The 71,180-nt window shown below is 40.6% G+C and overlaps 5 protein-coding genes and 1 long non-coding RNA gene across 7 annotated transcripts; 3 read left to right on the plus strand and 3 right to left on the minus strand.

Annotated features, from left to right (window-relative positions):
- Positions 1-3,401: 3,401 nt before the first annotated feature.
- On the plus strand, positions 3,402-5,650 carry LOC308386413 (uncharacterized protein). Its single transcript, XM_080865918.1, has 2 exons — positions 3,402-3,421; positions 3,545-5,650. Exon 2 carries the CDS (start codon positions 3,569-3,571, stop codon positions 4,628-4,630), a length of 1,062 nt encoding a protein of 353 aa, XP_080722044.1. The 5' UTR covers positions 3,402-3,421; positions 3,545-3,568; the 3' UTR covers positions 4,631-5,650.
- Positions 5,651-7,488: 1,838 nt separating this feature from the next.
- Positions 7,489-8,460, minus strand: LOC308385874. The gene is made up of 3 exons (XR_013969664.1): positions 8,390-8,460; positions 8,106-8,305; positions 7,489-7,594 (listed from the first exon to the last, which is right to left on the minus strand). It is a non-coding gene; the product is annotated as an uncharacterized lncRNA (long non-coding RNA).
- A 19,628-nt stretch (positions 8,461-28,088) lies between these two features.
- LOC308385915 (uncharacterized protein) lies at positions 28,089-34,687 on the minus strand. Its single transcript, XM_080865108.1, has 10 exons — positions 33,248-34,687; positions 32,520-32,602; positions 32,234-32,286; positions 31,912-31,954; positions 30,666-30,736; positions 30,375-30,464; positions 29,672-29,850; positions 29,293-29,389; positions 28,474-28,688; positions 28,089-28,374 (listed from the first exon to the last, which is right to left on the minus strand). The coding sequence occupies exons 1-7, from the start codon at positions 33,429-33,431 to the stop codon at positions 29,835-29,837; spliced, it is 540 nt and encodes a 179-aa protein (XP_080721234.1). The 5' UTR covers positions 33,432-34,687; the 3' UTR covers positions 28,089-28,374; positions 28,474-28,688; positions 29,293-29,389; positions 29,672-29,834.
- A 1,641-nt stretch (positions 34,688-36,328) lies between these two features.
- LOC308386062 (uncharacterized protein) lies at positions 36,329-38,421 on the plus strand. 2 transcript variants are annotated; one of them, XM_080865335.1, is made up of 6 exons: positions 36,329-36,615; positions 36,742-36,843; positions 37,062-37,300; positions 37,398-37,576; positions 37,672-37,765; positions 38,209-38,421. In XM_080865335.1, exons 1-5 carry the CDS (start codon positions 36,363-36,365, stop codon positions 37,748-37,750), a joined length of 852 nt encoding a protein of 283 aa, XP_080721461.1. In that variant the 5' UTR covers positions 36,329-36,362; the 3' UTR covers positions 37,751-37,765; positions 38,209-38,421. The 2 variants fall into 2 exon arrangements, with proteins under 2 accessions (XP_080721461.1, XP_080721462.1); XM_080865336.1 differs by having other exon boundaries at positions 36,742-36,792.
- A 1,609-nt stretch (positions 38,422-40,030) lies between these two features.
- Positions 40,031-42,357, plus strand: LOC308386157 (uncharacterized protein). Its single transcript, XM_080865478.1, has 8 exons — positions 40,031-40,172; positions 40,268-40,385; positions 40,460-40,551; positions 40,653-40,767; positions 41,138-41,239; positions 41,431-41,598; positions 41,724-41,879; positions 42,111-42,357. The coding sequence occupies exons 1-8, from the start codon at positions 40,119-40,121 to the stop codon at positions 42,323-42,325; spliced, it is 1,020 nt and encodes a 339-aa protein (XP_080721604.1). The 5' UTR covers positions 40,031-40,118; the 3' UTR covers positions 42,326-42,357.
- A 3,254-nt stretch (positions 42,358-45,611) lies between these two features.
- On the minus strand, positions 45,612-49,924 carry LOC308386414 (uncharacterized protein). The gene is made up of 6 exons (XM_080865919.1): positions 49,557-49,924; positions 48,914-49,119; positions 48,298-48,463; positions 46,686-47,328; positions 46,482-46,549; positions 45,612-45,971 (listed from the first exon to the last, which is right to left on the minus strand). Exons 2-5 carry the CDS (start codon positions 49,115-49,117, stop codon positions 46,510-46,512), a joined length of 1,053 nt encoding a protein of 350 aa, XP_080722045.1. The 5' UTR covers positions 49,118-49,119; positions 49,557-49,924; the 3' UTR covers positions 45,612-45,971; positions 46,482-46,509.
- Between the last annotated feature and the right edge of the window lie 21,256 nt (positions 49,925-71,180).

The following is a 71,180-nucleotide window of genomic DNA, read 5'->3' on the forward strand; positions in this document are numbered from 1 at the left end:
TTGCTATAGCAACACATCTTTATTTGTGTAACGTATCTCAGTTCACTAAATCTAACAAACAACTGAACTGAGTGTTCAGCAAATTTATGTTAGGCTATGATGTTTTGCAATTATTTAATGTAAGGTTACGAGTATAATACCAAAACAAGCAAAGAAATGCATGAGCGTGATTTTTAACTGGCAGTGTTTAAGAAAGGAAGCACAATTTCTGCTCAGGTTACTGACAGGTTACTATGCTTCTTACATACCAATGTGTCACGATCTGAGGAGACAGACCGTGCGGTGGTGCGTGTGGTGGACCCAGGTGCAAACACAAGAGAGTAGACCTTAAACTGAAAGTGAGCCTTTATTATGGCTGAAGACAGGTCTCACACAAAGCAGAAAGACCGTGACAAAACTGAACTAAATTAAACTGGGAAACGGATACTGTTAAATAGTGATGTGACGTTCTGTATCGAGGCTTCGAAGTGTGTGTCGAGTAATGGAGGGGGCGTTTCCGCGAAACGCGTATCGAGGCTTGCTTCATTTATGGGAGGAGCTGAAAATGATGACGTCCGAAGCCTCGCTGCCCGGCTGTACCACGTGACTGGTTCAGGAAGCGGTTCGAACTTTGCCGCGAGCTATGACAGCGATATAAACCCCTCAGACCCCATTCAAAATGTGGGTGTTTGATGGAGAGTTGCGGTTAGTGAGAGTTAGAGACAGATTGGAGAGAGTTTGGAGGTTTAGGAGAGTCAGGAGAGAAAGTCAGGAGAGAATGGAGCCAGCTAAGAAGAGAAGGATATCCTCCCCTGTGTGGGAACATTTTGAGCTTATATCTCCCAACAAGGTGTGTAAATTTCTACAGAAGATGTATTTTCATAATACTGATGGTGCAATACAATTTATGTTAAGCTGTCCTTACTTTTGTACAAGGTGAAGTGTTTGCTATGTGCCAGGGAGCTGGGATATAACAACAACACCTCATCCATGCTTAGGCACTACAGAGCTTTGCATGAGAATAAGGGGGACACCGATTGTGGAGCAAGACCAGGTGAGCCATCAAATGCCATGATAATATAGCATGCTGTAATGTTACTAAATGATATAACAATATCATACAATGCAATAAGTGACGTGTGTGATATTTATATTTGTGCTTTGTTTTTATTGTCTTTCCGTACTGCCAGCATAAATATACACAGTATACTGCCATCACTACAATATAGATGTTTTACACACTCCCATTGTTGTTGACATTTACAGGCTGTGTGCAAAATGCCACACTCTTCAAATTCATGCCAACTAATATTTTTACGTCCAGTAGGTGTTCTGCTAGAGCAAATGAAGCTTCAAGAAGCTTCGCGTTGGGGTGAACCAATTGGATGAAAAGCTTCAGTGCTTCATGAGGCTTCATCTGCCCATCACTACTGTTAAACTATGAAGACTCAGAAAGCTATGGCTAAGAATACAAAAGACTGGGCATGAAAACATGGAGGGTGGGAAACACAGACTGCATGAAACACAGAGACTAAATACACATGAGGGATGATCAGGGGAAGTGGCCACACATGGGAGCACAGCTGACACACATGAACCTAACGACAGGACAGGAGAAGTGAAACTGAATACACTGACAGTGAATACAGACTTTCAAAGTAAAACAGGAAACATGGAGACATGACATGAACTTAACATAACCACGCAGACATAACGCATGACAGGTAGACGCACGAACCAGGGAGACTGAGTACAGGGGGAGATGACATAAACAACTAAGAAACAAAGGGCTAAACAGCACCCTAGAAATTAACTAGACAAACTAAGCTAAAGCATAAATGAATACAAAAGATACATAAAACTCAACACTGGGTCACACAACCCAGGACCATGACACCAATGTGCTGCTTTTATGTTATTTTATTTAGTTTTATCACATGATCCTATGGCTTTGGGTTGTTTTTGAGCTTGGAATCCTTGGAGTTGCTTGGAGCTTTTGTTCTAATGCTTTTGTAAGTTGAGATGTAGGATTCTTTTTCTAATGCCTTTATTATTCTAACAGATTAGAAGTTGTAGGAATGCTGTGGTTTGAATTATGTCTTCATTGTTTATTAGAATTTGCTAGTTTACTTTTATTTTATTTATTTTATGTGTTCACAGTTGCTCCAAAATAGTAAGAACAGTAACCAACTAAACTATATTAACACAACAAGGATACAATGTTTTGCAAAATGCCTGTAATAAAAAATAGGTCTAATTATAGATATCCCAGTATATTACACAACATTAAATGTATATTTTTGACATTGATGTCCCCTCATATTATATTGACTTTGTATCAGTTTTCCCTACGACCGCTATCAATTTCTCTATTGAGAAATTTACAAAGGAAAATTCTCCAGTGTTTCCTTAATAGCCTTCTTTAGCAGAGGATACACTGGCTAGCCTTTAGGATATGAACGTGTTATGATAACGTCAACCCTTGCTCAATCTTAACATGTTACCGAAGTTCATTATACATTCGGAAAAGTGATATTTACAGTAACTGAATCTCAAAGACTCAGACTGACTTCAGTGTCTCTATGTCATGTCTATGGAAGCCCGTTTCCGCCATAAAAAAAAAAAAAGATCCATAACTCGGAATTTCGAGTTATTTTCTCGAAATTTCGAGTTACTTTCTCGAAATTTCGAGTTACTTTCTCGAAATTCGGACTTATTAACTCGAAATTTCGAGTTATTAACTCGAAATTTTGAAAAAATAACTCGAAATTTTGAGTTAGCGCTGCCAATAAGAAATCTACGTGGCTGATGTCATTTCCTTGTTACCCGGAAGGATATGGCGCAAAGGGGTGCGCACTCAAAACTGGATCGTGTCATGAGCTACTGTATTAACAACAAATGGCGCCAGGTTCTTCAGTTTTGAATGCCTTCCTACAAATGATAACTGGATAAAAGGTATATAAAAACAGTGTGACCGCGATTGTTACGTACAAAGTTGAATAGCATGCAACGTCAGGGTTAACCAAAGGTACCTATAAGGTTTCTGTTACACGCTAATGACACCTGTTATGTCTGATGAAACAGACGTTTTGCTGAAAACATGCGTAATAAGTGTACAGCACTGTATAAAACAAAATCACAAATCACCCAAAACAGGGAATATGACTGACAACTATATAAAAAAGGAACAAAACCAATGAAACTGTAACCAGACAACTGAGAAAATGTGGGATTGACTGTATTGTGATGCTGATTGTAGTTACAATGCAAATGGACACTTAAAAATGCAGTTCCCACTTCTCCACCATAGTCAGAGCTCATAATGTAGGTAGGCACAGATACTTTGATGATAATATGGTGGCTTTATTTTAATTTTGTAATTTTAATTTACATCCTTCCTTACAGCATGGGAGACTTTATACAGACCTTGGAGAATGAGAAGGTACTTAATTCCAACAAGATACTGGTTGAAATGCAACTTTTCCTCATTGTTCTTAAGTTAAAAATAGGATTGTATTTTCAAGGCTGGTTGTTTCAATAAATTAAATTATTTTTCCATCTTTAGATTGATGCCAGTGTCATAAGTCTAATGACAGATGAGGAGCTGAAGACTTATTTGCCATCATACGGTGATCGTCTAGCAGTATTTGGATTTTGCAGACGGAGGGGCAGCAGCCGCAAGTCAGCGCTTTTTGAACGGCTGAAATCCAAACTGTCCAAAAGAAAATTATCTGAAGAGGATGGCAGTAGCACACGGCAAGAAGAACATTCCCAAACAACCCATAAAAGAAATGCTCTGAAGAGAAATAGAAAAATAGAAATAGGATGGATGCATTATGATGAAGACACTGAGGTTTTCAAGCAGGTTAGAGCTAGACGAGGAGGAGGAACAAGAAAAATAGACATTTGCAAGGATGCCAAGAAAAGGGACATATTACAGGTTGCAACAGGCCTGTTCTTTCCAGATGGAGGAAACATTCAGGGGCCCTTAACAGATTTTGACTGTGATCTGAAGGATTATCAAGAGATGATAGTCGATGATGCATTGACAGTAGGAGAACTTTATCATGTCACAAAACTTAATATCCTCAGGTTCTACCTCACCACAAAGAAAAAACAAAATGACAGCCTTCAGAGCTCCAACCCAGGTTTGCATCCATCTTTAGAAATTGAAGCGAGTCCTCAAAACCAAACCTCTTCTTTTACTGTCACTACAGTCCAAACATCTGCTCCATTTGAAACAATCAGCCATGATGTGACATACATTGAAGACACTCCAAACGATAACCTTCCACAATCTTCCACGCAGTCTCTAAGCGCTAACACTTCTCACAGCAGTGACATTATTTTTGTTGGCCCCTTTTCTGACAGTGAGCCAATAAATTTGGATGACACCCAGATTTTTTCTCCACAACCTGGTCCATCCAGTGAGAGAGTGAGGAGAGTAGTGGTGGTCCACAGAGGGCAGGTAATGTCAGAGCTCATTTCACATTTTAGTGATAAGGACCTTGAAGATGTCGACATCAAAATCCAGGTCTTACTGCCTGATGGAACACCTGAAATGGCCCATGACGATGGGGGAGTTGTGAGAGACTGTCTTTCAGAATTCTGGAAAGAATTCTATGGCCAGTGCACCACTGGAAACGTTTAAAAAGTGCCCTTCTTAAGGCATGATCTTGGGCAACCGGAGTGGGAGAGTGTGGGCAGAATCATTGCATTTGGATGGGTTAGAGAGAAATATCTGCCTGTGAAAATTGCACCTGCCATTCTGGAACAAGCTGCCTTTGGATATGTAAAGAGTGATATTGTGGAGAATTTCCTTAAGTTCATGCCTGACTCTGACGTACAGTGTTAGAGGCGTGGCGATCAGACTTTAGCACCGTGGACCAAGAAGAACTTATAGACATACTTGATAACCACAGCTGCAGAAAGATACCAACAGCCTGCAATGCCACTGAAGTCCTATTGGAGCTTGCACACAAAACACTTGTCCAAGAGCCTGCCTATGTTATTGAACAGTGGGCAAGAACACTCAGCACTGCATGGGAAAGCCTTTGTGATCTATCTTCAGTTTATGAAACCCTCCAACCAACTCTGAGAAAAGTTCTCAAGTGTCTCACTTTCCCTGAAACAATGACGGCTCACCAGAAGCTGATTCAGAAATATCTAACTACATATGTGAAGAATGCTGAGAAGGAACATTTGTGTTTGTTCCTCAGGTTTTGCACAGGTTCAGATTTACATCTGGGAAAGAACATCATCATTGGGTTTAACGAACTGAAAGGTTTCCAGAGACGACCTGTGGCACACACATGTGGGTGTGTACTGGAGCTGTCGATAAATTATGACAGCTATCCTGACTTCAGATCGGAGATGAACAGTGTGTTGGAATCAAATGTGTGGGTTATGGACATTATATAAAGGTTTGATTCACGGACAATGGCTTAAAAGCCATTGTTGTTTTACAACAGATTATATTTGAGTTGTGAACTAAGACTAAAGTGTTCCCATGTGAATGTCACAGCAAAGGTTTCAGGTGTTTAAAAACTGAGTTCCAAGAAAAAGTATTTGGTGAAATACCACTGTAATGCAATTTGAGGTACTTCTTTGTGTTTCTGTGTTTTCCTATTACAACTGAGGCAATATTTTTCTAAACACTTGTGAAATGCATTTCTGCAGAGGTCTCAGAGTCTGGAGACCATTTATAAGCATTCCCATTTCCTCAGTCAGCATGTGTGCATGTGAACAATGAAAGCAGTTTTTCCACCTTTTATTCATTTTTTCTATTATTTGAATCCAAAATCAACTTTAAAAAATGCATTAGGTTAATTTTAATTTGTCAAATTTTATTAATGTAATGTCACAAGATGACATGTATTGTAGTGGTTCACCAGAAAATTAGAGATTGAGACCCCTGCAATATGTAGTATATAGTACATGTAGGAGATATATGCAATATCTCCTACATGTTTTATCATCGTGCACACATTTTACAGTTTACAAGTCAGGTTTTACTATATCATTGTATTTTATTACAGTTATGTTTGTACAGTTCTGTTTAGCCATCTGGGTTATGGTGACTTTTGCTAAATTGAATGGCCATAAGGCACACCTATATGCTTTTATTTTGGATTTCTGTGAAATCAGCAATTGCTTAGCTGAAGGTTGATTTTTGGTTGGCTTTTCCTGATTTTTGTAATGGAAAAAAACCCTTGTGTATCATAGCCCCCTTTTTCAAAACTGCATAGCCAATGGGGTAGTTATTTAAAAGATATTTTCCTATATTTTGGTTTTCATGTTTGAGCCTAATGTATTTGCTTCATAGTGGTTTTAGACCACACGTTCTTATTCTTTAATTGTAGGATATTGTTATCAGATCTTGCCATATTATCCTCAATCTCTTTTTATTGTCCCATTCTTTTTGTATTTTTAATAATTATTGAATTTTTGCAAAACATATTGCATATTTTTGTTGAGTGTATTGTCGTACTTTTTCCAAGTCTTGTGCTGGCAATTAGCTTTTTATAAGAATACTTTAAGGTTTTTTATGTTACTGTAAATACAGTACAGTTATTTTGTTTTAAGATAAGATGATGGCAAAAGATCTGTGTTTTATAATAAAGTGTTCAATGAGACAAGTTACATCTTTCATTTTGGTAATTTCTGGGTTTTTATTATTCTGAGGCGCAATCCAAAAAAAAAAAAACCATAGGCCCATAAATCTCACTTAGTTAGGTTATCCATATGCTAAAAAATATATAATTATACTGCCCATAATCAGGAAAACAGTCAGTATATATAAAAAGTCTCAGCAGTGAAAAAAAATGACAGTGAAAAAAATTTTTTTTACTGCTACATAACCAGATATTTCAAAACATCAATAATTACTCAAATAAAAAGAAAGATGAAAAAGCATATTTACAAAAAGTTGAAATCATAATTCCAAGGTGACATGCGCTGCATATCCTCCAAATAGCAGGTCTAACAGACATTATGTTTACATATGTTTTAATAATAAGGCTTTTAAAACAAAAAGTTGGTTTGTTAATTGAAATAAACCATCCAAAAAAAAAAAAAAAAAAAAAAAACCCTCCAAAAATTAAATACAATTTTTATAGCCTTTTTCAATTGGCCCTGTTTGTGAAATACATTTTCAGGCCCTCAAAACCCATGTATGTGTGCCCCAAAAACGACAACCATCCAAAAATTAATAACTCATAAAAGTTTACAGTTTAAATATGAAAATACAGCATTAAAAATGCATAACGATGTCTAACCTTTAAGGCAAAAGCTCCAACTCAGTAAGCATCAACTGCCTTAGCTTTACATACAGATCCACTGTATGAAACACATCATCTGAGAAGTCCAGGTTATGTTCTGACATGAGTTCTACACAGAGATGAAAGACATCCTCTTCACATGGAAAGTCTTTGAACACGCATTCTTCAAGGCAGGCTTCAACTTTGTCCATATTGAGATGTTTGAGACAGTCCCTCGCGCCATAAATGTCTGGGAGGGCATACATAAAAGATGGTCGGCCATGAGGACTTCAGGAGTTGTGGACTGGGCGCATTCTGTGGTCATTCCAGGCCAAAGCAACTTCATTTAATTCTTCCTAGATGAAAACAAAATGAACAAAAGAAACATTTTCAGGCATACAGTATGAAAATGTTAATGTACAAAAGCACAACATTGATTTTCTTAGCTTACACACCATTAATGTAGCTTTGAGCTACATTAATGATATCTATCTGTATATATATATATATACACACATACCTATATACACACACACACACTACACACACACACACACACACACACATATATATATCATGAACAGACAGATACTTATTTACTTAGTTTTGCCCCACCAAAAATGCTAACCGAGTACAGAGAGAGGCCTAAACACATAAATAATCAATGTGTTATAATGTATAATTGTGTTCCTTGATATATATGTGGAATTTTTTTTTTAACAAAACAGTTTTTTTTAAAAAAAGCACTACTTTTCACGTGTACTTTAATATATCTGATGTTTCTATAATATACAAAGGCCGTGTGAGTTGTTACAAATTAAACAGTTACAATACATGTCGTTTACACAATCACCTATGTAAACTCACCTGTATAATGTGAAGAAAACAGAACTGGACCAATGATTTGTCCAAGAAAGAGTCTGAGAAGTGGCCATCCTCTCTTAGTTTGTCAAATAGTTCAATCCAGTACTGGATACACTGGCTTCGTAAGATTAGCCACCATCTTTCAATGCGTTGATTTCCTGTACTTGCTCCAAATATGACGTGCTCTCTTTCTGGTTCATTGTCTGTAAAGTGCAAAAATCATTGCATGTGAGCAACATGGACGTTTTCTGTTCCTAGATCTAATCTCACTTGATCAGGGCAACCACCTTGTTGAATCACGGCATCCATGAAGTAGCCAGCAATTACTCTCGGGTCATTATTTGTCTTGTAAGCGTCTAGCCATATTACACTCCTTGAAAATCTGTCAATGCATCCACTGATTGCAATCCCAAATGGCTTCAGTTTATCGTAGCCGTCGATATGCCACACATAGTTGGGGCCTCTGCTATGATACACTCGCCTCCACAGTCGTCTACGTGACCTCAAATCCACACCTTCTCCATCGAATAAACGGAGCAGAAGACGAACGGTTTCTCTGTCAGTAACAATGCCATTCATCCAACACTTCTGGTGCATCCAACGATACCCATGACACTGTCCTGAGGTTGCCAATTGTGCTTGTATAAAAGCTGCCACCTCTCCCACCTCTGTTTTGTTCTTTCTGCGCCAAAGTCGGTTGTTGTGTAAAATCCTTTCAAGTGTACGGAGGCTGATAGTAATGCCATGTGATTCAGCTAATAATGCAAGAATCTCCTCATTTGTGAAGCCACGCTTAAAATACTCAGCAATTTGTGAATTCATGATCCGTATCTGTAATACTGTTAGCATTTCTGTAGCATTTGTAGCTGAGGGCTTCAGCTTCCGGGTAACAAGGAAATGACGTCATTCACATAGATTACTGATTGGCAGAGCTAACTCGAAATTTTGAGAAAATAACTCAAAATTTTGAGTTATTTTTCTCATAATTTCGAGTTATTAAGTCAAAATTTCGAGTTGCTAAGTCGAAATTTCGAGAAAATAAGTCGAAATTTTGAGAAAATAAGTCGAAATTTCGAGTTAAGTATCCTTTTTTTTTTTCAGTGGCGGAAACGGGCTTCCATACATGTCATAGAGAAACTTTGCCTTAAAATCTTTTACTGAGAGCGAGAGAAAAAACAAGAACAGCAGGAGGTGTGTAAAATGATGCAGCAGAAGGGACTGAGAATTATTTACTGAAACTATCTTAACCCAACTTAACTGTCTAAAAAAAGACCATTAAAAGTCCTAATAAGGGCTCTAATTGTTGACTATCTTTATCCTGAGGTTAACACCTTTTGACAATGATGATAAAAGCCAAACCAAGACAGTTGTGAGTGTTTTCTAGGGAGTTTCCAGTCGGGGTGCACTTTGTATTCAGCTAGCTCCAGGCTGGAACACTTTTTTTGGCAAACCACACTGATAATGAAGGCAAGAAAAGGATAGTTCCTCTCAACGCGTGCGGGGCGAGAGTGTCCAAGTTGAAACATAACAATGTCTTGGAAACCCAGAGACTTCAGCTTCAAAGAACTGGTAATGTTGGTGCAAAATCATCACTGCCTGAAACCATCCATGACTGTTCAGTTTCAAATTCCACACCCATTTCAGTGGCTGCTTTCATGGCAGAGCTGAGACAGTTATTGGAACACTGTGATTTTGGAGGCATACTGGATGAAAATGCAAATGCAGATGCCTTTAGCTGCTTCCCCTTCTCTTGGATCCCTAGTCATTCTAGCTTTCCCCCAGAAACGTTTTTTTATTTAGATAGACTATCCTGCTCTCCTTGTGTGTGTGTATGCTACACAATTCAGCAGTAGCCAAACTCCTCTTGAAATACCGCGCAAAGTCAGGATGTAGCATCCAACTCCTTTTAATTAGTACATGTTTTTTCTCATGGAGTAAAACTGAAATACAAATGACATAGCTACTATGTCTAAAGGGTTATGCCACTGGAAATAGTTAATTCATAAAACATATATTAACTATACAAAGCAATACACAGCATAACTATGTAATTCTGTTCTCAGACATGTGAAGCTAGAGACACCAGCAACCATAGTCAATTGTCTTCCAGGGGCCAGAGCAGGCAACATTGAGGGAAATTTAAAACTGCTGGCTAAGGGTAAACGTAAATTCAGTAAAATCATAATTCAAGTCGGCAGTAATGACACCCAGTTACGCCATTCGGAGGTCACTAAAATCAGTATTTAATCGGTGTGTAATTGTGTGAGCTCCCAAAAAGACAACAAACAAACTAAAAACCAGCAACAATCGACTTAAACATAAAAAATCACAAAGAAAGAACAATACAGTATCCACATCTGAACCAAAGAGTAAAACAATGAAATGTGGATTATTAAATATTAGGTCTCTCTCCTCCAAGTCTCTGTTAGTACATGACTTAATAATTGATCAACAAATCGATTTACTCTGCCTTACAGAAACCTGGTTGCAGCAGGATGATTATGTTAGTTTAAATGAATCAACACCCCCGAGTCATTCTAACTACCAGAAATCTCGAAGCACAGGCCGAGGGGGCGGTGTGGCAGCAATCTTTCACACCAGCCTATTAATCAACCAAAGACCCAGACAGACTTTTAATTCATTTGAAAGCCTGATGCTTAGCCTCGTCCACTCCAGCTGTAAAACTCAGAAGCCAAAAAAACACTTTATTTCTTTGCACGTTGTCTTTTAAACAACTGCATCCTCCCCTCTCCTGAATCTCATACACAAAACATGCAGTTTCTCTTGAATCTAATGCCACTTCTTCAAGTGCCACTTTTTCTATTTGGTCACATTAGTTAAGGTGGTCTTCAGAAATTAATTGTCATATTTGCTTAGTAATTTGAACAATTGTCACTCCTATATCTTGTCTTTTCAGTTTTCACACATATAGCACCATCTTCAGGTTTAGGGGGTACTATCAGGGGTAATAGTTAGTATGTAGTAGATTTCAAGAGTTTCTGCTGTTTCCCATTTTCTGCATACAGTGGGGCAAAAAAGTATTTAGTCAGCCACCGATTGTGCAAGTTTCCTCACCTAAAATGATGACAGAGGTCAGTAATTTGCACCAGAGGTACACTTCAACTGTGAGAGACAGAATGTGAAAAAAAAATCCATGAATTCACATGGTAGGATTTGTAAAGAATTTATACGTAAATTAGGGTGGAAAATAAGTATTTGGTCACCTCAAACAAGGAAAATCTCTGGCTCTCACAGACCTGTAACGTCTTCTGTAAGAAGCTTTTCTGTCCCCCACTCGTTACCTGTATGAATGGCACCTGTTTGAACTCATCATCTGTATAAAAGACACCTGTCCACAGCCTCAAACAGTCAGACTCCAAACTCCGCCATGGCCAAGACCAAAGAGCTTTCGAAGGACACCAGGAAAAGTATTGTAGACCTGCACCAGACTGGGAAGAGTGAATCTACAATAGGCAAGCAGCTTGGTGTGAAAAAATCAACTGTGGGAGCAATCATCAGAAAATGGAAGACATACAAGACCACTGATAATCTCCCTCGATCTGGGGCTCCACGCAAGATCTCATCCCGTGGGGTCAAAATGATCATGAGAACGGTGAGCAAAGATCCCAGAACCACACGGGGGGACCTGGTGAATGACCTGCAGAGAGCTGGGACCAAAGTAACAAAGGTCACCATCAGTAACACACTACAACGGCAGGGAATCAAATCCCGCAGTGCCAGACGTGTTCCGCTGCTGAAGCCAGTGCATGTCCAGGCCCGTCTGAAGTTTGCCAGAGAGCACATGGATGATACAGCAGAGGATTGGGAGAATGTCATGTGGTCAGATGAAACCAAAGTAGAACTTTTTGGTATAAACTCAACTCGTCGTGTTTGGAGGAAGAAGAATACTGAGTTGCATCCCAAGAACACCATACCTACTGTGAAGCATGGGGGTGGAAACATCATGCTATGGGGCTGTTTTTCTGCCAAGGGGACAGGACGACTGATCCGTGTTAAGGACAGAATGAATGGGGCCATGTATCGTGAGATTTTGAGCCAAAACCTCCTTCCATCAGTGAGAACTTTGAAGATGAAACGAGGCTGGGTCTTCCAACATGACAATGATCCAAAACACACCGCCCGGGCAACAAAGGAGTGGCTCCGTAAGAAGCATTTGAAAGTCCTGGAGTGGCCTAGCCAGTCTCCAGACCTCAACCCCATAGGAAATCTGTGGCGGGAGTTGAAAGTCCGTGTTGCTCGGCGACAGCCCCAAAACATCACTGCTCTCGAGAAGATCTGCATGGAGGAATGGGACAAAATACCAGCTACTGTGTGTGCAAACCTGGTAAAGACCTATAGTAAACGTTTGACCTCTGTTATTGCCAACAAAGGTTATGTTACAAAGTATTGAGTTGTATTTTTGTTATTGACCAAATACTTATTTTCCACCCTGATTTACGAACCACCTCAGCTGGCTCCTTTCGATGTGGAGCAGCAGCTGCTCTACTCTGAGCCCCTCCCGGATGGCCGAACTTCTCACCCTATCTCTAAGGGAGAGGCCAGCCACCCTTCGGAGGAAGATCATTTCTGCCGCTTGTATCCGCGATCTCGTTCTTTTGGTCACTACCCACAGCTCGTGGCCATAGGTGAGGGTAGGGACGTAGATCGACCGGTAAATTGAGAGCTTCGCTTTTACACTCAGCTCCCTCTTCACCACGACGGACCGGTGCAGCGTCCGCATTACTGCAGCTGCAGCCCCAATCCGTCTGTCGATCTCCGGCTCCCTTCTCCCATCACTCGCGAACAAGACCCCGAGATACTTGAACTCCTCCACTTGGGGCAGGAACTCATCCCTGACCCGGAGTGGGCACTCCACCCTTTTCCGGCTGAGAACCATGGCCTCAGATTTGGAGGTGCTGATCCTCATTCCCGCTGCTTCACACTCGGCTGCGAACCGTTCCAGTGCGAGCTGGAGGCCCTCACCCGATGAAGTCAACAGAACCACATCATCTGCAAAAATCAGAGATGAGATTCTGAGGCCACCAAAGCGAAAGCCCTCCGCCACTTGGCTGCGCCTAGAAATCCTGTCCATAAAAATTATGAACAGAACCGGAGACAAAGGGCAGCCCTGGCGGAGCCCATCACCCACCGGGAACGAGTCCGACTTATTGCCGGCAATGCGAACCAAGCTCTTGCAACGGTTGTATAGGGATCGAATGGCCCATAGCAATGGGCCAGACACCCCATATTCCCGCAACACCTCCCACAGGACACCCCGAGGGACACGGTCGAATGCCTTCTCCAAGTCCACTGTAGCTCAGGTGGCAGAGCAGGTCAGCCACTAATCAGAAGGTCGGTGGTTCGATCCCAGGCTGCCTCCTGGCTGCATGCCAAATATCCTTGGGCAAGATACTAACCCCGTGTTTGCCTACTGGTGGTGGTCAGAGGGCCCGGTGGCGCCTGTGTCCGGCAGCCTCGCCTCTGTCAGTGTGCCCCAGGGCAGCCGTGGCTACAATGTAGCTTGCTATCGCCAGTGTGTGAATGTGTGTGTGAATGGGTGAATGACTGAATGTAGTGTAAAGCGCTTTGGGGTCCTATGGACTAGAAAAGCGCTATACAAATGCAGGCCATTTACAAAACACATGTAGACTGGTTGGGCAAACTCCCATGCATCCTCAAGTATCCTGGAGAGGATAAAGAGCTGGTCCAGTGTTCCGCGACCAGGACGAAAACCGCATTGTTCCTCCTGTATCCGAGGTTCGACTAACGGACGAACTCTCCTTTCCAGCACCCTGGCATAGACTTTCCCAGGGAGGCTGAGGAGTGTGATCCCCCTGTAGTTGGAACACACCCTCCGGTCCCCTTTCTTAAAGATGGGGACCACCACCCCAGTCTGCCAGTCCACAGGTACTGCCCCTGATCTCCACGCAACATTGCAGAGGCGTGTCAACCAGGACAGCCCTACAACGTCCAGAGCCTTCAGGAACTCGGGGCGGACCTCATCAACACCAGGGGCTCTGCCACCAAGGAGTTGTTTAACTGCCTCAGTGACCTCGCCCCCGGAAATTGGCGGGTCATTCCCCTCATTCCCAGACTCTGCTTCCTCCTCGGAAGACGTGTCAGTGGGATTAAGGAGGTCCTCGAAGTATTCCTTCCACCGCCTGACAATTTTCTCAGTCGACGTCAGCAGCGCTCCGCCAGCACTATACACAGTGCAGGTAGAGCACCGCTTTCCCCTCCTGAGACGTCTGACGGTTTGCCAGAATCTCTTAGAGGCAGTCCGAAAGTCTTTTTCCATGGCCTCTCCGAACTCCTCCCACACCCGAGTTTTTGCTTCAGCCACTGCCCGAGCCGCATTCCGCTTGGCATGTCGATACCTGTCGGCTGCCTCCGGAGTCCCACAGGCTAACCAAGCCCGATAGGACTCCTTCTTCAGCCTGGTGGCTCCCTTCACCTCTGGTGTCCACCATTTGGTTCGGGGATTACCACCACGGCAGGCACCAACCACCTTGCGGCCGCAGCTCAATGCAGCAGCTTCGGCAATGGAGACGCTGAACATGGTCCATTCGGACTCAATGTCCCCAGTCTCCCTCAGAATGCTGTTGAAGCTCTGCCGGAAGTGTGCGTTGAAGATCTCGCGGACTGGGGCCTCTGCTAGACGTTCCCAGCACACCCTCACTACGCGTTTAGGTGCACCAGGTCTGTCCAGCGTCTTCCCCCGCCACCTGATCCAACTCACCACCAGGTGGTGATCAGTTGACAGCTCAGCCCCTCTCTTTACCCGAGTGTCCAGAACATATGGTCGCAGGTCTGCTGATACGATTACAAAATCGATCATCGACCTACGGCCTAGAGCGTCCTGGTGCCACATGCACTTATGGACACTCTTATGTTCGAACAGGGTGTTCGTTATGGCCAAACTGTGATTAGCACAGAAGTCCAATAACAGAGCACCGCTCGGGTTCAGATCAGGGAGGCCGTTCCTCCCAATCACGCCCCTCCAGGTCTCGCTGTCGTTACCCACGTGAGCATTGAAGTCTCCCAGCAGGACAACAGAGTCTCCAGGTGGAGCACCCTCCAGCACCCCGCCCAGGGACTCTAAGAAGGCTGGGTACTCTGAACTGCCACTCGGCGCATACGCGCAGATGACAGTCAGGACCCGTTCCCCGACCCTAAGGCGCAGGGAACAAACCCTCTCGTCCACCGGGAAAAACCCCAACGTACCGGCAGCAAGCCGAGGGGATACTAGGATACCCACCCCAGCCCGCCGCCTCTCACCAGGGGCAACTCCAGACTGAGACAGAGTCCAGCCCCTCTCCAGGAGACTGGTTCCAGAGCCCGAGCCATGTGTAGAGGTGAGCCCGACTATATCTAGCCGGTACCTCTCAACCTCACGCACTAACTCAGGCTCCTTCCCCACCAGAGAGGTGACATTCCATGTCCCTATTGCCAGTCTTGGCAGCCAGGGGTCAGTCCGCCAGGGCCTCCGCTCCTGGCCGCCACCCGGCACACAATGCACCCGACCCCTATGGCGCCTCCTGCGGGTGGTGGGCCTGCGGGAGGATGGGCCCATGTCTCCTCTTCGGGCTGTTCCCGGCCGGGCCCCATGGACTAAGGCCCGGCCACCAGACGCTCGCCCTCGGGCACCCTCCCCCGGCCTGGCTCCAGGGCGGGGCCCCGGTAACCCTATCCCGGGCAGGGTAAACTGTTCCCTCGGTGTCTTTTTCATAAGGGTCTTATGAAAACTAGTTCATGAATTTATTGCTTGTAGGCTGGACTACTCCCTGAAAAATCCAAAATGCTGCATCAAGGGTATTGACTCCTACAGTATATTGGCTTCCCTTCATTGGCTCCCTGTTAAATCCAGAATAAAATGTAAAGTCTTTTTACTCACATACAATGTCTTGTACAGCTATGCCCCATCTTATCTTAAAGCACTTTGCTCTCAGACTGCTAACCCTGATGCAATTCCACCCCATTGAACCCATCACTCCAACCATACCTCACCACTGTCTGAATGGAAAGATAACCAAACTATTCAGTTAGCTCATGATTCTTATCCATATATTCCCTAAAAACTGCAAAAACGATTAAAATGATTTATGATGCTTCTGATAGTATTTTACTTAATATTACAATAAACACTGGATCAGTGACACACACACACACACACACACACACACACACACACACACACACACACACACACACACACACACACACACACAGGCCCCTTGCTTGCTTGTATAATAGCAAAGCAGGTCCGGTGAGAAGAGGTTTTACCATGCATGGAAGGTTCAGTTCTCCTTTTTAAATCCAGAAAGCCAATTCCCTTACCTTCATATCTCCAAGCCACACACACATATACACTCATATACACAATACCACAGAGCTCTCTGCTTCCCTGGCTTTCCCTCTCTGATTGCAATTAGTGAATTATGCACTTGGACTTCAGCCAGATACGCAGAATTCAATTATTCATGAATGCTAATAGGCAGACTCTCTCCCTCTCTCCCTTTTCATTTCTCCAAAGCCCTCCTGGGCTCTTGCTCATATAGCCCACACCAGAGAGGCAATATAGACCTTTTCACAGAGGCATGTTAATAGGAGTTGCTCTCTATTAAAACAAATGATGACATTGTCTGTAAAGCACAATACAATAAGTCATTTTAGAGGGATTACTTTAGCCTTCCCCCAGGAAAAGCAAGCACAAACTCAATACAGCTTTGGAAAGTCAAACTAAACTGAATAGTTATTGATGTTCAAACAGGTACCTCCAATACAGGAAGGCTGGAACTGCCTCTCTGTTAAAAAAGTCCTATATCTGATCCTGCAAGTATTATCCAGTAGGCAAACACAGCTTAGATGGAGTCAGGGACGAGACTTGCAAAGCTCTAACTGCTACTCAGCCCTCCAGATGTCGATGCAATGTCCTCTGAAGGCACTCTTGACCAGGGTGGCCCTCTGGCCAAGTCCTCTCCCTCTTCAGCAACACCCATTATCAGCAGGTCTATTCTAAAGCCATGCACTTGGTAACTAACTGGGTTTAATTTAGTGGCCTGGAAAACTAAGTTCCAAGGATCCCTTCATTTTTAAGGCTAGAATAATCCACAAAAGGGCTTATGAGTGTTGCTATTGTAATACATAGGTATTACATAGGCTTTACTGTTTCACAAAAGGTTTAAAAGGGATTGGGGATTGCAATTATTTCCCATGAACAAGGAATTCCCAGTAAGCACGGGTCATAAGCTCGCGTTGATTAAGTCCCTGCCCTTTGTACACACCGCCCATGTGTCCACAATTTCAACTTTTTGAATACGCGACATTTTACTAAAAGAATTTAACAGAAGCAAAGCAAAAGCCAAATAAAATAATGTTAATATTCACAGACACAAATCACTTGGATACTAAAACATATCACCTAATTAACCTACTCTGAGCCAATGCTGATTTTTGTTCTGATCTTGAGAGGAGAGAGACAGAAAAGCAGCATCCCTTAGAAATTCAATCCACAGGAAAATAGTGGAATTTACAATCTAACACAGCAAAAGTGAACACAAAAAAGCCACAAAACATAAAATCAAAGTCGACAGTCTAAACTTTCCCATATAGAAAAGATATATATAAATCCACAAAGTTTGTATCTGTCTTGTGTGAAACTTGTATGAAAAGCATACAAGAGTGAAAACAGATATAAGATCGCTTGAAAAACTATATAAATAAAACTTGTATGTTTTGGATACTTCCTAAAACAATATATGAAAGTAATGAGAACATGGCTACTTTCATGAGTAAATCATATAAGCCTTATATGATTTACTATATGAAGCAAGCCAAATCTGATGCAAGTCTTTTATAAGTTTTTTCTATTTTTTTCCATATGGGCTAACATTTGCAGAGAACACTTTTTCTATGTTATACATTAACACAATTAATTATTAATGAATTAATAATGAATTCTGTTGCAACTATTAAAACCCAAATGCATATTGTTTCCTTCATATTTCTTTCAGTTTTATGCTATTTTACCATGATTTTATTATTTTCTCAGATTTAACATTTGCTCCGTCACACATGAATATTCATTTCAACATGATCTGTTTTTACACTCTCTTTCACATCAGAATAAATCTGATAGATCTGATGTTTTTAACCACGATATGTACTTCCTGTGTCAGAGTGATGCTTAAAACCATTTATTACTTCTAGGCTGGACTACTGTCATTTGTTGCTATCAGGATATCATAATAATTCTTGAAAAGCCTTCAGTTGATCCAAAATACTGCAGCAAGAATACTGACAGGAACTAGAAAGAGAGAGCAGAGCAGAGGGGGTCATCTGATTATTGCCTGGCCAATCCAGTCTGTCGTCTGCATTCTTTACCCTTGGGCATGTTAGTTAGAGAAACTAAGTAGGTGCCTAAAATCTTCCCTTTGGAAAGACAAACCCTGTTTATTAAGTTAAACACTCTACCAAGGATAAAGGAGGACTAGATCTGCGTAACTTTCAACACTACTTCTTAGCCAACAGGCTTCAATTTATCTCAGGATGATTAAAACACACCCTCTCAGATGAACCTTGGCTAGATATAGAACAGGCACTATGCAATAATCTAGAGATTTCAGACCTACCATTTATCAGCTCAAACATCAAACCACATGAATGCTTTAAAAGCATCAACATCAGCTCTTCTTTGACTGCATGGTGAGAGTTTCTAAAAATGACCGAGTCTTTATTGATCTCATGCAAACATACACCTATGTGGAGCAATCCTGACATATTACAGAACAATAACATGATTAGCTTCACAGATTGGAGTTGTAAAGGAATTAAATACTTGGAACATATATTCCATTTGACAGATTAGTTACAGAGTATGGGATCAATAAGAACAGATTCTTAGCATAGCAATAAATTAAATCTATAGTAAAAAATAAATTTAGGCTTAATCAAGTTACAAACACCACCAACTGTGGTACAATTCCTTTATCTCAACCACCCAAGTTATTGTCTAAAACGGGTCTCAGACTCGCATCCCTGGGGCCACTTTTGGCCCACGTCACTAGCGATGTGTCGGTCTCAAATGAAATGGCTCTTAGAGCCGGCTCTTTTTTTTTAATTTTTTAATTTTATTTTTAATACTTTCTCTTTATTGATTTTCATCTTATTTTACATACAGAACTAAAGAGGGCAAGGGAAACCAACACAGTCACATATGTTCGCATATTCCAAAATACACAACGCCTTGTTTTACTTACACATATTACACATTACACAGGTGCATGTTCCATTCAAACAAATTCGCAGCTGTCCCTCTGCATCACAGAGGTATCAGTTTCTAGTCTCTTGACATATAACGATCCCATCATTCCCAAAGTCTCTCTCCTTTCTCCTTCTGTAGCCGCAGTGAGAGGGTAATCAGTTCCATATGATGAATTGTGTTAATAATGTCTATGACCAGCTTCCGTGTGGGGGGGCTTGTCTGTAACCAACACTTAGTAATTGCCTTTTTGCATGCAACCATAATTATTTTCAGCAAGTATGAGTCTCTGTTATTTATATCCTCAGGGATATTCTCAAGGTACATGGTACTAAAGGAGAAGTCCAGTGTTACTTACAGCACATCCATCACCATTTGTTTAATCTCCTCCCAAAAGGTCTTCAGTTTAGGGCATGACCAGAAGACATGGAAGCAACCTGCAGCGACCTCCCCGCACTCCCTCCAGCATGAAGCGCCTGAACCACTTATTTTGGATTTCTGCTTTGGTGTGATGAAGAATCTAATTAAATTCTTCCATCCAAAATCTCGCCATGTTAAAGAATTTGTGGTAGACAACACATTCTTCCACATCCGCAACCAATCTTCCTCTGAGATAGTTATACCTGCTTCTTTTTCCCATCGATGACTGACATATCTTGTTGAGGTCTTTTTCATGGCTGTAAAACTTCTGTATATTTTGCCTATAGTACCTCTTATAATGTTCTCACCATAAGCATCCATAAATATTTGGATCACCCCACTAGCATCTGCGTCAAGCATTCTAATTTCCTTCCGGAAGAAGCTCCGAAGCTGCAGGTAACGATAAAAATCTTCCCTGCCGATCTCGTAAATCTGACACGTCCTCAAAATTGATCAGCTCCCCATGCTTAACTATCTTACAGATCGCAGTGATTCCATGCCTGGACCACTCCCTGAATTTATGGTCTAACAATGCTGGAAGGAAGCGTGGGAGATACGCTGGCCATCCCAGCAACCCTATTTCCCTATTAAGACCAAAAATTTTAATCACATCTGCCCATTTTTTCAGGGAAAAACTTACACATAAATTTTGCATCTGATATGCCTGTGGCAAACTCTCAAGAGACCCCAGAACAGACTGCATTGGAAAATTCATCAAAGAAAGCTCAATGTCCTTCCATTTTGCCTCAAACTTAGAGTTACACCAGCACACTACAGGTCTGATCTGGGCTGCCAGATAGTAAGCCTCAAAGCACGGTAGAGCCATGCCCCCCCACTCACCAGGCAGCTGCATTGTTGCATATTTCACTCTCGGCCTTTTATTTCCCCATATGAATCTTGAGCAATGCATATCCCACTCCCTAAATTGTTTTGCTGGAACCTCAACTGGAAGTGCTGCAAACAAATATAGCAGCTTTGGGAGGATATTTATCTTTATCGCTCTAACTCTGCTGCCCAGATCGAGGGGGAGCAGACCCCACCTCTCCAGATCTTCATATATCTTCTTGTTCACCCGATTATAATTAACTTCATATAACAATGCAGGGTCTTTTGTCAGCAGGATCCCAAAATACTCCATTTGAGATTGATGCCATCCGAATCTATATCTTGCTACCAATTGTCTTGAGGGGTTAAAGAAGAATGTCAAGATTTGAGTTTTTTGAATGTTCAGTCTATAACCAGACAGTCTGCCATATTCTTCCAGTATTTCCATAAGCAGAGGAATTCCCTCTTCCGGGTTTCCTAGCGCTACCAGCACATCGTCTGCATACAAGCAAATTTTATTTTCCACATTCCCCGTTGTAACCCCCTCCAATCGAGTATCTTCCCTGATACATTGAGCCAACGGCTCAATGAAAAGGTTAAAGAGCCGTGGGCTCAACGGGCAGCCCTGCCTGCAGCCACGTTGTAGCGTTATCCGATTTGAGAGGCTTCCATTAACTTTGATCCTCGCTGTTGGAGACATATAAATCATTCTTATACACTGAATAAACCTGTCACATAGCCCAAATCTCTTCAACACATGAAACAGAAATTCCCACCCGACTGTATCGTATGCCTTTTCCGCATCAAGCCCAATGAGAACTGTTCCAGTTTTCCCTTTAAGTATCCGGTCAATAATATGAATGGCCCTTCTGATATTATCGTGTGTTTGTCTGTTACCAATGAAGCCTGTTTGATCCTCCTCTATCAGCGTGGGCATCAATGTACTCAACCTCCTAGCCAAAATCGCGGCAAATAGTTTATAGTCTATATTTAACACGCTAATAGGTCTATAACCTCTGGGGTCAGTTTTATCCTTCCCTGCTTTTGGTATGACAGAGATATACGCCTCCCGCCACGATGGTGGGAGTGCCCCCCCACTCAGAGAGTAATTAAAAGAGGCCTTTAGTAGCGGGATTAAGGGTTCCCTCATCTGCCTATACCACTCTGGTGGAAATCCATCATATCCTGGGGCTTTAAAAGTCTGGAGTTTTGAGATCCCAATGTTAATCTCTTCTGCTGATATTTCTCTGATGAGTTTTTCATTCTGCTGCTTACCTATAAATGGTAGATCTAGGCTGGATAAGAAATTCTGAATCTTATGCTCATCTGCTTTGTCCGGTTGTGTGTATAGCTCAGTGTAATATTCTTCAAATGCTCTCTGAATTTCTTCAAGTTTATTAGTTATCTTATTTGTTTTTAAATTTCGAACTTTATGAATAGTGTTCTCCTGTTGTTGCCTCCTGAGTCTCCATGATAATAGCCTAGCAGCTTTGGGTCCTGCCTCATACCACCGTTGTCTATGATATTTTAATTTTTTTTCAATTTCCTCACTTAAAATTTTGTGGATCTCCTGTTTAACCGGCCTCATCTGCTCCAATACCTGGGGGCACCTTGTAACGGTGTGCAATTGTTCCAATTTTCCCAAATTTTCCTGCAAATCTGACAGCTTTTTTGCTCTGACCTTCTTTAGGACTGCACATTTTGCAATAATTTTACCCCTAAGGTATGCCTTAGCCGCATCCCATAAAATCGTAGGATTAACTGTTCCATTGTCATTGAGTTCTAAATATGTTTTTAACTCCTGTCCCATTTCTCTTTTAAACAAGTCATTATTTAACAGACCTGTGTTAAGCCTCCATAAGGTGTTTTTGGGGCTAGCTTTAAACCCAATCTTCATAGTTAGTCCCGAATGATCAGATAAATCTCTTTGTCCTATTATACAATCCTTCACTCTGTGGAGATCTTTACTAAAAGTAAAGAAATAATCAATCCTCGAGTACATATCATGTCTCGCTGAATAAAATGTAAATTTGTGTTCATGTTTGTGTAAATATCTCCATATATCTATAAGCCCCAACTCAGACAACATTGTTTTTACTTGTTTCTCTAATTTAGTTCCCCTCCGGTCTCGGCTAGTTGTATCCCATTTTGGATGGAGAAGTAAATTAAAATCTCCTGCACATATACATGTACCAACACTTTCTGCAGCAATAAGACTGAATATCTCCTTATAGAACCCTGTACTACTACCAGGGGGTGCATATATATTACACAGCGTGACGTCCTCCTGTTCCATTTTCCCTTTCACCAACACAAATCTTCCCTCTTTATCTTTATGTTCTCCAGTAAATTCAAAACCAACCTTGTTCGGTATCAGGATGGCCACTCCTCTTTTTTTGCCAGATCTATGTGAGGCATAATAGATATTTTTGAATCCCATTCTCTTCCACTTCTCATGTTCTTCCTTTGAGAGATGCGTTTCTTGTAGAAATGCAATATCAATTTTTTCCCTTTTTAGCTTTGAAACTATCTTACTCCTCTTAATGGGATTCTTTATACCATTTACATTCAAAGACAATACCTTATAATACCGCATATGTTCTATATATTTCCAACTTATTTTCCTGCACCAACATAACAATACTCCCAGCCCTCAGAACACATAATAAACACACATGAACAAAGACAGAACTTGTCTTAACCAAATAAACCAGGTCTTCCATAAGAGAGGTTTTTTTTCTCTCCTCTCAGTCTGGGGGAAATGCCACAGCGTGGGGCCCCTCTCGTTTCCTATTTTAAAAGAAAAAGGGAAACTAAAAAACAAAAACAAAAAACATGTGAGTCACCTGCATCGGACCCTCACCACTCTATGCTCAAAGGGGTATCGACGTGCCATATTCCATCACGGCCAGGGGAGGAGGCCATCCAACCATATATCCCCCTGTATTGATCAGCAGCCCAGCGCACCTGTTGTTCCGTTGGTCTTATGTTCATCTTAACAGCGAAACGGGGCGGGTGGGGCGCAGGTGTTACTCCTCCGTACCGACGTCCTCCGTGGGCTGGAAAACCTTCAGCTTTTCCCGTGCGCTCCCGCGTAGATCAGCTGTATTCCCGGCGCGTCGCGGCCCACCCACGCTCGTCGGTAGGATACTGCTGATCATCTCCGCCGTAATGCCTTTGGGCTTTCTTGTGGCCACCGGTCCCACCGTGTATCCGCGTCTTCTTAGATCCGCCGCAGCTTCCTCCGCGTTATTGTATAAGACCATTCCCGAGTCAAAATGAACCCGCATTTTAGTAAGCAGGGTCTGGAACCGGATGGCGTTTTCTTTAAGTACTTTTTTAACCGGGCCATACTCTTTTCTCTTCATTTGTATGTTTTCGGCATAGTCGTGATCAAAGAAAATCCGTTTCTCCTTTATATATACAGGCTTCTTCCATGCAGCGCGTAGGATTTGTTCTTTAATATTGAACTTTAAGAAGCGCACCACCGTTGATCGAGGGGGCGCCCCCGACGGCGGCTGCACTCCCAGCGCCCGGTGAGCTCTCTCTATCCCTAGGTTCTTCTCGCTGCCCAAGTCCACATCGTCCCCCAACTCCGATATCATCATGCTTTCCACATACCTTAGCATGGAGGTGCCTTCTATCTTCTCAGGGATGCCATATATCCATATGTTATTACGGCGTGAGCGCCCCTCCAAATCCGTAACCTTCTCTTGGAGCTGCCTCTGGTTATCCAGCAGCTGAACAATGGCATCCCTCATTCCAATGTCCCATTTCTCCTTCCCTACCATGTTTCTTTCCATTTCTTCCAGACATTTCCCCGCCTCCTCGATCCTGCTTGTGGCGGCGGTAACCTGTTGATTTATCTCGTGTGTTAACTCGCTCATTTGGGCTTTCATGTCCTCTTTCAAACTTGTTCTCACGAGCGATAGCTCCTTCTTCATCTCTGCCTTAAGGTCTTGCATGCCCTCCGCCACTACTTCACTCACCACTTGTCTGAGGGGGCCTAGCGCTGATGTTGCGGCCTCCGCTGCCATCTTCTCGCCCTCTTGCTCGGAGCGTGTTTCATATGTCTTACTCTCAAGTCGCGTTTCTAAGCTTCGGCCTGGGGCTCGTCCCTTCTTATTTTTATCTCCACTCATTATTCTTAAAGGGAAAGTCGCTTTTAATGAATTATATTCTTGAATTGCGGATTATTTTAGCTATCGATGCAGGAGCTCCTGTTTATGCTGCTACTCTCGCCACCATGACACCGGAAGTCCATCAGAGCCGGCTCTTTGAAGTGAATGACGCGAACCGACTCCTTATTGGGAGGCATCGGGTTTTTTTTCTTTCTCTCGCCCTCTCTCTCGCACTTTCTTTCCGCTTCACTCAGCACGCGAGCCTTGTGCTTTGTGCTGAGCAGTGGGGGGAGGGGCAGTAGTTACACTCTCAGTAGCACAGGAACAGAGCCGGAGGGAAAGAGAGAGAAAGAGAGCCAGGGACAACAACGTCACATTAGAAAGGTATAGTAATCATCAACAACTATTTTAAGTTGCAGATGATAAAGGATTCAGAAAGTTTATTCATGCAGTGAATCCAATGTTGCAATTCAAAGCAGGAAAACACTCTCCCAAAAAATCATCCCCGGCCCATATGACAGAGAATGTGCATGTTCTTTTTGTTTTGCATATTTTAATTTATATTTAATTGTGTTGTGGTTTGCAGCGTTTTGTGTTGTTTCACTTTAAATTTGTTTAAAAGAAAAAAGCTGAAAATGTAAATAGTTAAAAGCTTAAATGTAAATAGTTGTTTTTTGTATTTTATAATTTATTTATTACATTTTATGCGGGGTGAATAAATAAAAATGTATTTACAGAGGCCCCTAGTACGGTGGCCCTGAAGTGCAAATCACACCAACAAATTGCTAAACACAACAACAAAATTGAGAAACACAACAACAAAATTGAGAAACACAAAAACAAAATTGAGAAGCACAAAAACAAAACTGAGAAGCACAAAAACAAAACTGAGAATCACAAAATCAAATTAAGAAACACAAAAACAAAATTGAGAAGCACAAAAACAAAAGAAGAATCACAAAAACAAATTGAGAAGCACAATTACATTAAAAAAAACGGAAAGGGTAGGTACCAGTCGGCAACAGGAGACATCACTGATTGGACGTCCGCGCTGTTCACCGGAAGTTACTCTGCCTGTAGCACATTTTTTTTCAAACATGAACATTAGCGGTGACCCAAACATAGCTGTCGCTATGCGAGAATATTTTGATTCAGGACATACATACGAGGTGATACTGGATATGCTCAAGTGTAATCGTGACATCTCAATTAGTATGCGTACACTGAAAACGCATTTAAAAGAATCTGGACTGCACAGACGAGGCAACTATTCTCCACTTCCTGAGGTGAGGCGTGCCATTTTGGCCGAGCTTCGAGGACCAGGACAATTGTTTGGATATCGGACCATGTGGCAAGTTCTCAAACAAAAACACAAGCTGCGTGTCAAGCGTGATGTAGTTATGAGGCTGTTGAGACAACTAAATCCTCAAGGAATCGCTTTGAGAACTCGAAGGAGGTTCACAAGACGCACGTATCACTCCATGGGGCCCAATTACATATGGCATGTAGATGGCTATGATAAACTGAAACCCTTTGGCTTGGCCCTGTCAGGATGTATAGATGGCTTTTCAAGAAGACTGATGTGGCTTGTGTGTGGAGCAACAAACAACAACCCGGCTGTTATAGCTCACAATTATATAAACTGTGTAAAGAGTCTTGGTGTGATACCAATGAGATTACGAACAGACTTCGGGACTGAGAATGGGACTATGGCAGCAATACAGTGTACCCTCCGTCACGCGCACACGGACTATTATGCTGGATCGTCAAGCCACAGTTATGGATCATCTACTGGGAATCAGCGCATCGAGTCATGGTGGTCTTATTTCAGAAGAGGAAGGTGGGTACATTTGTGTCTGGTAGGTGTAAGCTACAGTGAAAGCTGATCAGATCGTTTTTTTTTACATGCATTTAAGAAAATAGAGTAGCGTCCTGCTGGACGTGTTGAAAAGTTGGATGAGATAGACGTTAACAGCCGTCACTTTATTGCAGGAACTCAAAATGGTCACCGTCAGCTGTTGTGCCGAAATGAGCATGCTTGCCTAGATTTAACGACGCCAATACAAAATGAACTACTCAGACCAAACTCTCCACTCCTCACAATCAACACACAGAACAGAGTGAAAAGAATACGGCATTTTTAACAAGAACATTACTGCAGGGTCGCTTCAATATTTATGGAAAACTAATATGCATTACTTTGTTTGACATCCATTTGTGGCATGTTTTAAATAGGACCAAAATGTAACAAACCCTATAAAATGACCAAGAACAAAGCTAAATTGATTCTTAAATATTAATTATATACCCAGGTCTCAGTTTTGGATGGACTTGTTTGGAGACCTAAGAGACTCTCGAAACTTAATGGAAGCCACGAACACCAATGCTTGCTGAGATTCTGCTTCAGAGGGGTTCTACAGAAAGACCTGGATGAATGCAAGGACCTCTGGAACAAACACAGGATCCGGCCAAGCAGACTTGCATCGTGTCCAGGGGGGATTCCAAACAAACTCTCTCTTGCCTCACAGGTATTTGAGTTCTTAACAAAATGAATTAACCTTTTGCATCAAACTAAATGCAAGGTGTTGTTATTGCTTAAGTTGGTTAATATATATTCATAATTTTACACATAAGTATGATAGAGCAGTTTATAACATGTCACTGCATGCGTTGATTTATATAGTTCCATATTGTCAGCAAAAAATCCTTCACTGTTCTATTTTCATTTTGCAGATATGGTTCAAGAGACTGTGGATTTGCTGTTGAGGAGAGGGAACTGGATGTGTTTCCCGAGGAGGGGCTACTGGTTGGATTGTGTGGTGATCCAAACATTGAGGAATATTTACAACAGGTTGTACAACAAAACACACTGCAGCAGCCACAAGACTGGGAATCGGCCACAGAACTGTATTTGGCCCTGAAGGACATAGCTGGGTTTTAGATACCAACTGAACTTCAGTTTGTAATGACATTTGTCAGAGTTACTCTGACGAAGACACACACGGTGTCGAAACGTTAGTTTCTTTCCTTTTTTTGCACCTAATAAAACCTTTGGACTTACTTGAGTGCTCCAGCCCTTCTGTTTTTCCTTCATTTTTTAATGTTAGTAGTGTTTCCTTTCCCTCTTGCTAAATTGAATATAATATTGTTCATAATATACAGGAACTGGCATGGATTTAAATATTAACATTTAACCACAAGGAAACATTTAAAATTTTCTTTAATAAAACCATTTACAAATAGTGTCCAGCATTTCTGTCACTTTTCCAACATACACAATATTCAGAAAAAACAACTAAATGTTTAACAATATGGAAGTTGCTTGTCACATGAATGTGTTAAGTAGTGTGCCAACGGCAGCTGAACCTAACAGGGTAACTCAGTAACTGTAACTTGATGACCTTGCTGATTTAAGAACATCCAAATCCTGGAGCATTTTGAATTCCAAAGTCCATGTTGGCCTTAAAGATGCCATATGAGTCACAGATGGGTAGCTTCAGAGTATTTGCACAGGTGTTTGCAACTGGAAAAGGCGAATCACTTAAAAACTGGATGCATGGTGGTGGTGTCATTCCTGCCGGTGGAACTGCCATCAGCCCTGTGGCAAACATCATCAAATCTTCCAGACACACTGCTGTTGCCTTCTCTGAAAGAAGAAAGTAAACACTGTAGTACATTACAGAAAATTAATTTCCTTACCTCTCCTTTCATAAAACTATAAACAATTAAAAACGGCCATTCAAACCTTCACAATCAAGGAGATAATCTGCCCAAAAGCCAAGTGTTAGGACCTCCTTATGCCGCTTGTTGCTTCCTGCTGGGCTGAGATCTGGTCTGAACATGCTCTCCAGTTCTGAAGCAGTCAGGGCCTTGGCAGAGAAGCATAGGAGTGGGGCCAGCACACTGGAATGTTTTTGCAGTGCACTTAAAAAATTCAGACTTTCCAGTCCATCTTTAAATCTGCAAAGGATAGACAAATAACTAATAATTGGTTTATAGCTATAACTATTGCAGTCTTCTAAATTGTGTTTAAATGTCTTTACCTACTAGATCTTTCATTATAAATTTGGACAGATTTCAAATGCATACACAAAAACAATTCATAGTGCTCAGAAATTAACTGTGACAGCAAAAAAAGAAGAGCTCATTGGGATTTCAGCTTTTAAAAAAAAAATCAGTGCTTTCACACTGGAATAAACAAGTGTGTCAAACAAGGGATCACCTCTTTTTATAAATAACTAAAAATTAATCATGTTGCATGACTATGATTATTATGGGTCATTGTGAACAATAAATGTATACTAAATTAGAGTTCTAGTGTCAAAAGGTTAATAGCGTGCGACAGTGGCTCAGGAATTAACTTGTTGTTCATCAGATCACACAGATGCTACCGAATCAGTTTTTTCATATACATCTGAAGGTCTGAAAATGTCAGTGGCTGCTGTGATGAGCATCTGGCCATCCTGAATTTAAAAGGAGTAATGAGTTTACCAATGAATGACACTTTGGTTTCTTTCAAGGATGTACCATCTGAGGTACTCCTCCACAAATGCTTGTTTCTCACAAGGCTTGACGTTTCTGAGGCATCCAGCAGTTTGGAAGATTGTGCTGTTTTGCAAAATAAGATTATGCAAAGACTCCTCTGATTCAGCTTTCAGGACCTATAAAAAAAAAAAAAAAAAAGATTTACTGTAAGAAAAGCAAAAATAATTTTCACTACTTTTACGATTCATTCAAACATTGGATTAAAAAAATAATCAATTTGTTATTTCACTTGTGTTGTTGGGAGGTGGAAATCTGTCCTTTCAGATTACAGAATCTGCCTTGAACCTACTTTCAAGATATTATCCAACCCGGATAACTTTTATCCTGATTAAATCTTTTAAACTGGCCCCAAGTGTCTTCTAAGTAAACCCATTCCCTGAGCCTAGGTAATTTTCTACCTGATGTAGAACTTTTGTGATCTCCTCATCTTGCACATCTTCTACAGTGGCGCTGAAACTCTGATTCCCTGTGATGTGGTTGACCAGGTTCTTGGAGAGGAAATGTGGTGCTGGTCCCCCATGCACAATGGATACAGCGATCATCTTTCCTGCTAAAAAGTACTCATCTTGCCTGGCAGCTGTTATACAGGGCACATAATTATCATGGTTAATTGCTATTAAATATGCTAATGAAAAAAATAAGCCAATTTTTATTAAAATTTCCATTGTAATAATTACGGAGAAAACATCCACCTCTTGAATTATATACAAGATAACGGCTCTCTGGAGGTCCATCAAAGATGGGGCGATTTGTCAGACTGCCCATAAGAAGTGTGAGGAATTCACACCCCAGGCCACCTGTATCCAAACCTTCTTCAAAGCTGCCAGCATCATCATTAAACTTGATGAACATGTCGTAGTTGTCAGAGTATGTGCTGCGTCGAAATCCTCTAACAGCTCCATCCCATACAGCTGACCTTGATATATTGAACCTGCTGACCATCTTGTGGTCAAGTTCCAGTGCCAAATTTGCAATAATTTCATGTGCCTGCAAATTGGTGTCTCTAAGAAAAAAGGGTGTATATACTTCTCTCATGATTGCATGATGTCTTGTACAGAACAAGATGGCGGTTAATTGGATTCAAATGTTTAAATTACTAACACAGGTTCTTCTGGGGGCTCAGCTTTGGCTTCGTTAGGAGTAGGATCTTCATCATCAATCACAATCGGTTCAAACAGCTGTGTGTAGTTTCTGCAGAGTGAAAACATGTACACAAAGTGTAGATGCAAAAAGACAAATGCATAAACATGCAGTTCCAGTTTTATAGAACGATTCTACTATTTTTCTTTCTGAAGAATCAAATGTAAAAGAGTCAAACTACATACATTTATAATAATTGTGTGTATATATTTTGTGCAACCCTCTGGAATAATTACTCAAGATACAACACACCTGTAACAGGAGCTCTCGACAGTGAGGCATTCAGTAGTGCCTGTATCGTTTTCTTCTTCCAAATCTATGACCTGGAAATACAGAAATGAGGATGAATGAAAATTCATATTTGACCAATTGATAATTATTTTAATATAGGGAGCCTAAGTCTCCTCCCCTTCTGGTCTGCTCGTGGGTCCCTGAACAAAAGAAAAATGAATGGAAGTGAATGGAGCTATAAAAGTTATTTTCTGGTCTGCTTTGCCTTACTCTCTGAATCACACATATGTTGTACTTCAATTTAAATAATAAATAATTGTGTTTCGACTATGTCTGTAATGTAATTTGAGATTTGTTAGCTTGTAAAAATTCGTCATTAAAATGACTACAAGTCAGATGTCGCAAATATGACGTCGCCTCAGAAGCTTTTCTCCCCCAGCATAACTGCAAATTATCACATGACCAGATTTATAGTGGTTTTCTCCACATCATCCTGGAAGAAGGATTTGAAGCTCGCTAAACAAAACTAAGCTTGTCCTCTTCTCTGTGTCTGGTTCAATGATGTCAATTTTGTGAGACGAACATTTACATTTCGCCACGTCTTTTCAAACAAAACCTAAAATAACCTTTGCCACCTGTCGCTTAAGCACTTTTTGGCATCAAAATGTGTTTATATACTTCACGGACATCATATTTTAAATCCATGGCACACATCAAACGGGATCAGAAAATAATTTTTATTGGCTCATAGACTCCTATTTTTTTAGCAGTAGGGGACCCATGGTCCGGAAGTAGATGGATGTACCTTAGGTTCCCTATCCCAATAGATTATCTAAAGGTACAATAAGTAAGTAAGAATGAAATAAGAAGAACATCCTGTGGTCAAATCTGTGTACTGCAGTCTATCTTTATAAACAAACGAGTGACTCTCCCTCCTCCCGTTCCATGAGTTTCATGGCTACGGATCAGCGCCAGAAGATTCTAGATGACAAAGACGAGTCATACACAGTTAGTTTCAATGTAACCTTCCTTCCAACATGATTGAGACATTAGACTGCTTTGTGATTATTTCATGTACCGGTATGACTTATTGTACCTTTAAGGGGTGAATGTTATAAACTATTGATAGTATGAAAATTGAGGATGTGAAATGCATTGTATAATAACAATGAATGTAATAAGCAAACAGTGAATCGTTATCTAATTGCAAAGTAAAGGCGGTGGAGATTGTCTGCTGCACTCTTTTACTAATAAAATAGTTTTTTACCTGTTGTACTTCATTAGCAAGCACAAGATCCCCAGCACCCTTCCTTAGAGAACAAAGAAAAGCATTATTGTTGTGTACTGTGAAAATATTAATTGACACTTTGAAAATATTTAAGCATCTTGATTAACAAACAAGCAATACAAGTATTATGTAGTCCATGTTCCAAAAACCATATACAGAATGAATGACTGTGTGTTATACTTGTATAACTATGCATGTGACAAATAAAGAACCTTGAACCTTGACAAAAGAGTATATCTCATTAATACAAAGTGTTGGCAAAAAACAGTAAAAGATTACATGTTCTTAAAATATCACTTACTCATATTCTGCCGCTTTCTGTAAAGGACTGCTTTCATGTTGAAGTTCCCATGGCTGAAACAAACAAACAAACAAACAAACAAACAAACAAACAAACAAACAAACAAACAAACAAACAAACAAACAAACAAACAAACAAACAAACAAACACACGCACGCAAGCACGCACACACACACACACACAAAATGTATTTCACATATAACTATTAACTGTTTTACTGAACTGAGGCAAATGGTGGTGGCTAAACAACAAGAAAACTCTATAAAAAATGTTAAATTGTACTTACCAGTGTATCAGCAAGATCAAACTCAGAGGGCCTTTTAATAACAATCTCTGGGTCAGAGTCAGACAACTCTGAGTTTTCTCCAACTACAAAACATGAAAACAAATCAAGCTAAGCTAACTAAATTCATACTAATGTATGAAACTTTATTTGATCATCAATAATAGATTAATACGAAAGGCATAAAGTTAGCATTGAAAACTCATGACTCAGTAGATCCAAAAATGGCTGAATTTCATGTTTCCAGGAAGAAACATAACATATACAAGCTAATTTAGGGAGCAATGGTGGCAGAGGAGTTAAAAGCCCGCCCTGTAATCAAAAGGTTGAAGGTTTGAGCCCTGCTCAGTCTGTCGCAGTTGTTGTGTCCTTGGGCAAGACACTTCACCCTCCATGCCAGGTGGTGGTAGTGGGAGGGATAGGTGGCATCTGTGTACAGCAGCCTTGCTTCAGTCAGTGAGTCCCAGGACAGTTGTGTCCACATTGTAGCTAATCACCAGCAGTGTGTGAATGTGTGTGGGTGAATGACTGCTTTTGTTGTGAAGTGTCCTTGGGGGTTGTAGAACCCTAGAAGGTGCTATATCAAATACAGGCCATTCACCATTTTAATGTAGGTATGCTATTGACTTGGGTGCTTTATGCATAATGTTAACATTTCACAATTTCAAAATTAGCAGTTGTTGAAACTAAGGGAATCTGTGTCAAAATCCAAACAAACATTAGCAGCTTACCATCTTCAAAGTCACTCTTCAAGCAGATGAAAACAGTGATTCTTTGATAAGGCTTGCCAACTTCAGCCTTATAAGCCTCAAGTGCAAATGGTCTTTGTGTTCCAGGGACAGTAATGACCTCAGTGCCATCCGGATACAGAAGAAGGAAAGGTCCATCTTTTAGATCTTTGTTAAAGTCCTTCATTTTTTTTTTTTTTTTTGTGTCCCGTTTGGATCTTTAGCCATCAGAATTGTTGTCTTAAGGCCAAGAAAGATGCCAAGCGGATTTATTTTACCAAGTGGATCATCATGGCCTTGCCATATTGGTCCATTTGATTGACCTTTATTATAATTATGAATTTATTTTATTTTCAGTTCCTACAAACGGGACAGACATGACTGGGGGATAGGACAGGGAGAAAGAATGAAAGAAAGAGAGGGAGAGAAAGAAAACCAAAGGGGAGAAGAGACGGTGAGAAGGGGTGGAAGAAAGAAAAAAACAAACAAACAAAAAAAACAAAACACCTGGGTCACCTGTATGGAGAAAAAAAAACAGAAGAGAAAGCAAACAACAAAGAGCAACATAATAAAAAAAACGGCACCATCACAATAAACTAGCTAGCAGTAAATATCAGTAGATACTAAGTAATAAACGATATTGTGCAGCACGCAAGATAGACAGCGCACAATGTGCTTTGAGGCAGCAGCCAAGAAAGCTGTAGTCCGCGTCTGTGAATACCCGTGTGTACACCTGTGTGGATCAGCATGCTTGCATTCCAAAGGTTTCTCCATGTAACGATCTGCTAGGGAGTGTGGGGAGCCACAGCCCCGTCCTCCAGGGTATGAAGCAGGTATGGAGGAGATCAAAACTCCAGACATCCAGAGGCCCCCAGAACACAAGAGACCAAGGAAGACCAACAGAGGGGCAGCCGCGCCACTGTCCCAGAAAGAGCTGAGGAGAGTCCCAGATGAGGGCTCACTCAGCAGCCGCGGAGCAGAAGCCAGGGGGAGTTGCAGTGACGCGCCCGTGAGCTCCGCCGGCAGCCAGCTGTGCCTGAGTGACCGAGCCCCAGGCCTTCATTTTTTTAACAGCTTGATTGAGCAGACTTGTGGCAGTAACGTCAGGGTCTGTTGTTAGGAAAATAGTTTTTCCACGGTATGGCTTCAAACCACCCTTTTTAATGGTCATCAAGCCGACATTTATCTGTAAGGAAAAAGCAACCCGTTCTCACTCCCGACGCGTAAAATAATGACGATTTGTCACGTCCCTTAACTTCTCATGCTGACGCCTAAGGTACCCTTCCACGTTTTTATGTGACGCTGTGGGTTGTCAATTCATTCCAATATGAACCCGCTCGCGGCGATCAGAGACGCTTCGAGCAGAGGCTCCAGCCATCCATTTACTCCAATAATAACCCCGTCACGGCGAAACATGACGCCGTGAAGCACAATCTAACTGGAGAACCGCGGACCCTCTCCGCGAACGGGTTTTTCTCCCTAATTTAATGCTTTCTTTTAATGACATCGTTAACATTTCTCAACAAAAACACGAAAGTATCACTGATAATTCAACAATAAAATCGCTTCATGTTGTGGCCATCACACAGTGTTTTCCAAACTGATTCACGATCTGAAAGTGCGCAGATTTAACGTATACATAATCCTTTGTTAGGTTTATTATTTTCATTTCACACGTAAAACACATTTATAGATTCATTCACCACTCCTGTTAGTTTTGGACGCGCTCGGCTCCAGCCAATCAGACGCAACCTGTGTAAGCAAAGCCTGATGGGAGAACGGAGAGACCCATTTATAAGAATAAGAAAATGAGGCGGAACTGATTGATTCTAATGCAGGTATGTAAAAAATACATATATTTAAAGTAATACCTTGATGTGTGTTTCAAAGTTTGTTTTTTCATAAAAGCTTCAAACAAACAGAGGTGACTGATCTCGGAAACGGTGTAATGTATTTAAAAATGGCTACAGCTACCGTCAGCATGCTTGCTAGGTAACGACTACACGTGGCTACTGCAGCATTAGCCATTTAATCCAACGATGATGGATTAAATCTATTACAAACGTTAAAGGACTTGTGTGCTGCAAAATACCCTCACATGGTGCGTAAAGCAGTTTTTGCGCTAAGAGTTCTGCTAGCTCTTTACAAACTGATGATGCTAACGTTAATTGCTAACATTAACCGGAGCGCCAAGACTGAAAATCATTTGAATTGCGTTAGTTATGTGTTTATGTCACTGAGTTCTGCAAAAATCTCTTTCCTCTTTAGCTTGAAAATGAGTGATTTAGAGGATCCCGAGCTGGAGGAAGAGCTTCAGGCTGCTGACGAACTCCTTCAAGATATGCAGGTAACATTTTTAGTGGAAACAGTTGTTAAAGAGGGAACACGCTTGTCTAATATTTTGTACGGAGTAAACGTTATGTTATTTGAATTTTTTTTAAAGTTTATGTCAAATTAAGTTGGTTAACTTAAGATGTTTGATAATCTTTGCTTTAACCATAGACTGTATTTTAGGTGTTCCCTTTTTTCCTTGTTAATTGCGTAGAATGATGCACAGAGTGAACCTCAGCCAAGACCAGTGCGCTGGAAAACACGTGACAGACAGGGAGATTTTATTCCTCAAAGACCATCAACCAGTCGAAGTACTAGTTGCATGCCACGTGGTCAGTGTTCACACAACCATTGATTTTATCTCACAACTTGTTTTCACCAAAGAATTTCAGTAAGTAAATATTCTTCATTCCCCCCCCCCCCCCCCCCCCCCCCCCCCCAGTGTCCAGAGAGCAGCATCAATGTCCACGTGAAGAACCTAGTTATGTTGCCAGTGTCAACCCAACAAAAGGTACTTTACCTTCTTGTATATATTGTGATTTCTGTTTACTTTTATATTTGTTGTTATAGTTGAGTTATGCAGGGCTTTTGTGGAGTCCTAAGAAACATACTGCCTAGAGTGTTTTTCACTTTGTGGAAGAGTTTCTTCCTTTCTTTATTTTTTTTCTGTTAGTGTATGGAACTTCGTCAGGAGCTCCTTCAGTTGTTGGAGGATGGAGAAGAGGACACAGCCATGACTTGTGAGATGTCGTCTGAGTCAGCTGCTACTCACTGGGCGATCAGAAATATGGTGTCCTCGCAAAAGTGGAAAGAGGCCAGGCCTTGTCTTATAGACAATATGTTAGCTACTCTGGATCCACAGTCACACCGTGTGTGTCAGTGTGGCAAACAAGTAGTTGTGAGGTGTCTGGACTGCCTGCCTCTTCCATTCCTTTGTGCTGACTGTGATATTGCAGTTCACACACGCTTTGTCCTGCACAACAGAGAGGCAGTAACAGGAGGGTTTTTGCAGCCTTCATCAGAGTTTCACAAGCCAATAGGTACAGTTTTTAAGTCTTATGCATTTCTTGCTATGTATGAGTATGAGTGGGTGCTGTTATTGTATATTTATTGTGTATCAGTTAATTTCTAATTCTTTTTATATATATTGTGTGTTTTAATGTTAGTTCGGCTGTTGCCTGTGCAAAGGCCAGACCATGTGTGTGACTGCCCAGCAGGTAACGTTGAGGTTTCACCCGGTGCAATTGTGGCTCTTGTAACCATAAATGGTAAGTTGCCCTTTTGTCACACACTACATACACAATAGATGTGTTTGGAGGTTTTATTGCAAATTGTGCATTGCTATCTTGGTTTTAATTACTCTCGGCCCGCAGTATATGTGGGAACCTGTCAAAGGTCATTTGGATTTACCAGACCGATTTGAAAACAACATGAAAAAAATGAATGCTTTGAGCCATGACTGAATTTATCCTTATCCTTTCTAAAGGCCGTTATAACCTTGCACTGCCAGTGGTGAGCTGCACCAGCTGTGGCCTAATGTTAAGGACAGTTAAGTTAGTTAAGGACATCCTGGGTAGTGGATATTGGCCTGGCACCTTAAATTTCTGCACCCTGTTTTCAATGGATGTCTTTCAGTCTTTCTATGACATTAAGAAGGCTGCACCAGGGATGTCACTTAAGGCATTTGTCAAAATGCTGGATGAACGAACAGCCCATTTTGGAAGGGTGAGTTTCTAAATTTGCTAAGTTTAAGGAAATTGTGCAAATCAATGTTTATGATGACTGTCCTTGAATATTCTGTTGTATGTCCTCTATGTAAAAGAATGGCCGAATATCAGCTGATGCCTTCAGTAAAAGTTTCTTGGAGTGGAGTGCTGTAAAGTTTGAGGTGGACAGGATGTGCAAGGAGCCATGCTTTAGCTGCCCTGCCTGCACTCCAGACATGCTTGCCGTCTCAGTTGATGGAAACCGCAAGCTTTATCGCTTTCAGTCTAATGCAAGGTACGTTATGCATTGTGTACATAAGTCAAATATGGATTTGTAGAAAAATGTATTTTAATGTTTCTTTTCAAACAACTGTCACTGTGTTCGTTCAGCACTTCAGAGCAGGGGAATTTTGAAGGTGTCTTCATTGAAAAAGATGAGGAAGTTGCTGAGTTTGTGAAATACATCTAGAGACACACAAATCATGTAAGATACACATATATATATTAGTGCTGTTAGCGTTAATCTTGTTAAAATGACGTTAATGCCGTAACCATATACACATACGTGTGTGTGTGTGTGTGTGTGTGTGTGTGTGTGTGTGTGTGTGTGTGTGTGTGTGTGTGTGTGTGTGTGTGTGTGTGGACATATATGGATGGGTCGATATTTTTTTTTATTTTTCTCTTGGTGTTGTCGTAATACTATTTACTTTACTTTATCTTAATGTGTACTTAATTTTGTCACCATGTGTATTTAAAAAAAACAACATGATTTTTATTTTGTGTTATCAGTGCTGTCCTGGGGAGATATGAGGTCTTGTGTGACTCGAGGCTAATTCAGCTAATTGTTATGCATTTGTTTTAAAAAGTTTGTCCCTGATAGGGCTTAATCATGTCATATCTTTTATGTTAAAATCTTTGAGTGTATAGGTCCCGGGGAAAGGGTTGTGCGGATCTTCATCTTGGACTGCAGCAAAGGAGTCGTCCAAAAAGTCCACTGGGAAGTTGGATGAGGAGGGCATGGAAATAGCTGTTTGTCGCCACGGAGTCCTCTTAGCTGCATTGAACATGTTTCGAGGGGAGATCTTTGCTTACCCCCTTTTTCTCCAGAGGAAGTTGGCAGCTAACGTCCCAGGACATACAGTGGGGCAAAAAAGTATTTAGTCAGCCACCGATTGTGCAAGTTTCCTCACCTAAAATGATGACAGAGGTCAGTAATTTGCACCAGAGGTACACTTCAACTGTGAGAGACAGAATGTGAAAAAAAAAATCCATGAATTCACATGGTAGGATTTGTAAAGAATTTATTCGTAAATTAGGGTGGAAAATAAGTATTTGGTCACCTCAAACAAGGAAAATCTCTGGCTCTCACAGACCTGTAACGTCTTCTGTAAGAAGCTTTTCTGTCCCCCACTCGTTACCTGTATGAATGGCACCTGTTTGAACTCATCATCTGTATAAAAGACACCTGTCCACAGCCTCAAACAGTCAGACTCCAAACTCCGCCATGGCCAAGACCAAAGAGCTTTCGAAGGACACCAGGAAAAGTATTGTAGACCTGCACCAGACTGGGAAGAGTGAATCTACAATAGGCAAGCAGCTTGGTGTGAAAAAATCAACTGTGGGAGCAATCATCAGAAAATGGAAGACATACAAGACCACTGATAATCTCCCTCGATCTGGGGCTCCACGCAAGATCTCATCCCGTGGGGTCAAAATGATCATGAGAACGGTGAGCAAAGATCCCAGAACCACACGGGGGGACCTGGTGAATGACCTGCAGAGAGCTGGGACCAAAGTAACAAAGGTCACCATCAGTAACACACTACAACGGCAGGGAATCAAATCCCGCAGTGCCAGACGTGTTCCGCTGCTGAAGCCAGTGCATGTCCAGGCCCGTCTGAAGTTTGCCAGAGAGCACATGGATGATACAGCAGAGGATTGGGAGAATGTCATGTGGTCAGATGAAACCAAAGTAGAACTTTTTGGTATAAACTCAACTCGTCGTGTTTGGAGGAAGAAGAATACTGAGTTGCATCCCAAGAACACCATACCTACTGTGAAGCATGGGGGTGGAAACATCATGCTATGGGGCTGTTTTTCTGCCAAGGGGACAGGACGACTGATCCGTGTTAAGGACAGAATGAATGGGGCCATGTATCGTGAGATTTTGAGCCAAAACCTCCTTCCATCAGTGAGAACTTTGAAGATGAAACGAGGCTGGGTCTTCCAACATGACAATGATCCAAAACACACCGCCCGGGCAACAAAGGAGTGGCTCCGTAAGAAGCATTTGAAAGTCCTGGAGTGGCCTAGCCAGTCTCCAGACCTCAACCCCATAGAAAATCCGTGGCGGGAGTTGAAAGTCCGTGTTGCTCGGCGACTGCCCCAAAACATCACTGCTCTCGAGAAGATCTGCATGGAGGAATGGGCCAAAATACCAGCTACTGTGTGTGCAAACCTGGTAAAGACCTATAGTAAACGTTTGACCTCTGTTATTGCCAACAAAGGTTATGTTACAAAGTATTGAGTTGTATTTTTGTTATTGACCAAATACTTATTTTCCACCCTGATTTACGAATAAATTCTTTACAAATCCTACCATGTGGATTCATGGATTTTTTTTTCACATTCTGTCTCTCACAGTTGAAGTGTACCTCTGGTGCAAATTACTGACCGCTGTCATCATTTTAGGTGGGGGAACTTGCACAATCGGTGGCTGACTAAATACTTTTTTGCCCCACTGTATTACGTTCCTTTGCTCCGATGTGGCCTGTAAATATTTCCCCTATTTAACCAAGGTGGCTCAGCAGTGCCCTGAGCTGAGGAACCTCTTGTCAATGCGTCCTTTTCTCTCCGTCATGCATGCAAAGGCTCACACTTGGAAATGCGAGGTATACTGCAGCTTGTAGTTTTGGATTAGTTTGAGACATTTTGTTATAAGGTTGAATGAATTCAGCAGTCATGTATTGTGACCTCCTTTCTATAGATCAAATGGGGAGGTGCGTTTCAGGATGGGGCCGGTTCAACAGTTGGAGAAGAGGTGGAACAAGTAAACAGTTTCCTGTCTAGGGCGGCCATCACAACGAAGTACATGTCTAAAGCAGGTGTGTGTCCGTGTCTGAGATTCCACTCAGTCTCCTGCTCATTAATTCTAATTTGTATACTAACTGAAATGCAGGGCGAACAGACATGCTGACCCTCCTGGCTTTGGGGTGGAACAAAAGGAAAATGGAACAACTGGGCCGCACTTTGAGCCAGCGATATCTAAAGGTCATTTTTTCAACACCCATTTTAATGTGTGTGGTAATGGGGGGAAAACACCAGTACTCTTTTAATGTCAATATGAATGACATTTATGAATGCATTCTTAGATCATAAGGATCCTTAGAGAACAAGTGGAGAGCCTGAATGCGACCAGAAATGAGCTGGGTGTGGATGACGACACACTGCAGCAATGGGTGGCCGATGTGCAGAAATGGGCTGAAGGTGAGTCTCAATATAATGCACTCATGTATAACAATAGGACCCACCATGGCCTCATTAAAGAACTTAGAGTTAAGATCTTTCTGACAGTGTCAACAAACAATGAAAAATAAGCCTTGTAAAAGCAAATTTATGGCAGAGTTGTTGCGTTTCATCAAATTGGATAGAACCTGGGTTGAAATGATGTCGTACTAGTTGGTTTTATAAACCTGAACACCAACATACTTGTTATCTCATGATTATCATGAGATAGCAGCACATGAAGGCTCCAGATGTCTTATAATGAATGTCATCAAGTCAGTGATTACAGAGTCCACTGTAGTTTGGTGACTGTTACTCATCCTGTGCTCTGATTAATATTCCTCTCACTTAGAAAGTGATCAAACTGATGGCAGCCTTGGAGCGTTGCAGGCACGAATAGAGGAGCTTGTCGTCATCATCAGAGTGCGAACACAAAGTCTTTACAGACAAAATGGTTTCTTTGAAACGGACGGTTTGATGCTCAGTTTGTACAGCTTGTGCAGCTACTTTGTAAACAGAATCAAATCAGATCCAGGTTTGTTTGAGCTGGATGTGATTTGTTCTAGCAAACAAATTGATGAGTGTAGATTAAAATGAAACTATATACATTATGTGAAGGTGTGAATTTTTTATGATTATTTACAGATAGCAACAAGAGGCGACACAGAATTCGCAAGGTCATCTTAGTTGAGAAGAAACGCTTGGCGGCTGCTGTTGACGACTACAACAAGCTCGCTGAACCAACAAAGCAAATCGTATCCAGTGATGCCCTCATGCAGACCGATATTTGGCCCTGGCAGAGCACAAGTGAACGTAAGCTCTTGATTTATAAATATCCTTTTTAAACAAACTCCCAGTATCTGAGCAGTAGTTGAATGTTTTGTTCTTGAATCATAATATGCTACTATGTTTTCCCATCTGATGTTGTTAAACTGTAGCTGCTGCTGACCTCCGGACAAAGAGAAAGGTCTTTGAGAAGGTGATGGCTGTGAGGCGCCTGAGAGAGGAGGAGATGATCCTTTGCAGGGAGATGCGGCATCACTGGACAGTGTTGCGAATGCGTTCTGTGGTGTTGGGGACAATCTCCTCAGACTGTAAGCACTTTATTTATTTATTAATTTTTTGATGAATCGATTGAAAATAAGAGCAGATGCTAAAGTCTTACTGGATCTTTTACCTATATCTAGATTGCTAGCTAACACTGCCTTCTCCCTTTTAAAAAAATGTTTAATTACAGCATCCTAATTCCTTGTGTTTATGAGGTGAGGTTTTTTTTTGTTTGTTTTTTTTACTTTTCTCATTTATTTGTTTTGTTCTTTTTACAGCCTCCTTTGTTGGCATGTCGGAGGATGCACAGAAGGGACTATGTAGCCTGGTTTTAAAAAAACAAAGTGAACTGAAAGCTGAAATGCTCAAAGTAAAGGACGTGTACAAGAGAATCCTCAGCCACCAACCACTCCTGGAAATGGACTCGGAGGAGGAGGAGGACATTCCAGACGATGCCACTGAGAGTGATTTGAGCACTTCTGATGAAGACTGATTGTGTCATCATTGATGTTATGTTTGGTAAAATAAAAAGTTAATCACATCTCTGTTCAATGTGATTTTTCAACAGACATTTTACATTTTGATAAGAAAAATGGAATTTCCTTGGTGCAGTTGTTTACCCTGAATCATTATTTCCCATCTAATTTAATGACTAGTGTACATGTTCAGATACGATAACATAATTTAATTTATGGGATGCTTTCTGGGCTGCTCAAATTATCACAAAATTTAAAAGCACCAGGCAGCACACTCACAAGTAAATTTTTTGTTCAGTGTTTTGTCGAAGAAATCAACAAGTACAATTGAGATGTTTGCTGTAGTGGTGTGTTTGTTAAGAAGCATGCCAGCACACTGGTGAACTGACAGTCCCAGAATGCACCCGAGCCATTGACTCGCCCCAGAGCAAATGAAATTGCTTATCTAGAAAGACAACCGTCATCAAAGAAGAAGTAAAAGAGTATGAAACAAATGGTAAGGGAAGGTACTGTGGGGTAGGAAAGAAAGGCCAGAGCTGTGCAAAATGACCTCCAGCAGGCCACAAATGTGCACGTCTGCTCAAACGGTCAGAAATGGACTCCATGAGGGTGGTATGAGGGCCCGACGTCCACAGGTGGGGTTGTGCTTACAGCCCAACACAGTGCCGGATGTTTGGCATTTGCCAGACAACACAAAGATTGGCGACTTTGCCACTGGCGCCCTGTGCTCCTCACAGATGAAAGCAGGTTCACACTGAGCACTTGTGACAGTCTGGAGACGCCGTGGAGAACCTTCTGCTTCCTGCAACATCCTCCAGCATGAGTTTGGCAGTGGGTCAGTTTTGGTGTGGGGTGGCATTTCTTTGGGGAGCTGCACAGCCCTCCATGTGTTCGGCAGAGGTAGCCTGACTGCCATTAGGTACTGAGATGAGATCCTCAGACCCCTTGTGAGACCATATGCTGGTGCGGTTGGCCCCGGGTTCCTCCTAATGCAAGACAATCCTAGACCTCATGTGGCTGGAGTGTGTCAGCAGTTCCTGCAAGACGAAGGCATTGATGCTGTGGACTGGCCCGCCCATTCCCCAGAACTGAATCCAATTGAGGACAACTGGGACATTATGTCTCGCTCCATCCACCAACTGCACCACAAAATGTCCATGAGTGGGCAGATGCTTTAGTCCTGGAGTCTGGGAGGAGATCCATCAGGAGAGCATCTGCCACTTCATCAGGAGCATGCCCAGGTGTTGTAGGGAGGTCATACAGGCATGTGGAGGCCACACAGACTAGTGAGCCTCATTTTGACATGTTTTGAGGACATTACATAAAACCAGATTAATGATTCTGTATTGCATTGATCAAGGAACCAGCCCAATAGGAGCTAAAGGAATCCTCTTGACATTACTTCACTCAGTAAGTTTATATTATGTTTAATGTACATTTTCTTCATCATTTTAGAACATAACATGTTAGCGCTCCCTGGTCCTTTTTGGAGACAGATCCTGAGACAGCAGGCAGCTATGGAGAACTCGTGTCAGCTGTGGTAATTAAGGAATACTTTGATTTAATATTGATTTCATGACAACTATCCTCTGGCACATATTCCTGGATATATATAATGACATAAGTAAACTCCCATTTTAGAATCATTGCCTTCTTTGATCTGACTTATTGCCTCAGACTTTGGCCCTGTGTCCCCAAAAGTATAGAAAATCCATGACACTGAGTAAGAGGCCTTTATCATGTTATAAGTGAGAGAGTTTGGTGTAACAGTGGTTGAACATGCCAAATCAATCCACAACATACTGCCATTCCCCAGCTGTAACCTGCATATGCATCAAACCAAAATCCAGTATCATAGCCACAAAAAAGACATAAAGATGAGGTTAAAAGGGTTGTCTCATTTTGCCAGATAGCTTCATCCCAAAAAAGATAAACATTCTTCAAAAACAAAAGTTTGTGAATATTTGCTGTATTGCCAGGCCTAAACCAACCTGTTAAACTTATCAAATTATTGTCATAGATACGAACCTATTGATTGAAACAGAATAATCCATTGAAGCCTCCATCATCATCCACAATCACTGTTACTGTTCAGATTATTTTATCTCTGTTTTCCTCTAGAATGTTTTGAAAATCAGCATTTGATCAACAGACTTTTTAAAAGTTTATTTTGATCCTATTGTTTACGTGTGTAATTGCATTTTTATTGAAATTATGACAGGAAAACCCTCAATCAAATTGTATCTTTGATATCTAATAATAATATTAACAATAATGTTACATATGTAATATGTACACAATAATATTGTGCAAACAAACAAGAAAAATAGCAAAAAATGTCAATTTTTTTTAATACCCTGTATATAAAGATCACGTATGACCACAACTCCAAATGTGCAATTGTCACTGCATCTAAACATGACATATTACAAAAAGGTAGAAACATATAATATACAATATGTTCTGAAGCTGGTACTGGTGCAGTTAACTTTGCTTTAGGCTCCCATACACAGTAGGTGTTACTTACTATACGTGCAGTGCAGTATTACTTTACCTTGTAATATGTTATAATAAGCAAGTCACTTCTATATTTATGAGGATGTAGACAATAATGTTGGCTGATATGTAAAACTATGAGATGTCGAGTGCAGGGAAGATATTATTGATCGATCAGATTCATGAATATGTTAGGTACTTAAGCCACAATTAGAGAGTGAAACAGACACTGACACTGGTTGAAATGTATAGTAAATATTTTATTTTGAACTTTTATGCTGAACTGCAAGCTGTGAACTGTGTGATCTCTGTGACCTGTGGTGCCTGGTTTACTGTGTGTAAAACTGCGCAGGTTCCCATGTGTCATCCCACACTTTGCCACTGTCAGGAGAAAAACATAACAAACAACAACGACAACCACACACAAAATAGGACAATTTAGGTTGTGACATATGACAATTTTTTAGGATGAAATATCTTCTATATTCATGTCATGCTTTATACACCTTCATTGTAATATAAATTAATCAAATCAAGTCAGAGAGTATTAATATATGTAGTAGATGTCAAGCAGGACCACAGCAGCAGCCACGATCCATTGGAACCTGCTGGATGAGAGAGCACAGAAACTCCAGGGAAGAAGTTTAGTTAGTAACATGCATGAACTGCATTACTGAGACATGTATGTTTACAGATGGTGGTGAGGGAGAGGGGGAGAGTTTTCAGTAAAAGGAGACGTGACTGCATCTCCAACCAATACTGAGCCTGCATAACCCTGAAAGAGACAGAGGGGGGGGGGGGGGGGGGGGGGGGGGACACTAACCCCCAGCAGTCTGGTCCTATTACAGCATAACTAAGGGCTGAGCTGAACCAGCCCTAACTATAAGCTCTATAAAGAAGTAAAGTCTTATGCCTACTCTTAAAAGTGTTGACCATGTCCACCTCCAAAACTCATAATGGACTTTGGAGGTGGACAGCTATCAAGCTCCTCACAGAAGAGCAGCTTGACAGCTAAAAGCTCCCAATTTACTTTAGTCCAAATACATGAATTCAAATTGAGTTGATAACTATTTATCAACAATATGAATGTCTGTTCCCGTCCAACAAAGTTGTTACTACATACCATGTTGAGCAAGGCTTCCACTTGACTTTAACTTCTTCTTTTTCCTGAAAAACATGATATAAACAAACAATTAATTAAGAAAGACATGCAAGTTGCATACAAAAAGGAGCTTATAAACATTTGTGTACTATTGAATGGCTCAATATATTATACAATTAGTTTACAAAAACATAAGAACCACTACAATGCTTGTACTGCCAGCATCGAGTGCATGTCAGCAAAGCAACACTGCTTACATTGTGGCTCACAAGCAAAACTAACTGAAGCAGATGTTACTGAATGGGAAGGAGCACCTCCACATCAATCACTCCTTCTGAGCATGATGTCAGGAGGACTTTAAAGAACGTAAACATCAGGAAGGCAGCACGACCAGGTCGTATCAGGTGGTCTGTTCTTATTTAATGTCCTATTTGGAGTGAAATCCTGACTCAGTGGCTGAATTAGTGTAGATTCATCAAATACAAAAGCTTATGGATATTCAGTCAGGCACAGTTCAAATCCGGGAAGTCCAAAGACGCAAACAAATCTGCACAACAGCAGGCTAAATTACTTACATTTACAACTCTCCTGTCTACTATCTCTTCATATTTGAAAATCTTCTGTGTACGGTGTTTTCGGCATTCTGAAAAATAACAAATGAAATATTTACATGAGTTCTGTAAAACTGGAAAAAATGCAAAAATTAAGAAAAAGAAATCTTAACAAACTTAACGAACATGTCATATGTTTCGTACATTTACAATACCATAACGTCTAACCTTTCCTTGTCCTTTTTTTTGTTTGGGACATCCGAGGTGTACACCGTAGAAATTGAGGGAGATGCAGGATGTGGAGATGGAGAGGAGGATGCAGGAGAAAGCAGAGATGAAGAGGAAGATGCAGGAGGAAGCAGAGATGGAGAGGAGGATGCAGGAGGAAGCAGAGATGGAGAGGAGGATGCAGGAGGAAGCAGAGATGGAGAGGAGGATGCAGGAGAAAGCAGAGATGAAGAGGAGGATGCAGGAGGAAGCAGAGATGGAGAGGAGGATGCAGGAGGAAGCAGAGATGGAGAGGAGGATGCAGGAGGAAGCAGAGATGGAGAGGAGGATGCAGGAGGAAGCAGAGACAGAGAGGAATATGCAGGAGGAAGCAGAGATGGAGAGGAGGATGCAGGAGGAAGCAGAGACAGAGAGGAATATGCAGGAGGAAGCAGAGATGGAGAGGAGGATGCAGGAGGAAGCAGAGATGAAGAGGAGGATGCAGGAGGCTGACAGAGGGAAGATGTTGGTACAGGCTCTAAATGAAGAATAAATTCCTCGTTTAGAGCCTCTGGGTCTGGGACTGGTCCAGCATCGACACTGTCAGCAGAGGATGGTCCAGCTGCTGGTGTAGAACTTTTAGCAGGAGGTGAAGCTTGTAATTCTGAAAAATTTTAAATATTAAACATTCATTAAAATGGGTTGAAAAAATGTACAGTGCACATAAACACATAATAAGTAGTGATTTGCATGTTTTCAGTTAAGTTTTTACTAAAGATACAACTGGTAAATATTGGCATCAAATAAGTCATCTTGCACACTCACTGACCCAAATAATTCAGTACAAGTGCCCTCTAGGGTAGTGTGACATCTGTAGTGCTTTTCTACATTGTACATTAATAAATTAATGAGTGTGACTATAAATCCAGATAGATAATGACTTTTTCCTCTGATGACACTACTTTCCTGACTTTGTAGTGAATAACATTTGACACTTCAAGCTAGTACTGTGACTTAGGAGTTTTGTACAATGGTGATGCTAACTACCTCAGGGAGGTAATCAGGTAACCTCTTAAGAAGTATATAAATTATTTAAGAATCTTGGTGTTCATATTGGTAACATTATAACATTTGTTATACTAGAAAGTCTCGAAGAGAATTATCAGGTCTGGTTTTCGTGAAGATTTTTAAAATTACATTTGTATATACATGAGTGTGAAAGACCATACTATACACACACACATACAAAATTGTTCAGGTGGGTAACACCAGAGGTTCAGTATGGCTAGCTTTGGTGATGTGACCGACACATGGGGAGGTAATAAGGCAGATATAACACTATTTTCATGTTAGCAACAGGACATGTAGGGCAGCTGTCACCTCACAGCAAGAAGGTTACTGGTCTGAACCTTGGCTGAATAATAGAATAGAACAGAACAGAATAGAGTAGAGTAGAACAGAATAGCTGGTGACTGTTAACTATCCTCATCCTCACCATCTTGTTTGTCTCTATGTACCCCGTGATGATCTGCCTTCTTATCTAGGGTGTACCATGAGTATCACCCAAAGACAGCTAGGATAGGCTACCTGATAAGGACACCTGGTTACAGATAATGGACAAAGCATATCTTACTTCTCAGAAGGTGTTCATAAAGCTTCCTCATCTTCATGAGGATGTCACGTGCAGCACCTTCCGCTGGTTCGATCTGAGTGATCACGTCCCCTACTATACGGCCCTTACGGTCAAACTGTCCAAGAAACAGAATTGGTTGGTAGCCCAGGGCATGTAGCTTTGAAACCTGCAAGAACAACAAAGAAAAACATGCAGCCAGTCTTTCATGTAAGCAAATTGATGTATAACAAACCTTTAAGTTTCACATCTTTGTTGTTTTATTGTTGTCGATAGTTAAAAAGTATTTATGGTGACCAAACCTGTAAATGTATGATAAAATCCATCTTGAAATGTTTTGTCTCTCAGTTAATAGCCGATTAAATTAAAAATCAGAAGTAGCTTGAATAAAAATAGTTTTTAACAAGTTTTTTCTAGTTGGATGTCTTTAGTGTGATGATGTTATTCTGATGTGAATAACTTTTTTATTTATGCTCTTTTATAAATTAATATTTTATGTGTATATACATGTCTTGTTAGTTTCTTACTTCATGATATACAAGAAAACATTGACAACTGTGATTAATAAAGAATTGTCTAGCAGACCAACCACTTATTAGATCAGAACTTTTAAACTTACTGACAACTGGGCTGAATTAACCACCCTGCTCGCATTTCTGTTGTTTTTAACAGAAGCAGCCCAGTTACTGTTTTTAAACTGTTCTTGTTTCTTTTTCAATCCCTCCTTTAGGTTCAGGCTGCCCAGGCATCCACTGCATGTCTTCCTGTTGCAGGTGTTTGGGGCCTGACAGGAAGGGCATGGTTTGGTTTTTGGCTTTGTCATTTCTGCAAATGAAAATGGAACATGTAGGGATTATTTCAGGTCTGTTTTGGTGAAACGATTACAAAAATAATTTATGACCAAAGAAATAACTTATATTACGAGGCAGTATTACACCATATTTAGAAAAAAAAATCAATTACGAGATTAAAGTCATTAATATTGAGTTAATTACGTGAATAGGGTTAAAAAAAAACCCTGAATTGATTACAGAAAAGATACATTGCTAAAATAGAGCAGTACTAACATTAGCTGGGTGGCCAAGCAAGTGTCTTACACATGAGAATACATCACAAAAAAATTTAAATAAACTTTTGCAGAAGTAGTTCTCTTGGTACACAGACTGCTCTGTGAAAACATTTCAAGTTTAATATCAGTTTAATATCACTGAAATTAATATTTCAGTGAACATGCAAATTACCCACAGTTTATCACAACTTACTTAGCTAGGATCTGCCTCGTGTCCAGTCGAAAACTTCGCTGCAGGACCGTGAGTTGAAAGATACATTTACTACGACTCCCAAGATGCATTGCAGTAAAAACCATCCAATCGCCTTGCTTAAGATCTGTTGACGTGTCGCTAAAGGCGCGCTGTAGATAAATATTGCAATTTGTAAAAAATAAAATACTACAATTTGCATTTTTTAATTACATAATTAAACACTGGGCCAGTTTAATTTCGTATTATCGCTGGTTATTATTTTAGAGTAAATAAAGGAATAACGGGTAGCACCAAGCTGTTGTTATCTTCATTTCCATAGCGACGGTGGTTGAGGATTATGGGTAGTGTGCAGTTACGGGATTAGTGCGTCTGTGTAAATTGGTCTGATTGGTTGGAGCCGAGCGCATCCAAAACTAGCAGGAGTGGTGAATGAATCTATAAATGTGTTTTACGTGTGAAATGAAAATAATAAACCTAACGAAGGATTATGTATATGTTAAATCTGCGCACTTTCAGATCGTGAATCAGTTTGGAAAACACTGTGTGATGGCCACAACATGAAGTGATTTTATTGTTAAATTATCAGTGATACTTTCACGTGTTTTTGTTGAGAAATGTTAACGATGTCATTAAAAGAAAGCATTAAATTAGGGAGAAAAACCCGTTCGCGGAGATGGTCCCCGGTTCTCCAGTTAGATTGTGCTTCACGGCGTCATGTTTCGCCGTGACGGGGTTATTATTGGAGTAAATGGATGGCTGGAGCCTCTGCTCGAAGCGTCTCTGATCGCTGCGAGCGGGTTCATATTGGAATGAATTGACAACCCACAGCGTCACATAAAAACGTGGAAGGGTACCTTAGGCGTCAGCATGAGAAGTTAAGGGACGTGACAAATCGTCATTATTTTACGCGTCGGGAGTGAGAACGGGTTGGGATATAGACATGAACAATGGGCCAAGTAGATACTAATATGACTCTAAGCAGATCTATTCAAACTTGAATATTTATTAACTGCAAAAGAGGGATCTTCCTGACAACCTAAATGTACAATTACTCCTAAACAATTGTTCTTATTCTGGATAGCTTTACTACACTGAACATTTTTTACACAACTCCCCTAAGGAATAACAAAAGAATGTCAATAGAAAATTAACCTCAACTTGTTTTCAGACTGAGCTAGCCAAACTACCTGAACCTTTCTTTTTTCCTTTTTCTTTAAGCCCTTCCTCCCTTCAGAAAACTTTTGCCTCTCTTCATTTTTCTTTTTTCTGTATTCTATGAAGGTGCTGAAGGTTGGAGTCGGGCAGTTTGAGGTAGTCTGTGATGCTAAAGGGAAACAAAGGAAAAATGTACTACAATGTCACACATTAAAGACATTCATTCATGTGACATTCCATTGTCCACACAACACGCAAATAAGGACAACACTGAATAATCTCACTAGAAAATTTCTACCAAGGAATGACAATGCAACTGATACTATTGACCAATACAATTCTACACCAGTAAGTTTTAATGTATAGACACATAATAGTGTTAGTTCCTAAAGTTAACCAAACATAATAAATGAACTAATTTATTATCGTTTCAGTTGTGGAAATGCTCAGAGGACTGTTCCACGAAGCAAGCTAATCCCAAAAGCCAGGCTCACTCTGAAAAATCCAGGCTCGATTGCCCCAAATTCGGTTCCAGGAACGAGGCTAACCTGCAGTCTTTCTGCTCATTCATTATGCAATATGCTTGTGGACAAGTCTGGTCGGTGGCACCCTAGCTGCGAGGTTTGTTAACACCAGAACTGCCCTCAAACCTTCACTACTAGAAAGGTCTTGAGCAGTCATTTTGACAGCTGCGTGCATTTTCAAATGAACCTCGATTTTCTGAGCTCGCTTAGTGGAACAGCCCTCTGGTCTGCTATGGTCTGGAAACAGCTAACGCTAGGCTAATAAATCAATAAATAATAAACATTTTATTATGCTTATTACAGTTTTTTACAGACGCTAGGACACATTTCTCAATACTTAGGTCACGTTTGCAAAACTCCTCACACAGTGAGCACAACAGAAGTCTATGTGGGCTAAACTGAGGACCAGTTATCATTGTTTTGGCACAAAATGCATTCAATGACTACATCTCTCAAATTTCATGAATTATCTTCTCACTCAGACACAACAACTGCCAAAAATCTTTGTACGGACAGGACATTTTGCATGTGCTTACATACTGTTTTCAAAACTGTTAAACGTATGGCCAAAACAATAACACAATGCAAAACTTAAAAAGACAGCAAAATGCAACAGCAATATTTTATTGAAACATATTTTAAATCTAAAAATGCAGTTTAACCAGCCACAGCTGATTCTCATTGTAGATGAACATCTACACAGGTGTTACTCCTTCAATTTTTCAACTCCTTCAATTCTGGCAGCCAGAAGATTCTTTCCTAGGTGTGTTGCCCTAGATGACATAAGATGTGATGTGGATGAGAACCTGTGGCCAAATGGAGAAGACCGAGTAGATTACAGTTTTTTACAGTCGCTAACAAGCGCCTACCCATACTTCAGATACCTTTTCTAAACTCTTAACACAGACCCACACCTACAAAACACAATTGGCCAAATGGATAATATCCTTCCCAAAAATACACTTTGTTAAATATATACTAACTCCTCATTTCAAAATTAGAACACATCTTTCTCTGCACACACTAACTGTACAAAAACACTATAAATCTGACTCAAAATGAAATTAGTCTGTCAAAGAATAACACTTGTTTTCACTTCACAAGGTACATGCAGTCAATCAAAGTACACCAGGTTTCAAAATACTGGCTATCATTGACATTACAAAAACTGCATAGACATTTATGTTTCAGTTTCACAGGTATTTGCATGCGAAACATGCAATCCACCATATTGACACCAGAAATGTCTTGGTTGGTAACTGTATGTCCACATGTACAGTAATGTTCACATTCAAAAGCATTCCAGTAATAAGCAAACAAGTTTTTGTTTCTTTACTGTTTACTACAGGAGGTACAGTAGAAACACGGTATGATAGGACAGAGAAAGTTCTACAGTATTGCTTACAGTGAACAAAATATCCATGAAACACACAAGAGCATTCTGAACAAAAAAACAACAGCAAAAAGCCAAGATAAAAAGGGGGGGAGGGGGAGGGGGCTATAAAAAGGCAAAAGATTTGCATCTAATCTCTGCGATCTTCAGGGTTAGGCCACATGTTTTCATCAACATCACATCTGATGTTATCCAAGTCGATGCACCTGGGATAAAACCGCCTGGTATGTCGGATCCACCGACATATCATTGCAGAAGCAGAGGTTTTTATACTGTATCTAAGGTTTGGGATATTGTTTTTGCTATTGTGGGATGTTGTGTGTTAACATTCGTAGATACTACAAAAACAGTTCATGATTTTGCTGGGAGGTATAGCTTGTCTGTTAAGAAAATGTAAGCATTGTGGAAATGTGTTCACTGACTGCATATTGGGTGAACACGACATGAAATGTGTGACTGGTATGGCCACAACAGACCGATGCTGTGCTAATTGTGTTTAGAGTTTTGCAAATGTGACAACTGTTTGGACAAACGCTTGTTAGCGACTGTAAAAAACTGTAGCATTACTATTGTATGTGTATCAGTGGATGGTGTGTATACAAATTCTTGTATTTTGGGATTACTTAGTGCAAAAAAAATAAAAATACAGAAACAAATATTAACAAATTCTGCATGATGTCTGATTCATTCCAGTAACATATATTGAAATTATAAACAGAGATGTGTCCTTGTTTCACACAAGAAAACACTGTGTAATGCTACATGTTGTTAGTGTTTTTTAGGTCATTGTTTTGTGGGTGACAAAGTGTGTTTGTCGGCTGTCAACCTTTGCTAGTGTTCTGGAAGAATGAGTTTATTTGAGACCTGAATGAAGTGTTTTGGTAGTTGTAGTGCATTTTGAATGTGAAATGAACTGCTTTGCCAAGCTGACGGTCAGTTAGGAGGATTGTGTGAAGTGTTTTGCAAAAGTGACCTAAGTATTGGGAAATGTGTCCTAGCTTCTGTAAAAAACTGTAACTTACTCAATGGGAGTGAAGTGTCTCCGATGCAAGATGCGTGATAAAGCCTCTCGCCACAGCCGCTGCAAAAGTTCGGCGACTCCTCAACCAGCTTTTTCCCACAGCTAGGACAAAACATTCCGCCGTTCTTCTTCAAACGAAATGCGCTACAGGCAGAGTAACTTCCGGTTCCAAAGACGAACAGATCGGACATCCAATCAGTGATGTCTCCTGTTGCCGACTGGTACCTACCCTTTCCGGTTTTCTTAATGTAATTGTGCTTCTCAATTTGTTTTTGTGATTCTTCTTTTGTTTTTGTGCTTCTCAATTTTGTTTTTGTGCTTCTCAGTTTTGTTTTTGTGCGTCTTAATTTGTTTTTGTGCTTCAGAGCTTCTCAATTTTTTTGTTGTGTTTAGCAATTTGTTGGTGTGATTTGCACTTCAGGGCTACCGTACCCTAGAGACAAAGCACGTACAAACTCCAAAACACGTACAAACTCTAAAACACAACGGAAGTGCTCCAGGATGCTAGGGGGCAGTGTTGACCTTTTGTTACCTAGTGGCAGGTGGACTCTAAACTTCTAGCAGAAATCTAGCAAAGGTGGAGGATGAACTCAACCTGGGTGTCTGTAGTCTTATGTATAGGGCTGTCAATCAATTGAAAAAAAATAACTAATTAATCGCACAAGAATGTACGCTTAAATTCAAAGAGAATTTTAATAGTTTTCTTCAATCTTTTAACACGGGTTCTCTCCTGTGAAATACAACTTTAAAAAAAAACCTTCAAGGTCATCAACAGTGACTCACATTAAAGACATCTTTCTAGTATCTGCTCATAGGAAATAATACTGAACCCACGCCTAAAAAGTGGAAGCAGAATACCATAACAATAAAGGACATTAAAATGAGATTTTAGTTTTAATAATAATACTTTCTTATAGAATCTAGCAACAATAGAAATGTAAACAACAAAATGTGTAACATCCTAATGCACAAAAGTCAATATTTAAAACACAAAAAGACACAGCTGAAAACCCAGAATGTTGAAAATTTTTCACTCCAAAGAAGTAATTTGACCTGGTCCTTTGCACTCAGCCAATAACTGAGGCAGACTGTTTTGTTTACATTATCTGAGGACAAAGAAGTACGCTTATTTTGAATGATGTGACATGAGAGTGAGAATAATCTCTCACACTGTTTTATGTCCATGTACAACTTGCTGTTCCTTTAAATTCCTGAGCGTTTGCTGGACTATGCTTAAAATATCCAACAGTCTTGTGACATTTGGCCAAAACCCTTTCAAATCCACTGTCATGAGAGAAACTGTGACTGTTCTCTGCAGAATGCGGGCCATGCAGGGCAGGTGTTCAAATGGAAGTAGTCTGCCAACTGCAACCATGTTACGAGCACTGTCGATGACAGGGGTGGTTAACTTGTCCTTGATTTTCCATTCATTTGCAATAGTCAAAAAATGTCCAGCACACGCCTCAGCATAGTGTCTCTCTTCAGTTTTACTCACCGTTAGTGCAAACGATTGTAGAGTCGAGTCAATATTGTTACCAAGTAGTTATCGTTGTTCACCAAAGTCCAGTGGTCTCCTTTGAGAGCGACATTCCTCACTTGCACAAGCTTGCTGGACCACTGAGCCCGTCCGTTCTTGTCCATGCTTGCGTCTGTAGCCTGTAGCATGGTATCACTTCTTCTTCTAACCTGTTCCAGCAAGCCAAAATGCCAGTACAGCGCAATGCTGCCCCCTCCTTCAGAGCTGCTCACAAGTTTAAAGGTCTTGGATTACAGGAAAACAAGAAAACTGCATTAATTGAACAATACACAAGAATGGATGATTTAGTCATAAGTGGTCTGGAGACGCAACACCGAACCTACGCCAGAGTAACAGCTGGCGGAGGTAAAGACGGTGAAGATGCCCCGGTAGAGGAGCTGCAAACGCTTGAACAGCAAGTGATAAAATTCCTTCAAATGAAGAATGTAAGTATTCAGAGCCATCATATTGCAGCATGCCACACGCTCCCCAGAAAAGACAGTAAAACAAAGCCAGCAATCATTCTTCGGTTTGTGAGTCGCAAAACAAAGATTGAGTTACTGAAACAGGGTAAGAAGCTAAAAGGGACTGGTGTGTATTTAAATGAACATTTAACGAAAAAGACTGCTGAAATTGCAAGACAGGCACGCAGCCTGAGAAAACAAAATAAGATACAAGCGACATGGACGAGGAACTGCAAAGTAATGATAAGACTAAATGGCAATCCCGAAGAAGCGAAAGTTGTGATGATAAGAGAACTCAAAGACTTAGAGCAATATAAATAATCAGGAATCTGCTATGGAATCTATTGGAAAAGTGACGATTGGATAATGAACAATGGGTATGGAAAGTGTTTCTGGCCTTATGGCTCAAAAACAATGGAAACAACAACAACAACAAAAACACATAAATGACAAGTTTGGACACAGATTATAGGTTTCCATTCGGAGATATTGAAGAGGAAGACTTTGATTATGAAAAGGACTGTCAAGGTGGTTATTTTGCCACACACGTTGAGAAAACGAACTTCAAAACGTTTAACTATGCAGAGCACAACATGAATGACCCTGAAAGTAACATTGACCCAGATACCCACTTCTACAATAACACCAATAATACTTGTGAGTACTATACAGATGACCAATTCAATGTGAATATTAAAATGGCAAATGCATTGTCGGTCATACATTTCAATAGTAGAAGCCTGTATAAAAATGTTTCTAAAATTACAGAATGTTTAAGTAAGTTAAAAAAGTTTAACATAATTGCAATATCAGAAACATGGCTCGATAATGAGAAAGTTAGTGAAATGGGACTGGAAGGATACGAATTATTTACAATGAACAGGATGAATAAAAAAGGAGGCGGTGTTGCTTTATATGTAGATAAAGTTTTGAAATGTAGTCTGATTGAATGCATGTCAAGCACCATAGATAACATATTGGAATGTGTCACTATTGAAATTCATGTTGAAAAAGCTAACAATATAATTATAAGTTGCATCTATAGGACACCAGGTTCATGCCTTGAGATATTCAATGAAAAACTTGCTGCTATGTTTAGCAACCTAAATGATAAAAAAGTGCAAAAAATTTGTGGTGATTTTAATATAGATTTGCTAAACCCAAATGGACATCAGAAAACAACAGATTTCATAAATACAATGTATAGTAACTCCCTTTTCCCTGTAATTATAAAACCAAGTAGAATAACAATTGATACAGCTACATTGATAGATAATATATTCACAAATAAAATTGACCATGAAATAGTAGGTGGACTTCTTATAACTGATATAAGCGATCATCTTCCTGTTTTTGCAATTTTTCAAAATTATTTTGGGATTAAAACTAAACAAAAGAATCAAATATTTGATATGATACGACATAGAACAACAAGAGCCATTGCTGCCCTCCAGGTGGACTTAAAGGAACACAATTGGAATGAGGTTTTTGCAAATGAAGATTCAAATAGTGCGTATGATGCATTCTTATCAACTGTAATTTCACTATATGAAAAACACTGTCCTTTAATGAAAATCACTAGAAAGCATCACAGATCAAATAAGCCATGGATCACAAAGGGGATAGAAGATGCATGTAAAAAGAAAAATAATCTATATAAGAGATTCATAAAACAGAGGACAAAAGATGCTGAAATAAAGTACAAGTTATATAAAAATAGATTAGTAAATATTATAAGAACAAGTAAGAAAGAATATTACCACAAATTATTGGAGCAAAGTAGAAGTAACACACAAGAAACATGGAGGATATTAAACAGTATAATCAAAAAGGGCTCAAAAAATAAGAATTATCCAGATTATTTAAAAAAAGATAAAGATATTGTGCTTGATAAAACTAAAGACATTGCAAATGAATTTAATGATTTCTTTGTAAATGTTGGCTTTAATTTAGCAAAAGAAATTCCAGAGTCAAGAAATAATAACGACCTAAATAAACATATTACTCAGAATGTGTCCTCCATCTTTATTGGTGCTGTAACTCATAGAGAAATAATTAACATTGTGAAGACATTTAAAAATAAAAAGTCCACTGACTGTTTTGGTATTGACATGATATTAGTTAAAAGTATTATAGAATATATAGTGCAACCTTTCGCATACATTTGTAATCTGTCCTTTCAAACTGGTGTGTTTCCCTCACAAATGAAAATAGCAAAAGTTATTCCAATCCATAAAAACGGAGAGAGATGTCAGTTTACCAATTATAGGCCAATGTCACTACTCCCACAGTTCTCAAAAATTTTAGAAAAGTTATTTGTTAATAGACTTGATAAATATATTGAGAAGCATAATCTCCTAAGTGATAACCAATATGGCTTTAGAGTGAAAAGGTCCACTTCAATGGCAGTGATGGAACTTGTTGAAGGGATATCTAATGCAATAGATAATAAGGAATATACTGTTGGTGTTTTTATAGACTTAAAAAAGGCGTTTGATACAATTGATCATTCTATATTAATGAATAAACTAGAGAGATATGGCATAAGAGGGATAGCATACAAGTGGATGAAAAGTTACCTGGATGAAAGATATCAATATGTCGAATTCAATAATGTAAAATCTAAGCAGTTGAAGGTAACTTGTGGTGTTCCTCAGGGCTCTGTGCTGGGCCCTAAATTATTTATATTATATATAAATGACATATGTAATGTTTCCAAACTGTTAAAATGTGTATTGTCTGCTGATGATACCACTCTGTACTGCTCAGGTAAAAACTTAGAACAGCTTCTGACTACAGCGGAAAAGGAGTTAAATATATTAAAAAACTGGTTTGATGTAAATAAGTTATCATTAAATATAAAGAAAACAAAATTGATTATTTTTGGCACTAGACAAATGAAAAATGTATCTAAAATCAGGGTTAATGGAATTGAAATTGAAAGAGTGTACGAAAATAAATTTCTTGGAGTGATAATTGATGATAAGGTGAGTTGGAAGTCTCATATAAACCATGTGAAAACAAAAATGTCAAAAACCATTGCTATTCTCTATAAAACAAAGCATGTCCTGAACAAAAAATCATTATACACACTTTATTGTACTCTGTTGCTTCCATATATGACTTACTGTCTGGAGATATGGGGTAATGCATATAAAACGAACACTCTTCATATTTTCAAGTTACAAAAAAGAGCTATAAGAATTATAAACCAATCAAACTATATAGAACCAACTAACATTTTGTTTATTAATCTGAATACCCTGAAATTTTATGATTTAGTTGAATATAAAATGGCACAGATAATGTATAAAGCACAAAATAACTTGCTTTGCCCCAGTACTCAGAAGCTGTTCAAAGTCAGAGAGAGTCAATATGACTTAAGGGGAACAGATTTCTTTAAAAAAAAACAAGATAAGGACAAAAATAAAGCAGAGATGTGTTTCTGTTAGAGGAGTTAACCTGTGGAATAGTTATGACAGTGATTTAAAAAGGTGTAGTTCATTTTCCTTGTTTAAAAACATGTTTAAAAATAGAGTAATAGAAAAATATAGAAATCAAGAATGAAAAGAGCAAAAAGGAGAAAAAAAAAACAACCTCTTGATTCTTTTGCTTTGATGTAGTTACTTATCTAAGGTGGAAAGTTTTTTTTTTTCTTTGTTTTTTTTTTTTGTTTTTTTTTCTTTGTTTGTTTGGTTTTTGCTTTGTTTTATTATTTTCTTCAAGCCCTGTGTACAGGAGCTGCATACAAAAAGATATTTTGTGAAAAGGGTTGGCGTAATAAGCAAATGCTTCAGCCAATACCTTTTGATTAGCCTTGTCTCATGCTTTCTTTCTTTATGGTAGATTTTTGTTCTGTTTTCACTGTTTGTTTGGGTTTTTTTTGTTTTTTTTTCACTGTTTTCACTGAGATTTGAATTTGAATGTTAATCAATAATTATGTTAAATTCTTTTAACGCATTAAATGTTTCACATTAATCTGATAAATTATCGCATTAATTTTGACAGCACAACTTGTGTTGTGTGGGAGTTGACTGAATGCTGCGGTGGGTGTAGTTTTCCCTGTGCAGTGGGGTCGGGTGGGCTGCCTCGAGCTCTGTGGGGCTCGGTGGCACTGCTGCTGTGGGGGCCCTTGCCTTTGCAGGGCCTTGGAGTAGGGGTGTGTCACCAGGGTGCAGATGAGGCATCCCCCCCTTTGTCCCCTTCTGGCTGCCTCTGCCTCAATTTTATCCCACAACTTAGACATTCACATTACTCACACTCTCATTACACATACAGTGGGGCAAAAAAGTATTTAGTCAGCCACCGATTGTGCAAGTTCCCCCACCTAAAATGATGACAGAGGTCAGTAATTTGCACCAGAGGTACACTTCAACTGTGAGAGACAGAATGTGAAAAAAAAAATCCATGAATCCACATGGTAGGATTTGTAAAGAATTTATTCGTAAATCAGGGTGGAAAATAAGTATTTGGTCAATAACAAAAATACAACTCAATACTTTGTAACATAACCTTTGTTGGCAATAACAGAGGTCAAACGTTTACTATAGGTCTTTACCAGGTTTGAACACACAGTAGCTGGTATTTTGGCCCATTCCTCCATGCAGATCTTCTCGAGAGCAGTGATGTTTTGGGGCTGTCGCCGAGCAACACGGACTTTCAACTCCCGCCACAGATTTCCTATGGGGTTGAGGTCTGGAGACTGGCTAGGCCACTCCAGGACTTTCAAATGCTTCTTACGGAGCCACTCCTTTGTTGCCCGGGCGGTGTGTTTTGGATCATTGTCATGTTGGAAGACCCAGCCTCGTTTCATCTTCAAAGTTCTCACTGATGGAAGGAGGTTTTGGCTCAAAATCTCACGATACATGGCCCCATTCATTCTGTCCTTAACACGGATCAGTCGTCCTGTCCCCTTGGCAGAAAAACAGGCCCATAGCATGATGTTTCCACCCCCATGCTTCACAGTAGGTATGGTGTTCTTGGGATGCAACTCAGTGTTCTTCTTCCTCCAAACACGACGAGTTGAGTTTATACCAAAAAGTTCTACTTTGGTTTCATCTGACCACATGACATTCTCCCAATCCTCTGCTGTATCATCCATGTGCTCTCTGGCAAACTTCAGACGGGCCTGGACATGCACTGGCTTCAGCAGCGGAACACGTCTGGCACTGCGGGATTTGATTCCCTGCCGTTGTAGTGTGTTACTGATGGTGACCTTTGTTACTTTGGTCCCAGCTCTCTGCAGGTCATTCACCAGGTCCCCCCGTGTGGTTCTGGGATCTTTGCTCACCGTTCTCATGATCATTTTGACCACACGGGATGAGATCTTGCGTGGAGCCCCAGATCGAGGGAAATTATCAGCGGTCTTGTATGTCTTCCATTTTCTGATGATTGCTCCCACAGTTGATTTTTTCACACCAAGCTGCTTGCCTATTGTAGATTCACTCTTCCCAGTCTGGTGCAGGTCTACAATACTTTTCCTGGTGTCCTTCGAAAGCTCTTTGGTCTTGGCCATGGCGGAGTTTGGAGTCTGACTGTTTGAGGCTGTGGACAGGTGTCTTTTATACAGATGATGAGTTCAAACAGGTGCCATTCATACAGGTAACGAGTGGGGGACAGAAAAGCTTCTTACAGAAGACGTTACAGGTCTGTGAGAGCCAGAGATTTTCCTTGTTTGAGGTGACCAAATACTTATTTTCCACCCTAATTTACGAATAAATTCTTTACAAATCCTACCATGTGAATTCATGGATTTTTTTTTCACATACCTTTTTCACATACTTTTTTTTCCCACATACTTTGGGAGTGGACACACTGAATGGCTTCGAGAGGATGGAAGTGTGCCCACTCCTGAGTGAGACAGAACATTTGCACAATGAATGAAACTGGTGAACAATGGGCTGTGAGGTCAATATCTTGATCATTAATATGCAAATTGTCATGACCACTGATCACCAACACTGATCAAAGACCACTGATCATTGGCCATGAGTACTGTAGAAGCCTACATGCAGTTTAATTTGAAATATATGCTTTTATTTTGATAGTGCAGAAAAAACAGGAAGTTGGGCGAGAGGAGAGTGGAGCCACATGGTTTTTTGACCTCGCAATCTCTCTTCATCCATTTTGAATTGAGCTTTATAAGTTTTCGTAATTTGGAATTCTGTTGCTGTGTACCTGTTTGGACTTTTGAAATAAATATTGAGAAACTATCAAGGACTGTTGTTTTTGTTTTTTGTTTTTTGGATATGGAAAGAGGGACTAAGCGGAGCGTCAAGCTAAGGCTCCATTCAAAGGAAACCTACATTAGTCAAAAAACCTGCTCTTCACGGATTAATGGAGTTTGAAAATGCCTGACTATTACAGTTTTTTCTGATTGCTTAAGCACATTTTTTGTAACTATTGGCTAATTTTGCAAAACTCTTCACACAAATAAGAAAACCTGTCACCCAATAATCAAAACATTGTAGTTCTCTTGCAAAAGCAAACACAGCTAGATTAACTCTTCACACCTTCGTAAAAATGGTGTTTCCGTATCAAACAGTACACACAAGCCATCATCTACTAAGCACAAAATGCGCCAACTGCACACTGATGGTATGAATACAAAACACATCTGGCTTTTGCTTTCTCTGTGCACAAGGTAGGCTATGTCAGTTTGAGCTCATACTTCTGTCATAGATCCATAAGCATAGAGGGATCCAAACTTCAAGTACTGCTGTTTATTCACACACATCAAAACAAACACAAGTGTTTATTTCCAAGTATAGGATTATTTGCAATCGACATAATGACTATATGGGTTACTTGGTCTGCAGTGAACATGCTTCCTCTGCCCCAGCATCTGGTCATCTAGCAATTCTGTAAAGTAACAATTTCAGTATTTTTACATCAATGGTATTGGTGTGTTTCTCATTGGCATATGGCAGTGCTACAAATCTTTGTGCGAAGTGACTGTACTAACCGATTCTCATTTCAAGATGTCCCTATGGTACTTGCTACAGTGTAGCGGCTCGAGTTAGGCTGGACCCGTTGGCCAGCTACCCTCAGGGTCATTCCACGGTTGATTACATGGTCCACTATTGTAGCTCTGATGTCATCAGCAATTTTATTTCTTACTCTTCCTACCCTTCCTCTCCCCCCTCCTCATCTTCCTCTCCCCCCTCCTCGTCTTCCTCTTGCTCCTCCTTGTCCTTGTCGTCCTCTTCATCCTACTTCTTCACCTCCTCGTCCTCTTCCTCGGCCTCCTCTACTTCTCACTCTTTCTGCTCCCTCCATTGTACTCCGCACACACAGCTTACCTGTATTATAGTGCTTAGGCTGATTGCAAAGTGAACTAATTATCTAAAAAAGTTTTCACGTGTGAAAGTCTGGCAGACTGTTGGCAAGTTAGTGTTAATGATAGCCATACATGTGTATACTTTTGCTAGGAGTGTGTTGGAAATTTGGTAATTGAGTGTTGTGCAGTGAATTGTGCCTACAGTTTTGCAAAGTGTGTGTTACAAAATTGCAAACTGAGTGCAAAGCAGTTTTTGTGCTTTTAGTTTTGCAAACTCAGTGAGTGGTTTTGCTATAAGTCTGAATAGTTTTAGAGATTGTGCTACAGGAATCACAGTTAGGGTTTAAGCATTCAGAAAAAACTGTAAGTAAGAAGGAAATACCAAACCGAGGAAAAACTGAAGATGGAAAACCGTAAGTTTTAAATTGCCTTGCCCTTTTTCAATTTGCTGAGGTGCATGTGTATTGATTGAGTTTGGAATTTTGCTGCCCATGGACGAACAAAGCAGTGGAAAAAGGATTGTAAAAATGACTGAGAAGGTTATGGAAGACTGCAAGACTAGAAATGTCAACACACGTAGACATAAGCTCTCTCAATTAACAGGCATGAAAAAAGAAATTGAGCAATTAATGGAAGATGATGCAAATGTTGACCTCGTTAAAACTAAATTACGAGTTGACTTTAGCTCTTTGCAGCAAGACTTTGCAAGCCTAAATTCTGAACTGCAACAACTTATGAGTGAAGATGAATTTTTGGAAGATCAAAATAGTTGGTTTGATCCAAAGAACAAGTCCCTGAATGATTTATTTTGGAAATGTGAAGGGTGGATGAATGAAGTCATGAAACACTCTGAACAGAACAGAGAGGACGGCATAGGAAAGCAGGCAGATAATAGGTCCATATCATCAAGTCGGCAAGCAAACGCTCCAGTAGATCTGGATCACAACCTTTCCTCTACATCTTCCTCTATTAGATTAAAGGTAGAAATGGAGCGTGCTGCATTAAAGGCAAAGGCTGCAGCTCTGGAGAAGAGTTTGGCAATAGAAAAGGAAGAAGCGGATTGGTATGCAGAAATGAAAGGAAAAGAGGCTCAATTGCAGGTGGAAGAAAAACAAAGAGAGGCTGCAATAAAGGCTAAAAAGGAAATGCATGCTATGCAGACTGCCCTTGTTGAGTCAGACACAAAACTGGAAGTTTTGCAAAAATATGAAGATACACAGCCAGGCATGAGCATTTTTGCAGATGATGATCAGAATGGCAAAACTGAAATTAAAACCACATTCCACCCAACATTGCAATACGTCTCATCTGTACCCTACGACGACAATGATGTTCAGACACCAATGCAAGAAAGGACAGTGCCTGCGCCAAGCACTGAAAGGGCTGGTGAACCTATGCTCGATAGTTTGTGTCAAGCCATTTCTCAGCAAGTTAATGTCACTGAGTACCTGGTAAAGCAGGGGTGTCAAACTCAAATACACAGTGGGCCAAAATTCAAAACTGGAACAAAGTTGCGGGCTAACGTTAATATTTATTGAAATATATTTATTGAAATATACTGTATTTATTCCTCCAGATATAAGAATGAATCTTTTCTTATGGACTCAAACACGTTTTGCTGAAAAACTGAATATGGAACAAGCAAAGCTTAATACTAAACAATATATATATTAGCTGTATAATACCAGTAGGCCAGCTCTGATAGTATTTTTGGTATGGCTTCGCGGGCCAAATGTAATTAGGCTGCGGGCCAAATTTGGCCCGCGGGCCAGAGTTTGACACCTACAGTATGTGGTAAAGAATCACAAAGCTTCTCTATTACCTGACATCTCCATTCCAACTTTCAACGGAGATCCACTTGAATACAACTCTTTTTATCGGTTCCATTGAACATGGAATTGAAAACCGTACTGATACTCTTGGTGGTGCTGTCACTTGGTGTTCGCTCTCTCTGCGGTAGAGTATCACTTCCTGTTCCTGCTCAAACACAGTGGTGTTTCTGAGTAGCTTATTTGCTTAGCAATTTAATTAAAAACTTTTAAATACATTCTTCTTTCATAGTATAATCTTCACGTGCTTCATCCGAAGCACACTTTCTGTGTACTCACTACCTAATTTATAGCCAAAGTATTCACTCACTGTCTCTGTACTGTTTCGCTAGCTTAGCTTAGCTCGTAGCCGACTCGTTAGCACCGTGGCTACTTCACCTGTCGCTGCTGCACTTTCTTGCTCATTATGTCAGATGTTTAGTTACTCCTCGGCCTCCTTTAGCAGTAATGATATCTGTAACAAATGTAGCATATTTGCAACTCTGGAGGCCAGGATTACTGAATTGGAGACTCTGCTTCGCACCCTTCATTCACCCGTAGCTGGCCAGGCCCCTGTAGCTGGTGCAGCCGAAGATAGCGTAGGCCCCGCTAGCTTTTCCCCGGCAGACCCCAAGCAGCTGGGGAAAGAGGGCGGCTGGGTCACGGTGAGGAGGAAGCATAGTCCTAAACAGAAGCCCCAGGTACACCACCAACCCGTTAATGTGTCTAACCGTTTTTCCCCACTCGGCGACACACCCGCCAGGGGTCAAATTCTGAAGGAAATTTAAAACTGCTGGCTAAGGGTAAACGTAAATTCCGTAAAATCATAATTCACGTCGGCAGTAATGACACCCGGTTACGCCAATCGGAGGTCACTAAAATCAATATTGAATCGGTGTGCAACTTTGCCAAAACAATGTCGGACTCTGTAGTTTTCTCTGGTCCCCTCCCCAATCAGACCAGGAGTGACATGTTTAGCCGCATGTTCTCCTTAAATTGCTGGCTGTCTGAGTGGTGTCCCAGAAACGAAGTGGGCTTCATAGATAATTGGCAAACCTTCTGGAGGAAACCTGGTCTTGTTAGGAGAGACGGCATCCATCCCACTTTGGATGGAGCAGCTCTCATTTCTAGAAATATGGACAAATTTATTAAACCCCCCAAAAATACAGGGAGTGCAGAATTATTAGGCAAATGAGTATTTTGTCCACATCATCCTCTTCATGCATGTTGTCTTACTCCAAGCTGTATAGGCTCGAAAGCCTACTACCAATTAAGCATATTAGGTGATGTGCATCTCTGTAATGAGAAGGGGTGTGGTCTAATGACATCAACACCCTATATCAGGTGTGCATAATTATTAGGCAACGTCCTTTCCTTTGGCAAAATGGGTCAAAAGAAGGACTTGACAGGCTCAGAAAAGTCAAAAATAGTGAGATATCTTGCAGAGGGATGCAGCAGTCTCAAAATTGCAAAGCTTCTGAAGCGTGATCATCGAACAATCAAGCGTTTCATTCAAAATAGTCAACAGGGTCGCAAGAAGCGTGTGGAAAAACCAAGGCGCAAAATAACTGCCCATGAACTGAGAAAAGTCAAGCGTGCAGCTGCCAAGATGCCACTTGCCACCAGTTTGGCCATATTTCAGAGCTGCAACATCACTGGAGTGCCCAAAAGCACAAGGTGTGCAATACTCAGAGACATGGCCAAGGTAAGAAAGGCTGAAAGACGACCACCACTGAACAAGACACACAAGCTGAAACATCAAGACTGGGCCAAGAAATATCTCAAGACTGGTTTTTCTAAGGTTTTATGGACTGATGAAATGAGAGTGAGTCTTGATGGGCCAGATGGATGGGCCCGTGGCTGGATTGGTAAAGGGCAGAGAGCTCCAGTCCGACTCAGACGCCAGCAAGGTGGAGGTGGAGTACTGGTTTGGGCTGGTATCATCAAAGATGAGCTTGTGGGGCCTTTTCAGGTTGAGGATGGAGTCAAACTCAACTCCCAGTCCTACTGCCAGTTTCTGGAAGACACCTTCTTCAAGCAGTGGTACAGGAAGAAGTCTGCATCCTTCACGAAAAACATGATTTTCATGCAGGACAATGTTCCATCACACGCGTCCAAGTACTCCACAGCGTGGCTGGCAAGAAAGGGTATAAAAGAAGAAAAACTAATGACATGGCCTCCTTGTTCACCTGATCTGAACCCCATTGAGAACCTGTGGTCCATCATCAAATGTGAGATTTACAAGGAGGGAAAACAGTACACCTCTCTGAACAGTGTCTGGGAGGCTGTGGTTGCTGCTGCACGCAATGTTGATGGTGAACAGATCAAAACACTGACAGAATCCATGGATGGCAGGCTTTTGAGTGTCCTTGCAAAGAAAGGTGGCTATATTGGTCGCTGATTTGTTTTTGTTTTGTTTTTGAATGTCAGAAATGTATATTTGTGAATGTGGAGATGTTATATTGGTTTCACTGGTAAAAATAAATAATTGAAATGGGTATATATTTGTTTTTTGTTAAGTTGCCTAATAATTATTATTTTCTTCAAGCCCTGTGTACAGGAGCTGCATACAAAAAGATATTTTGTGAAAAGGGTTGGCATAATAAGCAAATGCTTCAGCCAATACCTTTTGATTAGCCTTGTCTCATGCTTTCTTTCTTTATGGTAGATTTTTGTTCTGTTTTCACTGTTTGTTTGTTTTGTTTTGTTTTTCACTGTTTTCACTGAGATTTGAATTTGAATGTTAATCAATAAAATCAATAAATCAGAATTATGCACAGTAATAGTCACCTGCACACACAGATATCCCCCTAAAATAGCTAAAACTAAAAACAAACTAAAAACTACTTCCAAAAACATTCAGCTTTGATATTAATGAGTTTTTTGGGTTCATTGAGAACATGGTTGTTGTTCAATAATAAAATTATTCCTCAAATATACAACTTGCCTAATAATTCTGCACTCCCTGTATGACTATCCAGAGTTGGGACCAGGAAGCACCTCTCTGCAGCTTCTCTCCTCCTGCTACCCCCCCAAAAACCCATCTCCATAGACACTGTGTCAGCTTCCAAAAAGACAAATAACAAACTAAAAACCAGCAACAAACAACTTAAACATAAACAATTACAAAGAAAGAACAATAAAGTATCCACATCTGAACCAAAGAGTAAAACAGTGAAATGTGGATTATTAAATATTAGGTCTCTCTCCTCCAAGTCTCTGTTAGTACATGACTTAATAATTGATCAACAAATTGATTTACTCTGCCTTACAGAAACCTGATTGCAGCAGGATGATTATGTTAGTTTAAATGAATCAACACCCCCGAGTCATTCTAACTACCAGAAACCTCGAAGCACAGGCCGAGGGGGCGGTGTGGCAGCAATTTTTCACACCAGCCTATTAATTAATGAAAGACCAAGACAGACTTTTAATTCATTTGAAAGCCTGATGCTTAACATTGTCCACCCCAGCTGTGAAACTCAGAAACCAGTCTTACTTGTTATCATCTATCGTCCACCTGGGCCTTACACAGAGTTTCTGTCTGATTTCTCAGACTTTATATCTAATTTAGTTCTGAGCTCAGATAAAATAATTATTGTGGGTGATTTTAACATCCATGTAGATGCTAAAAATGACAGCCTCAACATGGCATTTAATCTGTTATTAGACTCAATTGGTTTCTCTCAAAATGTAAAAGAACCCACCCACCACTTTAATCACACTCTAGATCTTGTGTTAACATATGGCATAGAAACTGAACATTTAACAGTGTTTCCTGAAAGCCCTCTCCTGTCTGATCATTTCCTGATAACATTTACATTTACAATAATTGATTACACAGCGGTGGAGAGTAGACTTTATCAAAGTAGATGTCTTTCTGAAAGCGCTGTGACTAAGTTTAAGAATATAATCCACCCACTGTTATCATCTTCAATGCCCTGTACCAACACAGAGCAGAGCAGCTATCTGAATGCTACCCCAACAGAGGTCGATTATCTTGTTAATAATTTTACCTCCTCACTACGTACGACTCTGGATACTCTAGCTCCTGTGAAAACTAAGGTCTCAAATCAGAAGTACCTGACTCCATGGTATAATTCTCTAACACGTACCCTAAAGCAGATGACTCGTAATCTGGAGAGGAAATGGCGTGTCACAAATTTAGAGGATCATCATTTAGCCTGGAGAAATAGTTTGCTGCTTTATAAGAAAGCCCTCCACAAAGCCAGAACATCTTACTATTCATCACTGATTGAAGAAAATAAGAACAACCCCAGGTTTCTCTTCAGCACTGTAGCCAGGCTGACAAAAAGTCAGAGCTCTTTTGAGCCAACCATCCCTTTAACGTTAACTAGTAATGACTCCATGAACTTCTTCACAAATAAAATTTTTATCATTAGAGGAAAAATGACCAGTAATCATCCCACAGATGTAATATTATCTACAGCTACTCTTAGTACCATTGATGTTAAGTTAGACTCTTTTTCTCCAATTGATCTTTCTGAGTTAACTTCAATAATTACTTCCTCCAAACCATCAACGTGTCTTTTAGACCCCATTCCTACAAAACTGCTCAAAGAAGTCCTGCCATTAATTAATTTTTCGATCTTAAATATGATCAACCTATCTCTAATGATCAGCTATGTACCACAGGTCTTCAAGCTGGCTGTAGTTAAACCTTTACTCAAAAAGCATCTCTAGACCCAGCAGTCTTAGCTAATTATAGGCCAATCTCCAACCTTCCTTTCATATCAAAAATCCTTGAAAGAGTAGTTGTCAAACAGCTAACAGATCATCTGCAGAGGAATGGTTTATTTGAAGAGTTTCAGTCAGGTTTCAGAGCTCATCACAGCACAGAAACAGCTTTAGTGAAGGTTACAATGATCTTCTTATGGACTCTGACAGTGGACTCGTCTCTGTGCTTGTCCTGCTAGACCTTAGTGCAGCGTTCGATACTGTTGACCATTGTTACGTCTCCTCGAGGGCAGGAGGGGATAACACAACAACTCCGGAAACTCGGTACAGGTGTTATGAAAAAGGTTTAATGGCAGCGCTCTCACAGATTAAATAACCCAGATTCAAACAACAAATGTGGGGGAGAAAGGGACAGTTAGGTTGTGCCAAAAAAAACACCAAAAAGACAAAACCAAAACTTAGCTGAGCTATTATCCTAGAAAAGCAAAAACAAGAGGGAAAGACCCTAAACCTCAACTCAAAACAAGCTCAAAATTACATGGGTGGCACCAACCTACTTACCTAGTGTTTCTAACAAAAAGACTCTACGTGAGTAAGTGTATGGGGTCCCCAAATTTACCTAGTCCACTTTACTCCCACCACAATCATCAAACAAAAGAAAGACAGCAGCGAACTGTCACACATGTGCCAAACAATTCAAAGGAGGGAAGAGAGCCACAGGTGAGTCTCTTTATCAAGGTGTGCACTCCTGGATTGTCCAATCAGGGTCTCCCTCCTCTAATTAGTTGGACATCCCCAGATTGACATCAGCCTGCAGTCTGCGACCTAAGGGAACGGCAAACAAAAGGAGAGGGAAAGAAAACATACAGCCTGCAGACATGTAACACCCCCACCCTTACAAGTCCAAACAAAAAGTTTGGATCCTTCAAACACAAACAAAAACCCTAAACAGACTACAGGGCACGGGATAGTGCATCAGCCAGGACATTTTCTGTCCCTTTTTTATGGCAGATGTGAAGGTTATACTCTTGAATGATTAAAGACCACCTCATAAGCCGACGATTGTTATTGTACATCCTTGAAAGGAAAACGAGCGGATTGTGGTCTGTAAAGACTTTTATGGGTTCTACACTTAATCCAAGATAAACCTCAAAATGTTGCAGAGCCAACAGAACGGCAAGAGTTTCTTGTTCGATTGTTGAATACCTTCTCTGAGGAAGAGTGAACTTCTTTGAGAAGTAGCACACAGGGTGATCGAGTCCATCCTGATCTTCCTGTAGAAGGACAGCACCTACCCCAACAGCGCTAGCATCGACCTCCAACTTGAATGGTTGGCTGAAGTCTGGGGCGGAGAGAACAGGTGAACATGAAAGCAATCCTTTAAGATTCTCAAAGGCATGTTGGCATTCATCAGACCAGGAAAATGGAACGGATGGACTGGTCAAGGCAGTCAACGGGGCAGCTACTGTTGAGAAGTTCTTACAGAACCGGCGATAATATCCAGCCATTACAAGAAAACGACGTAGCTCCCTTCTTGTAGATGGAACTGGAAAGGTTGAAATGGCATGGATCTTTGCATCCACTGGGCATACCTTTCCTCCGCCAACTTGTTGGCCTAGATAGAGAATGGTGCTTTTACCAAACTCACACTTGGCAAGGTTCAAAGTCAGCGAGGCAGCTGAGAGGCGTTCAAACACAGCTGACAAAGTAGCAAGATGCTCTGCCCATTCACTGGAATACACGACTATGTCGTCCAGATACACCCG

Source organism: Rhamphochromis sp. 'chilingali' (assembly GCF_963969265.1).
Source record: "Rhamphochromis sp. 'chilingali' genome assembly, chromosome: 18".
Taxonomy (NCBI): domain Eukaryota; kingdom Metazoa; phylum Chordata; class Actinopteri; order Cichliformes; family Cichlidae; genus Rhamphochromis; species Rhamphochromis sp. 'chilingali'.

Coding starts and splice junctions, on each gene's coding strand:
- LOC308386413 (XM_080865918.1), top strand. CDS start 3,569: ATGACAGATGAGGAGCTGAAGACTTATTTGCCATCATACGGTGATCGT.
- LOC308385915 (XM_080865108.1), bottom strand. CDS start 33,431: ATGAAGGACTTTAACAAAGATCTAAAAGATGGACCTTTCCTTCTTCTG. Junction 32,603..33,247: donor GAAGAGTGACTTTGAAGATG/GTAAGCTGCTAA, acceptor CATGTTTTGTAG/TTGGAGAAAACTCAGAGTTG. Junction 31,955..32,233: donor CAGAAAGCGGCAGAATATGA/GTAAGTGATATT, acceptor TTGTTCTCTAAG/GAAGGGTGCTGGGGATCTTG.
- LOC308386062 (XM_080865335.1), top strand. CDS start 36,363: ATGGTGTCCTCGCAAAAGTGGAAAGAGGCCAGGCCTTGTCTTATAGAC. Junction 36,616..36,741: donor AGAGTTTCACAAGCCAATAG/GTACAGTTTTTA, acceptor TTTTAATGTTAG/TTCGGCTGTTGCCTGTGCAA. Junction 37,301..37,397: donor GAACAGCCCATTTTGGAAGG/GTGAGTTTCTAA, acceptor TCTATGTAAAAG/AATGGCCGAATATCAGCTGA.
- LOC308386157 (XM_080865478.1), top strand. CDS start 40,119: ATGCGTCCTTTTCTCTCCGTCATGCATGCAAAGGCTCACACTTGGAAA. Junction 40,386..40,459: donor GAAGTACATGTCTAAAGCAG/GTGTGTGTCCGT, acceptor ACTGAAATGCAG/GGCGAACAGACATGCTGACC. Junction 41,240..41,430: donor AAGTCTTTACAGACAAAATG/GTTTCTTTGAAA, acceptor GATTATTTACAG/ATAGCAACAAGAGGCGACAC.
- LOC308386414 (XM_080865919.1), bottom strand. CDS start 49,117: ATGACAAAGCCAAAAACCAAACCATGCCCTTCCTGTCAGGCCCCAAAC. Junction 48,464..48,913: donor TTAATTCAGCCCAGTTGTCA/GTAAGTTTAAAA, acceptor TTGTTCTTGCAG/GTTTCAAAGCTACATGCCCT. Junction 46,550..46,685: donor AAAAAAAAGGACAAGGAAAG/GTTAGACGTTAT, acceptor GTTATTTTTCAG/AATGCCGAAAACACCGTACA.